Genomic DNA, 72089 nt, shown 5'->3' with positions numbered 1-72089 from the left:
ATGTTTTGAAAATGTACAGCTGGAACCACATCATATTTCATTTAGCTTCCACTTTACTGGTGTAGTGATATGTGGAGATCATTCAAGGTCACATGAGGATTTTGTAGCATATTTAGGAACTGAATAGGTATCTTCCAAATATTGGGCCAGTGCTCCTGCTCAGGACCAGCTTAACAACAGGGTTTGAGAGCTGATAACAGGTTTTTATCAGTCCATCACCTCGTTTCATTCACAGAATTTTACAGCAAGTCTAGATAATGGCATCTGCAGTCACAGACATATAAATAATACTATATTTTAAACATGCAAACCATTTCTATTTGTAGGTGTGTGTGTATTTTTCCCCCGGGCAACTCTGTCTCCAGATCTCCAGATATGGTTAACATGTATAACAAGAGTGCCCTTCACCTCTTCAGAGCTGTAAGGTCAACAGCATACGCTCCAACATTTTGCAGGGGAAATAGGCATGGTTTTGTGTAGTTCTAACATCTTTCTTCTTACACCAAGGATCATCAGAAGGAACACACTCACACATGCACTCATATGTGGCTGCACATGGCTTGAAGCATTTTCGCCACCTTCAGTACTCTTCTTTCAGTTAGTCTTCACTAGCCTGGCCTGAGCTAGTAACTGAAAGAGTTCAACTTAGTAAGTTGATCACAAATATTTCCAGTAAAAGCTGGTGGTGCCAGCTGGTACTGGAAATGTACATCAGTGGGGCAGCATATTCACTCTGGGCAGCCTTCTGAAATTTAAAGGAGAGAGAGAGAGCGAGAGAGCGAGAGAGCGAGAGAGCGAGAGAGAGAGAGAGAGAGAGAGAGAGACAGAGAGAGACCCAAAGTTCAGTACCATGGGCAGCTCCTTAAAAGTTATGCCTTTCATTTGGAGTGGATACATTATTCACTAACTTTGGACTCACAAGCCTTTATGGAACATTTCCTTAAAACTTGATGCCTGAGCAATGCTGGATGCCACAACAGACTTGGTAATAGCTGCATTTGAACCACATACTATCTGGACTGGCAGGTAACTATAGGGAACGTGAGGCAGAAGCAGGTGCACTTGGATGCTCATTTGCACAGGGTTGCAGAATCTCTCTAAAGGCCTATATATTCACAATGAAATATATACTAAATATGCTGTTTTCTTGGCCTCTGTTTACCTTAGCAGCACCCACCACTGGCATGCAGCTCCCTAGAGGTTCTCTGAGATGGAATTCAGCCCTTGAGCTGAAGGAAAGTTGACACTCCTCATTTACATGCATACATGCTAGATGCATCTTACTCAAAACTTTAGAACATCTGGAGAGGCCCTGCTTGAGGTATCTTCATTAAGTGAACTGAGGAAGGTGGTTAAGAGTGAGAGGGCCTTTTTGGTGGTGGCACCAGAACTGTGAAATGCCCTGCCCAGAAAGGCTCATCTGACATTTTCTTTTTGGTTACTGAAGCACCAAATGGAGGCTTTTTTGTTCTCCCAGGCTTTCAATTTTAGCACACTTTTTATCTATACTTTTAAAAAAGTTATGCTGTTTAATATGGTTTTATTTCTCTTCTATCAACAAGAAATTTTATGATGCCATTTTGAAGTATTGCATTTTATTATCACATTTCAATATTTTGGGCTTTGTCAGCCATTCAGAAAACATTGTTATTGAGCACTCTATTTGATATTATAAATGAAAGACTAAATAAATAAACGTTCCCCTTCCCCTCAGATCCTTTATGTTCAGAGATCTGATTAGGGTGATCATGTGGCCTACTTTACTGTCCTCTGTCTGAAGCCACCCTCCTTTTGTAGGGCTGTGCAGCCCAAGCCCAGTTTAAAGAAAAAAGGAAGAGGAGGGCCCCACTGGTCATAAGCACCTGGACAGCAGATTGAATCAGACAGGAAGCACGCCTGGTCACAGCCCTCCTCCTATGGTGAGATGTCTTGCATTTATATGCAAAATAGAGCATGCTTTTTTCTAAATGTACATCAATGCATATGAATTAGCATGTGCACATTTTATCCAAATCTCTGTTTTCTCTTGTGGCTGTGCAAGAGGCCACCCTGCAGTGGACTGAACCCTAAAGAGCAGCATGTGTGCTCACATGAACAAAGTGTTTAAAAGGCAGCCTAGATTCTCTCCCAAAGAAGAAAAGGCTATTACTCTGTCAGAGACAGGAAAATAGGGATAGTTGCTGTGCATGTGCTTGAGCGCTGTCTTTGTGAGGCATCCTCAGTGACTGCAAATCACAGCCTTTCCTCTCAAAAAAAAGGACCAATGGCTATTAAGCAGGTATCCCAGCTGGAATCAGTTTAGTTAGCCGGTGCTCTGATCCTGTCAAAGAGAGAGAGACAGTTACCCATCGACGAGATGAGCCTTCCTTACATAACTAGCTACAAACAGGCCCTTGAGTCATGGGGTCAAATAGGAAAACTTCAATTATAATTGTATTGAAACAACCCTTTGGGAGCAACCACATGTCACATAAGTAAGAAGAAGGAATAAAATGCCCTGGGAAAATTGTTTGCAGTTTATTAAATATGGCTTTGGGAGAGCAAGAGAAAAGACAAATGGCAAAGGATCACTCTTGTGTTTTGTAACAATTCAAGACCTTAATTCCGCCTTTACTTATTTCTGGTTATGGCTACCTCTCACTTCACTTGATTGCAGGTGGTATAATGCTAGCAGCACTGCCAGAAAGCTATGGAGAGACATCCATCATTTGATTATCATTCGGCACTTGATGGTTTACTGCTGAGCTGCCTTTGTCACAAAAGGGGTTGCTCCAGAGGTGATATGAGCTAACAGAAAAATTCTGGTTTTGGTTCTAGTTTCTGAGACACATATATAGGGAAGGAGGAGAATATCCAAAATATCCAAGAGTAAGAATGACTGAACTATAAGGAATAATAAGTCAATAATGAATAAATAGTTCAGCATTCTAGCACTATGCCACCCTGGCTCTCAGTAGCTGTAGAATCTGAATGGTAATCTATCCACTTCGTGGCTATTGGAATTCAGTTTCATCAAATACGCATTGTACTGTGTTGTTTCAGTTTTTTGCCTTATGTATCTGTTATAAGTCATTATGCTTCTCTCCTTCCAGGCTGCCTGCACTTCCTGGTCCTAAAAAGCCCAATGGGAGGAATTTCTTTATGATTACCCCAGGAATCACCTCTCCTGGGCTTTAATTGATGTGTTGGAAGCTGAGTGTGTTACACGTTGGCAGAGCATTGATTGTGCAATGAAAGATAGTGTGCATGCATGCATGTGTGCATGCACGCACACACACACACACACACCATGGCCACCTCTTAAGTAAGCACAAGTACACTGAACCCAACCAATGACAATTGCTCTAAAACATTATTTACTTTGCATTTCTTTTTGAAGGCAATTTATTTTATGGAAAGAATGAGAATGGTTGGAAGAGAGAAAGCAGAAGAAATATTATTTGTCATTATTTGTTTTTTGGCGCCAGGCGAAGACCTTTTTATTTAAGCAGCATTTTAAATGTTAATATTATTGAATTTTATTCGGCCAAGGCGGCTTATTTTATTTTACTGTATATATTTTAATTGTTATTGTTTTAATGTATTTTGTATTTGATGTTGTAAGCCGCCCTGAGGCCTTGGCAAGGGGCGGCATAGAAATGTTTTAATAAATAAATAAATAAATAAATAAATAAATAAATAAAATATTTGTCATAGCCCTAATCAAAACAACAAAGACATGAGCATAGGAAAACAGCTTCTGGGTTATATACTGAACTGCTGTGTACTTGCTTACAAGCAGTTTTCATAATTTCAGTTCAAACCAATAATGATTGTGGAATCATCAATTTGATCTCTGATATCCAGACATTTGAGTGTCATGGATTATATAGCCAAAATAGCACCCTCTGCACTGCTGATACCCCAGGAGTTTGCAGATGAACAAAAATCTTTAAGAACAGCCTCCCTGTTCCTCCCACAAAGTGTTGCTGACAGGGGAATGGAAGGGGGAACAGAGTCCTTAAAATCTTGAACGACAGCATTTCCCACCACAACATTTTGTCCCAGATGTAACTTGTTGGAATTGCATCTTGTCTATGCCTTTGGGTAAACCGTAACAAAGACCCTGTCAAGTCCTGTCAATTCTACTCCCACCAAGGGTAGAGATGTTTAAACCCTTTCTATGGAAATTCTGGTGGTGTTTTCCATTAGCTATGATATTCTAACCTAACTTACTGGATAATGTTGCTGCAGGCTAATAAACAGGCCTTCTTCCTCAAAAGTTAGCCATGGCTAAACTTGTGAACAAGCCACTTGCAAATACCTATTGTTAAGATGCCCTGACACATTTCAGTATTTAACAGCCCCCTCTGCCCCCAAGCATGCCATCTTACAGACCTCTGAAACAAATTAACAGTTGCTGCTTTGAATGTCTCTTACAATCTTATGTATGTTAGGTCAGAAGTAAGTCCTACCAAGTTTAGTATGGCTTTAGTCCCACATAAATCTGAAAGGATAGAGCTGTGCAGTCAATCCCAAATATAATTGCTTTAAAAAGGTTCCATTTGAACTCTGGAGCAGTTCTCCAACTTCAGAGACTGTACCTTTGGGCCTGGCCTACAATAAGAGGAACTTTCCCATTGGTCATTTCATGCTTCCAGAAGCTTGCATAATATTGTTTGGACTCAGTTTCCCCTCTGGCTCAGAGGAGGACTCAAAGGTTACATCCAGTAGCCAATCATCTGCTACTTCAGAAACTTCCAGGCTGGAGGACAAGGATTTTCCAGACTCCTTGATCTGTGAGGGCAACCCTCTGACAGGGCCAGCCCCATCATGAGATATGGTGAGGCAGTTGCCTCAGGTGGCAAATACAGGGAGGCAGCAGCAAGGTGGTCCAGTAGAGAACTGTGTGCCTTACAGCTTACTCTGTGCTCCTCTGCTGCCTTGAAATTCAGTGGAGAATACTGCCCCATTATTTGTGCCGAAGACAGATTTGTCTGCCCCTCCAGGCAGAGTTTGTATGTGGAATGGAAGGAATGCTGCACCAATTCCAACCTGGCTATATCTTTCCTATAATGTAGAGGCCAGAACTGAACACAATACTCCAGCTGTGGGTGCACCAGAGTCATATAGAGTGGCAGTAATACCTCTCTTGATCTAGAAGCCACACTTCTAGCTATGCATCCAAGGGTGGCACTTGCCTTCTTAACCACCACATCACACTGCTGGCTCATGTTCAACCTGCTGCCTACAAGTACCCTGAGATCCCTTTAACCAGAGCTGCTCTCCAGCCACTTGTCTCCCATCCTGTACCTGTGACACCTATTCCTGTGTCCTAAGGGCAAGACCTTGCACTTATCCACATTGAACACCATCCTCTTGTCCCCTGCTCACTTCCATAGTCTGTCCAGATCCTTCTGGATCTGGAGTATCTGCTCTTCAGTTGTGACCACTGCCCCCATTTTAGTAGCATCTGCAAATCTGATCAGCAGACTGGCCACCCTCTCTTCCAGGTCATTGATGAAAAGATGAACAGGAATGGTCCCAGGACAGAGCCCTGGGGGACCCCACTCATCCCAATGATTCCCTACTAATAGTTACCCTATGCTTCCAGTCTGTCAACCATGCCCTAATCCATTGGACAGGGCATCAGTTTATCCCGAGACTCCTCAATTTCTCAAGCAGGATGTCATGTGGAACTTTGTCAAAGACCTTGCTGAAATCCAGGTAAATGACATCCACTGCGTCTCCTCCTTCTAGCCACCTCAACAATATAGATATTAACATTAAGTGAACAATAAAATGGACCTGTATACATTTTTTTTCATTTTCATGTTTAATGACCCTTATATTCTTTCTTTCTCAATTACTCTGGGCAATCAAGTGGCAACCAAAAGGTTCTTGATCACATCAGCTGGAATAGTTTTCATCAGCCTGGTGTCCACCAGATATCCTGGACTTCATCTCCTGTCAACCATAACTAGCTCCCAAGAATGCTAGGAGTTACTGTTTAAAACAGTTGGAGATCACCAGGCTGGGGAAGGTTGCTCTAGGATGCCAATGAACTGCTGCTATTCCACTTCTTCAGTCTCAGAGACAATCCTTTCTCTCCAAGGCATTGCTGAGGCAGGTTCCTCCAGCAGTTGTGTAGCTTGTTTTTGTGATTAGATCAACCTGGGACATAAAGGTCTCTTCCAGATCTCCAAATGGGATCAAGCAACAATGTCTAGACCAATCTTTTTTAAGTGCAACTCTGTGCTGTACTGTTGCAGGCACTGGATACTCAGAGAACTTTCAGATTATCTGTCTTTAAATAGAATAGGATCTCATCACTTTCCTTGTGTACATCAGGTTGATGTTTGATTGAAACACATTGGAGTAGGCTCGGGCTTGGAAGAGAACTACTGAACCTCAAGAAACGGAAGTTAGTTAAGACTAGTCCCACTGCAAATGACCCCACTTTCAGGGGAACTACTCCAGTTATGACTGTCTCTAGATCCAGTCCAGTGTGCATAAGTGCAGGTACAATAAAGCTAAACCTATGGATATGTTAAAGAAAGAGGTGGACACTCAGAGGAGAAATGATGTGGAAGAAGAAAAAAATGGCCATGAATTATACCTTTCCTGAAAAGATGACAAAAGCTCCAGGTGCTCCTCATGGAATTTTTCAGGTATTTGACAAAGAGAAATGGGACAATCCCTTGTTTATTCAGGTCCTGCCTGATGTGTTTGATGGCTGAGCCATCAAAAATTATTGGTGTTTCAATCGGCTTCTGATGTATTCCTTGTGGCTTTTGAACAGTTGCAAATGACTCATCTGAATGGATATGAGCAAGGGTGCCTTCATCCTGCTTGTACAGTTCTTCATGACAGTCAAGGAAGGGGAGGGGGAAAGAGGCAACAAGGTCTAGGCAAGCAAAACCTCTGTGCATGTTAAGTATGAAGACTGTGCCCCAAGAAAAGCACAATCACAAAACCTAGAGGCAGTTTTTCCAATGCCAAATTTGCTACTGCTGTGTAAATTATAGGGTTTAATCATAAACCTAGTTGCTGATTAGCAGCTGTTTACATCCAAATGCATAGAACTACCACTGTAGACTTCTGCAAAGTACATGGAACTGAAAAAGCAGTGAGCATTTCATGATTAAACTACTAACATTCTCTGGTGACGAAGTGGACAATCTTATGGTGTTGACCAGTTCTAGGGTATCCATTTACCACCGGTAGGGAATCTCTGCCAGCCTAAGGACCAGATGCCAGTTTGAAGAAGCTCTAGGAGGGCTGCATTCCAGGTAGTATGATGGACAAAAATGGTGGGACCAAAGGGGTTAGGGCCAAAATTACAAACCTCCCTGCATATTTTATCTTGAAGCTCTTCCTGCCAGCAACTAAGCCTTGGGAGGCATTTCAGCATTAAAGAATGGGGAAAAGAGTTCATGAAAGCAGGGAAACCACTGAAAGAGCGGTTGTTGGAGGAAAGGGATAGGGCCGTTTGGGAGCCCCAGGAGGGCTGGATATGGGCCCCTGCCCTCAAGTTCCTCACCCCTGATATACAGAATTCTGTACTGTTACCTTGCATTGCTATCAGCAGTATATTTATTTCTTATTGCACCCACATCTTGCCTTTTTCCTGCAAAAAACTGAGCATATGACACTGCATGCCTTCACCTTCCTGGGCTAATCAGGATTCTTATCCTCCATTAAGTAGTCTAGTCTATTTTATATCTCAGCAATATTATTAACCACTATGACCAGCCTGGGTGGCAGCCAGTTCTATATGCTGAGAGATCTAACTTGTCATTTGATTTGTGTCAAAACTGCTGGACATTAATTGCATCCTGTGCTTCCTAATGTTCTGTATGACCTAACATGTTAAAACAGCTGCTTCTGGTTCAGCCCCATCCCCCTGTTTCAAACCTATTCCTGGTTTTATATGTCTCTATCACACATTTACAGTAGACCAGTTGGAAGCTGGGGAAATAAAAGGTGACATATCACAGAAAGATGGGGAAAGCAGATAGATCGTTGTCTGAGGAAGTCTTCCTGCTGCTTTTTCAGCACAAGTCTGTAATTGTGTTACATTTCACCTAAGAAACTGTGGGAGGATGAAGGAAGAGAGCATTGTTCTTAGAGCATCACTGATGTGTCGGCGCTCACCAGCCACAGCAGACAGACAAGTGCTGTAGAGGTTTATGGCAGCCTTGGACAAAAGATGCCATCAGAATGTGCCAAGCTGTCAGTGCTTAAGGTACACAGGCTAACAAAACAGGCAGAGTCACGATTTAAGTAAGAGGGAGAAAAAAAGTGAAGCATGGAGTTATTTTCTGCAGTGTCTGCTGTTGAGTGCTTTCTACTTCCCCGAACTGTGTAAAGTTCCAGGGATGACCCTATTTGAGTTTTGCTGCACGACTTGGGTTTTGTTAGGTTTTGTTAAAGGTGGAAACAGTGGGCAGGCATGCAATGCTTTTGCAACATTTGGTTTATTTAGCAATGGGCACAGGAACACAGGAAGCTGCCTAGAGGAGCTGATGGTCCACTGACATGGCAGCTTCCAAGAGTCTAAAGCAGAGTTGTTTTCAGTATCTCAGGCAACAGCATCTCTGGAGGTGCTGATCACTGGCCCTGCATTCAGCAGATCTGCCACACCACGGGAGAAGAGTCCTAGGCCTAGAGGCCACATCTGTCCCCAGGTACCAGGCCAGCCTCCTCACATTCCCCAGATGGCCCCAGGCCCTGGTCACTGATCCTTTGGTGGCTTCCTGGCTCTTGTGCAGATTTTTTCCTGATCCAAAAGGTTCAATTGCCTCTCCTAAGGCTTAAACAGAATAGGATCATATCTGGAATATTTGCCCCCTTCCCTTTTGCAGTGGCCCTGCCTGGCACTGGAATTTGTGCTCCAGGCCATCTTCAAAATGGTATTTGGTTCCAAGCCCATAGCCATTCTAAGGTTGCAGAGGAGAGGTTCCAAAAAAAGTAAGGGGCAGTTCATTTGATTTGCAGACCTTTTAAGGACAAAATTGTAAACTGATTTTTAATAGTTTGCTTGTAAAAAATGGGGGCAGAGAATATTGGGGGGCACCGTCCTCCCAGTCCGCCCCTTTCTATAGACATCTCTAGCTATTTGGGTCCCTGTGCAATCCCATACCAGTTTTGTAGAAAGATGAGTATATTGCATCCCAAAATGCTTCCAGCTTCCCCCTTCTGGGAGCCAGTGTTCTGCTTCTGTATTTTGTTAGACTTGTTTCTCCTGTCCTTCCCTGTACTGAGTTCTTAGATCTTTCCTCTTCCCAAGGCTTCACATTCCAAACATTCCACGTTTGATGGCTTTGCATTCCAAACATGATCAGCGGGGATTTCTGTTTAGCCTCCTTCAGTTGTGTGGTTGCAGGGGAAGGCATGGCACTGCCCAATCCCAATCCCCTGTCAAACTGCCTTGGCTGCCCCCACATTGTGGTCGAATGCCTGACGCAGGGACCCTGCCCTACATGATGTGGCTGCATGACAGAGATAGCACTCAGTACAATTACGTGGGGAGTTTAAGGGTTAGGGGAAGGCTCAGCAGATGTAACAGCAGGGATGAGGCCCTAGATGCAGATCTGTCTTCTGCTACAGCAACTTCTCTCCTTGATATAGCCTTGACTTCTGTGGCTGGAGAGACGCAACCGTCTTTTGAAAGACACTTGGAAGTGCTGTGAGAGAGGCATTCTAGTAACATGTTCCAGGGAATGTGAAAGTTCAGGAAAGCATACAGACACTGGGCTGGGTTGCAGGATTCCCTCACCATTGCAGCAACAGAAATATACAACAGTGGCTTATTTCCTCTTGTTGTGCATGCCAGTTGCATACCAGCCAGATTTTTCTGACTCTTCTCACTGGCATGGGCTGGGTGTGTCGCATGGGCTGGGTGTGTCACATGGACCTGCGTGGCATGTCTTGCTTTTTTGGGGTGACAGCAGAGGGAGCAACTCTCAAATACCTCTACAAGATCCCATGGATCACTTGAGGGTAGCTGTCCCTTCAAATAAGCCATGTCACCCAGGGTCATTAAGGGTGCATGTGTGAGGTGGGGGGGGTGCAGCAGGGGTTAACAAGTCATTGCAGCCTGTTAACCATGCCGTGCTCATGCAAACTGGGTTATTGGGTTTATCTAGCTCAGTACTGTCAACATGGACTGGAAAGATGTACTTTGCCCATCCCATCTGCAAAAGACATGATCTGCCGCTGAGCTACAACACCGCTTCCTCGGTATTTTGTGACACTTCCGTAGGTTCCCAGAAAACCATTGCCCATGTGTGGATTTTGGCATTATCCCAGTGGGCATCTTTTGGCCCACTGTTGCCTCTGGTCAAAGGTGCGCGCGCATGCTTTAGACAATCAGACCCCTGAAAACCCTCCTTGAGCAGAGGTGAAAATGAGATAACTGTACACATCACCACCCACAGTCCCTCTAGCAAACCACCTTCAACTCCCAGGGACAAGGCAGTTGTCTCCAGCGAGGGTCGTTCGCTTACCTCCTGATGATGGTGATTATTTTGGGTCTGCATTGTGAGTGAGGGACAGAATCTGCCTAATTAGTTTTAAAAGTATGTAAAGTGCTCTGGGGTCTTCAAGCTGGGAAGAGCTATATAAAAGTTGTTATTAATAATAAAATATACTCCAGGGCTCTTGGGGAATAATCTCAAGAATGTGGAAAGCCAATTATAAAAGACATCCTTCAACCCAGTTCCCCACTATGCATAGCTACTGGTTCTGTGCTCCCTCTGCCAATTACATGGGTTGCTTGGAGAATGTGATCAGCGGCATTGGTGTCTGGTGATCTCAGGATGTGCTCTCTGACATTCCGCAGCTTCCAGAGCTGTAAGTGCTGTGCATGAGAGAGAGATTTGAAACGTGGCATAGTATTCTTGCTCCCCTATTTCCCCTTTAAGACATGCATACAAAAGACACAGAGCCTTGCATGTTCTGCACCAAATACTCCAAATTCTGCAAGCAGGAACTTCAACCTGTGCGTTTAGATTCTATTATGCAAATAAATGTGTCATAGTGTAAGCATGGCTTGAAATCTCTGTAAATAGACACATAAACTTGTCTGTTTTTTGATAGGCTGGGGCTGTTTATTTCTTTTATTGCTGTGTTTTTAACTGTGTTTTTTATTTATTTGCATTTATGTTATGTTTAAACTGAGATTGCTTTGTACTTCATTATTTTTATTTTATTTTAGTTTTGAGGAAAGGCAGGTTCTACAATAATTGAATAAACAAGCCAATAAAGGAAGAACTAGTTGCTTCCATGTGAGCCTGCCTGGCCATCAAGTTCAGACATCCTTCCCCTGGTCTTTCCTGCTATTTGAGGTGTGATGGGTTTTGGCATTATCAAAAGCAAACCAAATGCATTTCTCACTCATCCGCACTGGCCAAATTCAACAGATCCAGCTATTCCTAGGTCCATGTTGCATCTGCTTGTCATGTAGCTGCTAAAGATGAGGAACCTGTCAGACATCCCTAATGTGGTTGAATATGCAGGGATTTCAATCCAGGCTTTTAAGAGTGAAGTGCTCACAGCGCTGGAGCTGGGTGGACAGATCTGTCAGCCTTATTTTCTCTATTTTCTTTTATAAGTTTTTAAGGGCACAAACCTATGCATCTTTAGACAGATAAAAGCCCTAAACTCCCAGCATTCCTCAATTAGATGACTGGGCAATGCTGGTAACTGTAGGACTTATTTCTAAGTGTGCAAAGGATTGCGAAAGTTTTTTCTATCCAGCCCATGCTGAAATGAGCAAATTTTGGTAATTCTTTGGAGGCAGACTTTTTTTTTTTTTTTTTTAAAGAAGGCTTGGAAGTGGCATGTAGGCACTTTTTCATCTTCAAAACCTGAACAAAATCATACTCCCATAAGGGTGTTTTTGTTTCTTTCTTTTGATAATGACTTAGAAGCTGCTTTGTGGTAACAAAGATTATTTTGTGAAGCAAAAGAGAGTAGGTTAGTGTTGGCGATTCTTGTCCCTCAAGGGATCCAAAGCCCTTCATGCAACACTTGGAAAGGCTCCACAGTGCAATGGGTCTGGTGCCAAACATGGCAGCCATTATGCGCTCAGTGATCTTCACATTGTACTGGAGAGCAGAACCAGTTTGACTAAGCAAAAGGGCATCGTCCCAGCTATTAGTCCTGGAACTGTTAAAAAACAGCTCTGAGACCTCCTGCATTGCTTCCCAAGTAGTCCATCAGAGTTGGCTGGAAGGGAATGTAGCTGGACAACTTAGGTGAGAGCCACAGTGAGTGTTGAAAACTGAGCATCCTTTTTGAACATCAGTAAGGGAGGGAATGATCTTCTCTTTCTCCACAATGTGGTGTCATATCCAGGTTTTGGAGGGCCACTGGCCAAGGCACCCTTCATGCCCCCCTTCCATCAGTGAATCTCTCTTCTCACTGCCATGGGTACCAGCTGCAATAGCTCCTCATCATTTGCTTTCACTTGTTTGCTTGGCAGGCAGAGAACCAGTGATCAAGCAGGCAATGGCATGTTTTGCACCTCATCACCACTGTTATCTGGGCCAGAATGAGAGGCTGGTAAGCAAGCGGCTTGCAGTGATGAAGAGCAGCAGACAGTCTATGGAGTTCTTGTCACTAGACTCCTGCCGGGGAGTGGACCTTGGCTGCTGCCAGCCACATCTACTCTTGATGCCCCACAAAATAAAAATAAAAGTAAGATTGTGTATGAGAGGGAGGGAGGGAGAGAAAGGGGAGAACAGAAAGTATGAAATATGCCCAACAGATATCAACTTGGATCCTTCTATTTAATAAAAAGCTAAAATTAGCATGTGCTAGTCCCCAAATGCAAAACTGTAAACCAAGAATGTACAAAAATGAATTGTCTAATGGGAAAAACAGAAGTTGATTTTCCTAAGGCCTAATCGTTGGTCCTCACGACAATAGTACTTTCTTCAAAACCCACTGGTTCTTTCTTGTAAATAAAAATCCACAGTCTGAGTGGCACTCAATAAGAATAAGTCATGTCTTTCCAGGTGCTAATGTGCACCAGTGTCTAGAAATGTAGACCAGGAGAAACAACCCCAGGTGCATCTGCATGGCTGCTTCACATCCTTCTGGATTCTTCTCAGCTCTCAAGGAAATAGGTTGTTTAGTAACAAAGACAGCTCTACCCTTGGTCTCTCTCTCTCTATCTAGAAAGGGAGCCATTATTCTATTACATATAAAAAGGGTTTGTGCAGTTTGTAAATGACTTCCTCAAAGTAAATCTCTGCTGCTTTTCTAGGGTCTGAACTGAGCAATGGTAAATCATACTGTTTTGGGTGACGAAGGAATGGCTTGCTTGCTTCCAGTCAAGTTTAGTGAGAGACAAACTTGTGTCATGCACCACACAAAGAGGAGTTTCAAGGATCCCATAGTGATGACTCTTGGGGTCCTTCCCACTGATATCAGTGGGAGCTCTGGGTCACATCTTAATGTTGTTTCACACCCCGCTTCTTTCAGTGGCAGCATTTATGGCAAGGTAAGTGTGCCCTGGAGAAGAAGGAATGGGAACATTGTGTACTTGCAATATTCCGCTTATAGTTAATCTGGGAATGATGGGAGTTCTTGTCCAATGCAACTTCAGGGCACTCATTTGGAGAAGGCTGGACTAGTCAGAAAATATGAGTCTGGTAATTTGTACCAGGCAGTACAAAATGTACACACAGCATTCACAGTAATTGGAGTCTTTCCCAGCCTTCTCCAATCTGATGCTATCCAGATGTGTTGTACAGGAACTCTGTCTATTCTCTACTGGCACGGTCACAAAATCCAAACTCTTAGCAATAAGAAAATCTGAACTTGCATTCTTGAGCTATTGTCATGTGTGATTTGCTGTGCCGCCACCAAAATGGGCAAACCAATATGAGCTCCCTCCTGCGCTGCAAGTACGTGTGATCCAAGATACCTTCCACATTAGCATTGCACTAACGGCAGCCAAACTGAACACTGGTGCCCGTTGTTCCCCATCAGTGGCCCGGCTCCATCAAGCCTAGGGAGAAAAGCCGTCTTTCCACTTTGCTCAGCACAACAGCATGACTCATGACAGTACTCTTGATAAGCGAACTTATCTTCAAGGACAGAAGACTAAAGCATTGGGACAGAAGCTGCATTTTGTATTTTGCTTACCTTAGAATGCCGTTTTTGCATCACTCTAATCTTGCCCAATCCCAGACTATCCTATTACTTTCCCTAAATAAATTTCATGCTTGGCTTACTGTAAATTGGACTCAAAGTGTGGTGGGTGTCAAGGGGCACTGCATGGAGCTGAAATGGCTACAGAGGCAGGGAGGCAGTCTCTTCCGCAAAGGGATGGCAGAAACGGCAGACTCACCAGAGGACCAATTCCGGAGTGCTCACAGCTCAGAGCCCAGGACCAGGACTGACTGTGCCTGCTGTATGCTGGAGGGTTGGGGTGGGAGAAACACAAGCAACAGCTCCTGAAGTCTCTGTTGCTGCCTGGGGCAGCTGCAGCACATTTGGACAACCAGGTGAACGCAAGCACATATTGCTCACCAATGCCTGGGAAGCAGTGGCAGGTCAAAGGGGATGTCAAGGGATCGGCCTGCCTAAGGGCCACCAGCATCTTTGCAGAGTTTGCTTAAGGACTAGATTGGACAACCTGGGGTAGGGCGAAAGCCTTCCATGTCAGAAGACCAAGTGGTGAGTCTACCATGATGTGGGAGGGGTCTGTTCTTTCATCCCCTAGAAGCATGTATGGACCAAACAAGATGGACACGAGCAGGGGAAATGCATGTCGTGTATGTTTTTCAGAATGAGGGCACGGGAGGAAGAATTGCTCATGGGATCTTGGTGCACGGGGAGAGGGCTTGGTATTGTAGTGCCAACAAAGATCTATAACCAAACTGCTCATTGTTGTGGGAGGTAGGACAAATAACGTTACATAAGCCTTTCCGAACCTGCCACTCTCCGGGAGGGATGAGCTATAGTTCCCATCATTCACAGTCAGGCTCAGAATAATGGGAGTTGTAGTCAAAATGGAGAGTGCTGGGCTGGAGAAAGCCATGCTACATTCCTGAAACTAGAATGCTTTTGTTCTTTTCCATTGTCACTGGAACTCTGAAGGGGACAAAAACAGTAGAAGTTTGTTCTGCAGATATGCCCTTAAAAGAGCTCGAGTGCCAGAAAGTATTTTTAAGGTTACATTGATTAAGGTGGTGACAGCTGGGCCTGTTTGTTACCACTGTGAGGGATTTGTGTTGCATTTCTCTCTCTCTCTTTTTTCTTCTTTTTAAAAAGGTTTTCATCAGTGCTAATCAGTGAGGAGTTTTTAAGTTTAGGTATAATCAAATGGATATGCCATGCCTGGTTTTTCTTGAAGGAGAGGTATCAACATCTGTGTACTGTATTATAACTGAGCCTTCAGTCTTTAAGAACATTTCTCACCTGAAAAGGTCCCATCTGTTAAATCTCATTATGTCTTTTTCTGTAAGGATAAAGAGCAGCCTCAGAAATCAACACCTTGCATAGAAATCTATGCCATGATCGTTGCAAAAGTAATCCGTATCTAAATATATAGCAGTGTTCCTCTATATGGAAACTTCCAAATATGTTGGGCAACAATTACCATAATCCACAAGGTCAAACGGTGGGGCTGATAGGGGTTGTAGCTGGGTACTATGTCACAGACAACCAATTTAAAAATATTTTAGCCTTCACTTTTATTCATTAATTTTGCTACTCCTTGATTTACAATATATCATTGTTATCCAATATGTGATTTCTTCAGGTCCTGGGCATTTTGACTGGATAGCTTTGGGGAAGGGGGAAGGGCTCCTTGCTTATAGAGCAACTTAAGGACAGCTACATAATGTGTGGAATTGCCCATGGAATGTTCTGACATGAGCTTAGCTAAGCTACGATCTGTGAGCCTACATTTGGAGCATCCATCCATGCTCATTCCTTTTGTTTGCTGTGATTTTCAAAGCCATTGCATTCAGCCAGACTCAGTGGGCTATTTCACCCAATTAGCAGTATTTCTGTAAAATGCTCTTTCCTCTTGTCATTCTGAAGGCATTGCATAAAGATAGCACCCCCCTCATCACCCTTGGTTTAGCAACTGACCAACAAAGCTGCCCACCTCTCGCCCCCACCCTGCAACTACATTCCTACCATTTGAATGGAGATTAATTTAATACAATGGTCTCTCTGAAATGTCCCCTCTGAAGCCAAACAATTGTCATATCCATTATCAGGCCAATGTCATAGTTCAGGACTCCAGGCCCTTGTCTGCAGAGGTCAGGGCTTCTGACTGAATAAGTTAGGGAGAGAACTTGGTTATACTTAACAACAGACATCATGATGTTCTTACCCCTTTAGGACCTTGTTCTCTATGAAGGCCCCATCTTTCCCAAAGCCAGCCATTTGACCTGGGAAAACATGGCTCTTGCTGCAAGATCTTGGCAGTGTCACCCTCATTCTGCCTAACCCACCTTATAGGCTTGTTGTGGGGACAAAAGGAAACAATCCCCCCACCATTATGCTGTCTCATTCATTACACACATTTCTGCTTTTCATCAGTCCATTTAAGTGAGCTCTACATTCCTCCTAAATTTAACAGAGGATGTGGGGGAAGGCACAGTCATTTTAAGGCTGTAATCCTATACAAACCTACCCAGAAGCAAGTCCTATTTGACTCAATAGGTCTTATGTCTAAGTAGACATGCATAGGATTGGGTGGTAAGTGAACAAAGAAGATGAGCAATCATGAGCAAATCAAAGTGGCAAGCCATGTGCGTGAAGTCTGGCGTGTGCCATCTCATGCCCAAGACTGTTTGAAAATCAAAATAATAACCTTGCTGTAATCCAGAAGGCACATGTTCAGATGTAGTTGTCATAAAGTGTCCTTTTTGTTTTTGTTTTCAAATCCTCACACATTTCACACTCTTAAAATATTCAGAATGTCAAAACTGAGCACATGCCAGCTAAGTTGTGAGATCTAGGTCCCAAGCAGGACGGAGAGAATACACTGGCAGACAAATTACATTTGCCACTTTCCCCACACTTGACAGACACATTCCCTGACAGACTGTGCCTTTAACAGCTGTGTGACAATCATAAGTGCGGGAGGCGAAGTGTCCTCCCCCTCCTGCGCCATCATTGCATTCTCATGCCACGAAATGCTTCACACCTTGGGTTTCTGCCTGCTGTGCAGTTTTAAGAGGACAACGGCTATGCCACACGGCAATGAGCAAGGATAAGGCACAATGGTGACCGTAAGTCAGATGAGGGCAGGTGCTCTTTGGGCTTCAGCATTTGGTAAAAACTAGCAGACAGCAGCAGATGATAAACCTTGTGAGAAGAGAAATGCTGCAATTATTGTATGAAGGACATGTGGAAGGTATTCAGCCTCCCTAACCTAGCACTCTCCAGAGGCATTGGACTACAGCTCCCATGATTCTCAGTGAGCATAATTGTGGGGACTATAGTCCAACACCTCTGGAAAGTGCCTGGAATGGGAAGGCTGGATTAGACAATAGCTTCCTCCCTCACAGCCCTCTTCTGTCCATGTTCCAACCAGTTTCCTCTCCAGGTATGCACTTGATTTACCCAACATCCACATGAACTGGTTAGTCCCTTTCCTATAATTCTCAAAACAGCTTCTCTTTTTTTTTTTGGCCTGCACGCATGTCTGTCATTACTGTGCACACACTTGGACAGTGGCTGATTCAAGAAAAGCCTTAGGCTGAAAATGGCCGTGTTGTTGATGTTACCTGCCTACTTATTGCTTGTTCAGAGCAGTACCTGGAAAAAAAACAAAACTAAACGGGATTCTGTTTGTCTTGGAGCCCGCTGGATGAACCGAAGTTCACAATTTCTCGTCATGTGTGTCCTTGTCTGCGGTTGCATTCTGGGTCCCCTCTCTGAGTTGCCCCAACAACAAGGTTACTGTGGTTGTAGTTACTTCAATCCCAAGCCTCTAGATTTGTATTGGTTTTTCTGGAGTTTTCTTTTTCAGAAATGATCTTGAATTTGCAAGTTAATTTTCAAAATCAAAAGTAGGTCTGGTTCTCAACATCTGGCTACCTAAAACATGTGTCCCACCCAGGTGGCTGTGGATCAAACTTCCTGCTGAAGGGCTGCCCAATTCACATCTTGTTGAATTAGCAAGACCCACCTGAAGGGAGAGACAGAAGAGACCTTGAAATTGTTCATGCACTGTCAGCATCTGGAAAGTCAGCTGAACAGACCAACCACATAACAGTAATTATTTCTAAAGGTGTATGTATACATAGAAAATAGGATACTCATATGAAGCAAATCTGTATCCTCTTTTCTGAAAATGACTAAGAGGGCAACTTGCTCCCAGCTCATTTTTATAAAACCAATAGAATTTCCGAAATGGAAGATGTAATTTTAAATTTTAACTGTACTTTTGAAAGATGAGAAATGACAAGGATCTTCTATGAAGTTCTGCTATAATGAATACATTATCTCATCTGTTCTCTCTCTTGTCAGAAAGTATGAATGTAACCTGTACTGTTAAGAATTCATTGTATTTCATAGTAGTGTTATTCATTGCATTCTATGTGTGCTGCCTATAAGGACAGAACGAGTCACTGTATATGTTGTAAGCCAGCTATAAGTGCAAATTGTGTTCTTGAAATTGGGGTGAAGGTGGTCTGGATAATTCTTGGAAGGAAGTAGCTCAGTGGGCCTTTGAGGAGATGGGCCTTTGCAAAGGTGCTTCTGTATGCCTGGCTGCATTAAAGAAAGTCCTCCCGAGGTCAAGACTAAGATCAAGAAGTTATGGCAGATTGGTGTAAGTTCTGGTAAAGGAACCAGAGACATTTCTAGGTGAAAAGTTGTAAGAATCCCTCCGGCTGAGCAGAGAAACCTTGGAGAAAGCTACCAACCATGATTAGCTAAGCTCTGCCAACCATGCTTGTCAGATGAGTCAGTGTAAGATTTTAATAATGGCGGCTTTGTGGGTTGAAAGGAATAAAACTTTAATTTTAATAAGCAATACAATAGTCACTGTTTCTACTATGCTTCCGATTATCCTAATTGTATTCTATGTAGTATTGTGCTTTGCTTGTATCATAATTGCAATTGCATATCTTGTGCAGTTCCCAATACTATTTGAGCAACAAATACATAATTTGTGGTAGTACTTCGTGTCATCTGGATTGATTGAGGATTTTTTACTTGTCTCTCTCACACACATTTGGTAGGCTGACTTTTGGGAGAGGCATTTGCGCCTGAACTTTTGGCCAGCCTGAGATACTTGGCTGCTTTGTGACTGCTTTGCTCTGCTTTATGACTGGGCTGGCCCTGCCCGTACTCCCCAAATTTTCTTTAGTGTTTTCTCATCTTAATGCCCAGTTATAGCCCTGCAAAACCAGAACTCCAAATCTGTCTTGATTTTGCCCATACCAAATGCCTCCTCATGTCAGTTCAGTGATACAAATACACCTCCAGGGCTATCTCTTTCCCCATTGATCTGTTGTCTCACTGAAACACCATAGCGACTTGCAAGAGTAGAAATGCAGTTAATTGCCTCCAAAAATAATGAACAACTTGGCTTAACAACAATATTTCTGTCTCAAAGTCAGCGCTAGAAGATTTCCAGCAGAGGAGGGGACAAAAGAACATCTCTTGCTTAGCTGGAAGTGTTGTGTGGAATACCTGCCGAGACTGGATGCAGAGCCAATGCTTGGATCTGCTCCAAAAAATGGCAAAGCAAAGCTGAGATGCCCTGTGAGGATGAGCAATTGTGACAGTGGGAGAGGAACAGCTACATAAAGGGACAGTGGGAGAGGAAAAAGGGTTTGCTGTGCAAAATTCTTGTTCCCAGGAATATATTTTAACAACTTTATATTTTACTATTTGTTATTAGCTGCACTCCTGTACACCAGACTTCCTTAACTTCATGCCCTTTAGATATGTTGATTGCAACTCCAATTCCCAGTAGACTAATTCCCAGTAGACTAGATTAGGGTGTGCAGAGAGAATGATGGGACTTATAGTCAAAAACTTCTGAAGGGCACCAGGTTGAAGAAGGGTGTTATGCACACTGACTTTTGGATAAACTCCACTGAGTTCAGTGGAACTTACTCCTGAAGGGACATGCATAGGTTTGTACTGCCTATGATCTTTCACTGTTAGCTCTTATGTGATCTCTCATGCTAGAATGTGTTGGGTGATCTGATCTGAGCTTTACCTAGTTTTTCAAATGCTAAAAGCCAGTGACTGAATACTGATCAAGGGTGTGTCCAGATGAGGGATCCAGATCAAGAGGGCTTCGAGATAAGGTTTTTTTCATGCCACCACACCTCCTTATTCATGGAATATATACAGTCATTTACTGTTTCTCTCCTGCCAGCCAAGTGCTGGTTTTCCCACCATTTCTTCCAACTTTTCCCCCTTACTGCAGAAAGTCCATTGAGGAAGGGAAGACAGAGTTGCTCCACAATCTGCTATTTTTGTCAGTAGCACTTGGAGCTCTTTGTCTAGAAGCATCTTCAAAAATGCTTTAGGCCTACTAAAATTATGGCAACATTAGCCATGGTTTACTTAGTCAGGGTCCAACCCAATGGCTCTGGGGCCATCAAGGGGCCATTGCTAAGTAGTCCCCGTGTGGCATCTGCAGAAGGTAGGGTGCTCAATTTCTGGGCCTAACTGTGTGTGACACAGAGTTTCATGCAATTTCCCCTGAGCTTCACTGCTCTTTCTGCTAATAGCAAGATGGAATCCCGAGCAGAGGACTAGAAGGTGGTTGCGTTACTATTTCTATAATCTTTCTGCTGAAAGTCACACATCTTGGAGAACCACGGCCAGTTAGTGTTGCCAGCAGGGCTGGTGTCAAGAATAGGCACGTCTGGGCATCCACTGTCACCCCTCAGGAGGGCTCTTTGAAAAAAGCCCCATGGAGTTGTTGTTCCTCCTCTTTCTTACAACCTGCTTCTCCTCTTGTGTTTCACTCTAGCCCAGACAAAAATGATGGTGGGGTGGAGGAGTTGTCAGTGAGAATGCGGATATACCCATCAGCTGTCAGCCAGTTGAGCAAGCAAGCAGTAGCACTGGCGAGGAGGAGGAGGAGCAGAGGGTGACGGGGGCAGTAGAAAGCAGGCTTATGGAGGGAGTGGACCGGGAATGTCCTGTCCAAAGGTCCTCCAAAACATGGTGCTGGAGCCAGGCAGAGGAGTAAATTTGTGACCCATAGGGAAAGCCTGCTCTTTACGAGAAGCTAAGGAGCCCCCAGATGGGGACATCCCCTTTCATTTTCCCACAGCCACTGACCATTTGGTGGTCTTCCACCATTTGTGTGACCCCCACCCCTATAAAAAGTTCAAATGCCTCTGCTAAGGCTTTGCTACAGGCATTGAATGTCTTAAACTCAAATATGTTGATATTTTTGACCCAGCCATTTTTTTCTTTAACTCACCTGCCACTGGATCCCAAAAGCTTATCCAACGTGGAATTTGTCTCTCCATTGGAAAGAAGCTCTCCCTCATAGTGTACAGGATCGCACTGTTAAGCTGCAGTCCTATATCCACTGCAGCCCTGTACTGGCTGGTCTGGGAGAAAGCTTAATAAACTCACAGGGTCTTACTTATGAGAAGTCAAGCATTGAATTGTATTGTTACAAGTTTTGTTGATTGCACAACATTCTGCCTTGTGCCAGTCCAGCAGGGTGAGAGCCGTCAATCCCATTATAGCTGTGCATGGCAATCCTAATGTAACTTCCTTCATCTTGGAGCAGTTTGATCTGCTTTGAAATTGGATGAGATCAGCACATGATTAAGAGAATGTACGACTTTGAGAGTCGACCAAAATGATGACATGGACAAATGCAAACTACAGACCCCTGTCTTTGGGGTCCAAATGGAATTCCCATGAACCCAGTCAGCTTCGGATATGGTAGCAGTTGCATGCTGCATTATCCAATACCTATTATTATGCTTATATCCTGCCTTTTGCTCTCCCGCAAGGATCCCAAGGTGTCTTACGTGGTCCTCCTCCTCTCCAATTTTCCTACACAACGTTGCTGTGAGGTAGGTCAGGCTGCGAGTCTGTGACTGGGCCAACGTCGCTCAGTGAACTTCATGGCTGAGTGAGAACCCAGACCTCCCGAGTTCAAGAGCAACACTTTAACCACTAGATCACATGCCATTACACTATTATTCAATTAGAACGGAGTACCTTAGCACAGTACTAATGTATCTCTATATGTAGCTTTTGACTAAAATTAAATTGTTTAAGTAGTTTGCATAACCTATTCAGCTTTCATAGAAGTTGGCAATACTGTTTATTTACCTAGTTGGTTGAAATGCAGAAAAATTCAAGTCCTGCAAATGAAGAAGCAATTAGATGAGTCTGTATACACCTGGGGCTCATTCTCTCATAGCTTATCCTGGAGCAATAAAACCTGCACAGTGTCCTATTGGGGCTTGTTATGTCAGCAGGGACTTACATACTTCGCACATATTTGTTTTACCAAGTGTGGGTACCCCAGTTGGTAAAGAAACATTCTTCATGCAGCAGTTCTTTCAGCCTCTGTCTGTAATATTCAGTTGGAAACTGAATGTGTCCAGCAAGCAAGACAAATGGTCATTTCTTGTGCTGGGGTGTGTGTGCAGTGGGAACCAATCCAGCCCTATGGTCTAAGACAGACTTCAGGGTTATGGGATCCTCCTCTCCTCTCCTCTCCTCTCCAACTCCAAGATCTACCAACCAGAGCCTGATGCAAAATGAATGAAAAAATCCTGAGTCCAGGAATGTGTTTCAAGCAGCAAAACTGAATGGAGCTCACAAATTTCACACACTCCTGTTTCCTTCAAGCATTCTTCCTTTCAGTGGCATAATTTAGGCGATGATGGCAGCACCGCTTCGTTGCTGCTAATGCTGAACAATTGGGAGCAGGAAACTCCAGTGCAAATCATCCAGAAATCCAGCAGTAGATGAAGTCCCTTCTGCCTACTTCTGGTGTATGAGACCTGCACAAAGTGCAATCCTTTGCCAAGAGTGTGCTTTGTTAAAATGAGTATGTGCAAGGTCCCTCATGACAAGGCTAATTAATGGCTCGGCATCCTCCTGGAAGGAGGTCGCAACTTGAGTGCAGTGCTGGAAGGCTCTGCCCTAGAACCCCGCTGTTTGTTTTTTTTTAAGATGAATTGGGTGAGGGAATGGATTCTTATCAGGTCTGCAGATAACACAAAAGAAGGAGGGATATGCAAGCCATTGCAGGCAGGGTCTAGAAACAAACCAGTCTAGAACAGGCAGGGACACTGGACTGAATGTACATGCTGGGAATCAGTAGAGCAAATATAAAGCCTAGCATTTTGGTACCACCCCCCCCCCCCCCCAAACCAACCCCCCCCCCACCAAATAAAAAGGAAAGGAAAGGAAAGGAAAGGAAAGGAAAGGAAAGGAAAGGAAAGGAAAGGAAAGGAACGGAAAGGAACGGAAAGGAACGGAAAGGAACGGAAAGGAACGGAAAGGAAAGGGGGGAATCCCATAAGCCTGAAATCTGTCTTAGATCATAGAGCTGGATTGGTCCTGTCCCCTCCCCCACTGCCCGGCTTTAGATAGAAAAAGAAATGACCATTTGTCTTGCTTGCTGGAGACATTCAGTTGCTGGAAGGAAGGAAGGAAGGAAGGAAGGAAGGAAGGAAGGAAGGAAGGAAGACAGTCTGAGGGTTGGTCACAAGCTGAATATGAGCTAGCAGTCCAATATGGAGGTTAAGAAAGCATATGCAATCTTGGACAGCATTAACAGAAGCATAATGTCCTAATCACTATGGAGTAATTTTTCCGTAGTGGAGTGCATTTGGAGTAAAATGGGGGATACTCACTTTTAGGAAGGACTGCCTCCTGTAAAATAGGGCACATGGTTCCCAGACCAGTGGTGCAGAACCTGTGGCCCATAAGCCTAATCTGTCCTGCAGGGCACCCCAGTCCAGCCTGTGGAGTCTCTTAGGCCTCACACCCCATACCCTGGCAGAACCCCCTCAGAGGGGATCTTCTGCTGTTCTCTCGAGCAGGAGATCAGAGTCAAGAATAGGGATGGCTCTGCTGGCATTTGCAGGATGAGGGTGGGGAATCTGGGGCCACACTTCCAAGCACAGGTGAGCCTTACTACCACTCACACCTATCGTTACCTGTCATCTCAGAGTGTGGGTGGGGCAAAGATGCAGGGCAGTGTGGGCATGGCTCAGCCACATGAAGAAAATAAGAAGGGGCTGTTTCAGGGTCCTCAGCATCACTTGACTCACAGTGGCTATGTGGAGGGCAATCCAGTTCTGAACTCCTGCCCCAAACCTTTGGCCTCTAGCTTAGCCTACAGCAAAGGTTTGTTGCAAGGGCAGCACTGAGTGTTTCTGGGGAGCATGGCATGGCTGCCAGCAAACGCTTCATTGGAGAGGGGTGGAGGAATAAAATTGTAATTAATAAAAAGCCACGATTATATCTGCAGCAAATCCTTAGGTCCTCCACAGGTTGGGTTGTCTTTGCTCCTGTTTGTTAAGGTATGTTTGTGTGTATGGGGTGGGTATTGCAGCCAGACATAAAATGCATTGTATTGCATTCAGTGAAGTGAGTAGTTGGCAGGAGGGGAATCTGTCATGACTGAAGCTGAATCAGAATATTGGGAGGCAAAATAGAAATGGAAGCAGTGGCAGCAAGTCAGGCTTTGAAAGGAGAGAGTCTGCGAGAGGGTGACAGAGTTACCCGAGGAGGGAGGAGACAGGCTAGAGACACGTAGGGTCGTGCTGAGCTTAGTGCAATGTGGGATGTGAGCATGGAGCGAGGATGTGCAGGCACATGATGAAAGAGCTCTACAGGGCTCTGGCTGTGAGGCCAGGGAAACTGAGTCTGAAAGAGAAGGAGATCAGAAGCCAGCTGCATGGATTCAGGGAGCGATGATGATGATGACTCAAAGTAGGACACCAAGCCAGCAACATGGCTGCAGCATATTCCAGAGTGCCTCTAGGCGTCTGTGTCCCAGAAGAACAGGGTGGGTTTGCTTGTGTGAGCTGATCTGTATTGCTCGATAAAAGCCTGTCGCTCTCACTTCTGAATTAGACTTCGGGCTTGTAGGATCTACTTCATTTGTGGAATAACAAAAAGCAAAACAGCTACAGCTCTGAGATCCACCAGTTGAAGCCTGGTGAAAAAGATATGGACACAGAATGCTGTTCTAAGCTTATTTAGATAGAAAGAAGCCTTACACTTCCCATGGATGACTGGAACATGCTGGAATTTGTAAGACTTCTTTTTGTCAATTCATGCACTGAATTGCACCCTTAGAGTTGAAGGAAGGAAGGAAGGAAGACAGACAGACAGACAGACAGACAGACAAAAGGACAGACCTCAGGGATTTACTCTGAGTACCAGAAAGCTCACACTCCTTCCATGCAAAAATCTACTCCAATTGCCCTCAAATATTCTCCATTTCACTAATATAAAATAGGATGAAGTGAGAGGGGCAGAAGGCAATACAGAGTCTTTTGCTTGGTGCTCTTGTTGTGTAACTGGAAGGAAGATGTGATAAATGGAGGGTTTGTGATGTGCATGTAGACTGTATGTAAACTGCTTGCATGATGCACAGGCTGTGGATATTATGCTTTGTCTAGGTAGCTTGGTAGATAATACTAGAATGGAGTTGGTAGCTGTGGTACAAATGATGCATGGAAACTGGAGTATTGAGGTCCTAGAAGCCAAATTTAGCTGGTTAGAGAGGATGTTGAAATAACCTCCAAGGTATTTTTCCTTGAAATGTCACCTGTTCCATGTACACAGTCAATTGGGCAGATGGAACTAAGAAGTCTCAATGCATGGATTAGATGCGGTGTAAGGAGGAGAGGTTTAAATTTGTTGGGCAGTGGGAATCATTTTAGGATAAGGGAAAGGCTCCCCTTGATTCAGAATGGAACCAAACTATGGATGCTTAATAGTGGCAGAGTAGCTTTTAACAGTGAAAACAGGGAGCATGTTAGCAGACACTAGGAAGCATCCAGTTTGAGGGGATGCCGGAAAAATATTGCCAGTTGTTTAAATAGGAACAGGGAAGAAATAAGTCACGAGCTATGGTAAGACAGGATAGCCAATCAAAGGGGCCAACTGGTCAATAGCAGAAATAGTACATACTGGAGACGTCTGGGCATACTAGAGACTACTGCCAGAAACCTCCGAGCCAAGATGGGAAAGTTGGAGGACATAATATTAATGAAGGAAATACATATAGTGAACGTAATGGAAGTTTGGTGGAATGGAAAGAACCAGAGGGATGCAAACTCTACAGGAAGGAAGGGCGTGCTGGAGGTGGAGTTGTTCTGTGCATCAAAGACAGCACAGCATAAGACAAACTAGGAAGCTTAAAGGAGACAGAGTGCTCCACCGAATTGCTGTGAGTGACTGTACAGCTCCCCAAAGGTAACTGAGTGCTGGGAACATGTTATTGTTCCTGTGTCCAAAATGCTCAAGATGATCTTGAGGTGGACAATGAAATCAGGAAGACATCAACATTGGGAAGTGTCGTAGTAATGGGTGACTTCCATCACCCTCACATCGACCAGATATATGCATGCTTTGGTCACCACAAAGAGGTTAAATTTCTCACCGTCCGAAATGACTGGGCCCTAGAACAGTTGGCCATATTGCTGAAATGAGGGAAGGTGACCTTGGACTTAATCCTAAATGGTGCTGCCCAGGATTTAGTGCAAGATGTGAGTGTTGTCGAACCAAGTGGAGAGAGTGCCACAATGCTGTCAAATTTAATGCATATGTAAGTGGAAAAGGCCAATTGAATTTATTTGAAATAGGAAGTTTGTCCAAAATGAGGAAAGTGGTAGAAGAGAAGCTGAAAGGGGAGTCAGGGGTTAAGTCTGTCCAAAATGTTGGAGATCAATCAAAACCACAGTAATAGAACTACAGCTTGAGTGTCAGGAAAGGTAGCACCAAATCCATGCAATCAACAGCATAGTTAATGAAAGGGGTGGAAAAAAATCCATCAGACAAAAGAAGGCTCCATTCAGAAATTAGAAGCCTTGCCCAAATGAGGATAACAAACGGAGCAAAAACATGTAAAAATGAAATGCAAGCAGATAATGTCTTTGTTGTCGGTCTTGACTGGAACCCTTGGCAAAACGTACCCTGCAATTAGTGGGTGGGGAACATGGGCAGGAGGTTGCTGTAGCACTCATGGCCTATTGTGGGTTTTCTACAGGCAGCTGGTTGGCCACTGTGTGAACAAAACCCTGGATTAGATGAACTGATCCCACATGGCTCTGATGATTTTGCTAATCTACTGCATAATTTGGTGAAGCAATATAGGAAATGTATATTGCAAATATTTAAGTAAAACAACATATGGGGATACATTTGGGTTAGCTCCCTTAATCTCTAAACATGCTGGACTACAATTACCATCATCTACAGGCAGTGCATAGTGACATGCTGCATGGGAATGACAGGAATTGCAATCAAACTCATCTGGAGGGGCCAAGCAGGGAGGCTGTTTAGGGGACTTTGCCCTCTCCCTCCATGCCTGAGGAAATCACCAATTCCTTCTTGGGAAGGGGGTGGTGATTTGATTTGATTTAAACCTTCTATTTGTAAATGAAAATAAGCAAAATCAGAGCAACTTTAAAGTGCTTTTAGAGAAGGCGAGAGAATAAATTATACATTCAGTGCCTGAGCCAAGAGCTGCTGCTGAGTCTCTCACCTAAACACAGAGAAGGTGGCAGTCAGTTGTGGGAATAGGAAGCTAGTGAAAATGCAGTGGGGGGGGTGAGGGGGGACAGAAAAGCAAGGAGAATGCAGGCAAGGCATTCTGTTCAGGCAACGAGTCTGATGTTTCTCTCTGAGGGACAACGATGAAGTGTATTTCCAGATTTCTGGAGCCATCACAACACAGGACAAGAATTCCCAAACCTAGTGCTTGTTTCCTAACCTGTCACATTAGGAACATCTATTTGATTTATATATTATCCAACTGGTAAACATCATCAAAGCTCTTTACAGTCATAAAACACTAAGACTAAAATGTCCATAAAGTAATTAATAATACAGCAATGAAAGTTACAAAATTATACAACATTAAACTTGATTAATAGTAAAAACATTGAGGATCCAGCAGTAAAATGAACAAAGCGTCAGATCAAAGAGGAAGGTCTTGCCTGTTTAAAGAGGAAGGTCTTTACCTGGCATCTAAATGTGTATAGGGATTATGCCAGGCAGGTCTCCCTGGGAAGGGCACTCCCTATATGGGTTGGACTCCATCGATAAATGGCAACGTGTGCCACTAGATTTATGTCAAAATGCAGTAAGCCAGCCCAGCTGCATCCAGGGCCTGCCATGCTTATTCTGCCCAGCGGGACTGAACTTCTGCCCAAAGTCCTGCTCTGGCAGCAACCTCGGTCCCAGCTGCAGCTTCCTCAGCCTCCTCAAAGACCGCCCCACGTACATTCCCTCACAGTCACCTTGCCTGGATGAGCATGTCTGGCTCAGACCACCCAAAACTAGTCCAAGTTGGTATGTGCTAGAGAAGCCACCTGCATGTCTGGTACAAAAATGCACATAAGAGCACCCCAAATCTACAGACACATGTTTTAGGGCACAAGCCTCTAAGGGTACAGTGCTATAGCCACCTGCGAGACCAGAGGATTCTTAAAAACCCAAGTGCTGAAGTCCTCTAACCTCAGAGCTCAGACTCTGAAGGCCAAACTCTTGCCTCTGCCCCCCTGAGGTCACAAGTGGGCCAAATGAGAGGACAGGGGGTATCCTGGGGGCAGGGAGGGGAGGCGGATAGAGATGTGGACTTCCAGTCCCACTGATTCCAACTGATGTCCCAATCTCCTTCCCTCACTCTTGCTGACCCTAAATCTGGACAGCTGAAAATGTGTAGAGAAAATACCTGATGTGAGGAATGATGGTGGTGGATATTGCTGCCACCATACCTCACTGTGGGAATAGGATGCATGTACAGAGGCTTATGTGCCTTTTCCCAGGGGATGATGGGATTGCACTCTAAAGGACCAATCGGATACTTCTGCCCTAGGCTGAGAGGTCATTAATCCATAGCACTGCTTCCTTGCCTGGAATGAAACTCAATTTATCAGCTCTTATCTACCTCATCACTGACTCCAAGCACCTGTTTAGGACATCCATGTTGCTTTGATTTTAAGAGTGAAAGGAATAAAGCTAATTTCTGCGCTTTTGGGATTTCCCATTCTACTGCCACTTTCAGTGGCTGAATAAACAGGCATTCTTCTGACATACACGCAACAAGTCCCTTAACACAAAAGCAGATGCCTAGATAGCAGATGGTAACCTAATACTAGGTTACCAGTATTTTGGAGTGGTAGAAACCAGAATAGCGTCATTTCTCTTTATTCCAGCTGTTTTAATACGTATATCTGTCTCCCCCAACCAAAATGAATAGTGACTGTGGTGCACACATGTACTTCCCAGCACGTATATTCTGTAAGATAATAGTTAATACAGGAGCAGATAGTGAAACCAGCCCGGACAAACTGAAGGATTGTAATGGCAATAAATGGATTTTCTCTCCCCCTTGCCTAATAAAGTGCTTTATACCGAACTGTTACAAACTTACCTTAAAGATGCATGAATAGGGACATGTGGCCTTTGTTAAATCTGTTCTGTCTGCATTTTGCGGCTTGTCAGGCGTATTTTGTTTCATCATCTGCTCATTGACAGAACCAGATTTTTCACAAATGCTTCCATATGCATTAGTATTAATTCACCCTTGTGTAAATTTGCAAATCTTCTCAAATATTCAAGTCTTCCCCAAATGCTCTTTTTCATTGCTTTAATCTATGGGGGAAATGCACGTTTTCAACTGATCTTTTTATTTTTATATTTTTAATAACTACATCTGTGTAAAATTACTGAAAGTATAAAAATAAAAAAGTTACACAAATCCACAGAATCCACCTGACTCAGGAAAAGCCAATCCACTGTGGAATCCACAGGCTGGGATCAGGGAAACCTAAACCCATTTGAGGCCATTATGGATTTTGCTGTCATACCTATGCATAAGAAGGGCTACCCCTTTCCTGCACCTTGCCAAAGACTCTGTAACAGCCTTCTCCAAACCCAGGCCCTCCAGACGTGTTTGACTCTAACTCCCAGGAAGTATGGAAGTTGTATCCAATGCAATTAGGAAACAGGCACCAGGTTCTCCCCTATTCACTAGCTGTGATTTAAATGGATACAAAGAGTGGCATTTCCTATGCATTGAGCTTTAATTTTGAATATATCCAAGAGCTGGCTTTTAAACTTTGTTGTGAAAGTTGTGTTCCTACTGAAATCTTTTTTCCCTCTCTTCACCATTGGAATCTGAAATGGCATTTGCTCCCCCAGGGTTGAGATGTGCAGGAATCCACTCGTATCAATACTTCAAAACAACAAAGGAAACTCACTTCAGCTAAAGCTAGCCATCATTAAATCCCTTTGAAAGCCGCAGGACTAACTGTTTTCAGTGGGATTTAGTGCTGACTAACTAAATCAACACGTTTGACACAATTTGTCCTTCTCTCGCTGTCTCTCTCACTCAAACACATTATGTTAAAAATGTCACTATATAGGCCGGTAATGTTCAGAACTGCTAGATTTACAATTGCTCATCAAAGCTTTATTCTGTGCATCCGGCAAACATAATGATGCAGGAGGCCTTGGCAATGGTATGTGATGCGTTTAGATTGTCCCATAATGAATATGCACCGCTGGGCAGAATTAAGGCTGCAGCCGCACAGCTAACAATGGCTAACTTTCATCTGCTTGCCTTTGCAGTGCAAATAAGGATCTTCCAATATGTCCTTCCTTATGTTCCCAGGACAGTGCTCCTCCCAGATCTCTAGTTTACAATAAGGTATCTATGGAAAATCAGTGTTGAGAAAGAACAGTGGAGGCCTGCCCTGACTCAGGAAAGCTAGAAAGCAAGCAGCCAGTCAAAGAGGATGAATGTGGCATTTGGTGTGAAGTGTGGCGCCGTGGCCACGATGATCACACCCAAAGTTCAACCTGTCCCAGGTGAGGAAAGAACTCACTGACCGCGAAGTGCTCTGCAGCTTCTTTGCTTTGGCGCTGCTCCATGAACCAGGAGTAACAGGTCACCCTGAACTGCACGGCATTTCTTGGTATGAAATATTTATTGTATATCATTACACCCTTGAATTCCTCAACAGCCTCATTGTCTGACTACACCGCATGACCTCAAATAATTTCTCATGCTTTGGCGCTGCTCTCCTGCATGGCCCATTGCCTGTTGCGTTATTGACCAGGTTTGAGGCTGCCACAACACAGGTGGTCAAGGGAGATCACACTCTTTGTGCCTTCCTTTCAAGAAATCCGGTGTGCAAGCCATTGCCCTTGCTGCACAGCGGCTGGAAAGCGTTTTGAGAGAGGCAGGCAGCGAGAATTCCCCCTCCCCCGCCCCCAGCGACTGTCTGAGTGCAGCTGCCGTTATGCCTACACTGTCCTGCTAGGGAAATTGGATGCAGCTCTGCATTGCATGATGGGACTATTGTCTAATGCAGTGCAAAGAGCCAAACAGATCTGATTGCATAAAGATCTTTCTCTCAGCAACTGTTGGGGACCTACATTCTGAGGTAGAGATCTGAAAATCTTTCGCTTGCCTGAGAAAGACCCTGCTTGTTATGGCCATCATCTGTATTTTAAAGCATGGAGGAATCCCCGCCCCCCCACCCCGTGCTCTCCCATCATCCTGATAACAGAGGTTTTGTTTGGCTTTCAGAAAAGCAGGGGACGGGTGGGGGAAACTGACATTTCTGCAGAATTCCTGCAAATGACATATACTATGCATTATGTAGCAATTTTACTTCCCCCAAGCTGAAATGCATCACCCATCTTCACAGAATCTGGATGCAGATTGGGTAGAAATTTACTATGATTGTCACTTTTTTATTTTCTCTGTTTATTATACTCCACCCTACAACTACTGCCATCACAAAAATGGCAGTAAAACCAGTAATTTCAGAAAGTTAAAAAGAAATAAAACAGCAAAAAAAAAAAGAAAGAAAGAAAAGCTAGTTGCCTATTTGTTTCCAAGCCCAATCCTAAGCACTGCATCTACCTTTAAAGCCCTAAATGGATTGAGACCCAGCCCCTCTCCCCATGTCAAGGGTAGGCAACCCATGGCACGTGGGTTGCAGGCAGGCCTCATTCTCACCGAAAAGAAGAGGTGGTTTGCTGCTGAATTTTGGTGGAGAGCTGCTATGACGGCTTAAAGGGGATAATCTAAATTTAAAAGCAGCCTGAGAGCATCCTTCTGGTAATGCCTTTGTAGCGATTTGCCATTGAATTTCAACTGTGTGGCAGTGGTGGGGATGCAGTCTGTAGAGGGTGGGTCTAGTGAATCTGGCCTCCAGATTCACTGAAGGTGCCCAGTCCCAAACCTGCCCATGCATGAAAATCATTCAATGGGACCCTTCTTCAACAGTCATCAGTAAGAGACATGCACTAGGAAGCCACCAGGAGAGAGCCTTTTCTGTGTTGGCACCTTGACTTTGGCATGCCCTCCTGAAGGATATTTGCCTGGCACTACTGCTGCATTCTTTCAGGCTCCAGGTTAAAATGTTTTTATTGGCTCAGATATGTGTAATCCTACGGGAAATCTATAACCCTCCAGACTTGGAGGATTATGGGCATCCTCTGCAGGGTGGAAGAAACATGGAGGTGAAAGTCACCTCTATAATCCTTTTATACCGTAAAGCACTTAGACAGCAGATTGTGGCCACCTATGTGTGGTGCTTTAGAGCAGGAGGAAAAGAGACAGAGGTGCCTCCATCGTATCTTGGGGGTGCTGGTCTCCTCCCTCCCTGCCCTATGGAACACCCCAGTGCCCTTCTCCAAGGCTGCTCTTCTGACCTTGGAGAAGCAGCAGGCACGGTTCTTTGGGCACCAGCTGTGCGGGGGGCGGGGGGGGGGATCTGAGCAATTTATTTATTTATAGACTTCTTATCCACTGAATCAGCCCAAAGGCCCCCAAAGCAGATAACAATTCATACAATATATAATAACTATAAAAACAGTGATTAAGAATACAATATGCAAAAATAAAAAATAAAAACAGAGACCAACTGAGGGCACATTATTTTAAAACTATTCACATTAACAACCACTTAAAAGCTATCCAAATCAAATCAATTATTAAAATGGGCAGAGAATGAGGTTGGAACAATATTCTGACCTTCTAGTTAGGAATCCAAATGAACCCATTGCCATCTAGACAGGGTCCAGTGGTCCTAGGATTGCCCTGCCCATTGATTTTGAATATTGTGTCAATAGTTCCAGCTGGCTGAAGAACTGTTGCTTTATTCCTCTCATTTTCATGGACCGAGGTTTTATTGTATTATGAGCTGAAGGGCAGTAGGTTTAAAAATACAACTATCTAAATAAAATAACTAAATTATAATAATAGCAATAACACAATGTAAACAAACCAACAAAATAGGCACAAAATATCACAGGAATTAAAGATTTTAAATATCTAGGATTTTTTGCTGCTTGTTGGACGAAGGTGCAAGAGCCAGGTGAGTCTTACTGTCACAAGGTATGCCACAACCAAGAAGGCCATCTCTGCAAATGCCTCCTGCAAGATCTCGGAAGCGTAGGGTCCCTGAAAGTAACCTCAGCCCTGCTCAGGTACCTGAATCCCAAGCCACAGACAATTATACCATCATGTAACTCAGGCTGCAATCCCACTTATTTAAGCCATCCCGAGACCTTCTGTAGGGGGCAGGATAGAGAAGCTTTTAATAAACAAGCAAACGGATATTTACCCAGAATTAAGAGTCATTGAACTCTATGGGGGTTGCTTCTGCATGCATGAGACTACACTGCGAAAGGAGTATGCCAGAAGTGTTTCCTATTGGCACTGAACTGCATCTTCCGTTGTCCTGTCAGTCTCACATCAGCAGTTGCTCCCTATGCTGTTCCCTGCCATCCATCCCCTCATTTCATTTTGTATTTTTGCAGACATGTGGGGAGGCATCTCTGCGGTCCTGATCGCTTCTCATGCAACCCATTAAAGCTGCCCCAGGATCGCTTTGGAGATAGTTCAACTTGGCGAAAGAGGCATGCGTGGCTGGGGGGTAGTGTGTGGCACAAGCCTTAGGACGGGCATGGGAAGCGCATCTCTGGAGGCTGTGATTCAGCATATTCTTTCATTACTGCAGTATGCTAATCTGGGCAAAATTCAAATGAAGCACTTGCTTTGCCTGGTTTGCTACATGCACACCATATGCAGGGACTGGTCTTGGACTTGCAATCCGCCGTCGTGGATCAGTGCAGAACGGCCGTGCTTGGCTGAGGAATCAGGGTGACTTTCAAGGTCTGATAACTCACGAATCACTGGGATTTAAAAAACCCTGAACATTGCTTATGCTTTATGCCACTGGAAATTTAAAGATCTCTGCCTTCCAGTAATATATAGCTTACAATACTTCCTCAGATAGGGCACATTATTTAGGACTGTAACATTTTGGTTATGGACTTTTTTCAGCTTCTGTGTACTCTTAGGGGTCACAATTCTGAAAAACAGGAGTTTATCATGAAGAGGTCTGGACTAAGGTCAGAAATATCTATCATGCTGAAGGCAGCAATACAAAATAATAAGGAATAGAAGAGGGCAGTGCCTTAAGATACATCAGAAGATAAAAAGGTGAGCCCCATTAAAATAGAGAGATTAGCAGGTCACCTCAAAGCAGTCTTGTTAAATAGTGCAAGAAAATGCAGAAAATGTCCTTCCATCCTTAGTAGTACATTAATTGGTGACTGAGGATGCAACTATATATGCAGTTCCAAGGTTTTCTTCCAAGTGTTTTGTGCTCCCCACTCCAGCTGCGAAGGCTGCAATCTCTACTAAACCTCACCCCAACCAGCAGCTTTTACCCTGAATGAGAAAAGACATGAGTAGGATACCAATCAGTTTTCCTTGGCTGGAATACATGTAGCCGGAGAGAGAGATTTTCAGCAGGAAGATTCCATGGGTTAAAGCCCCCCCCACGCCCCATCACACCCCATCCACCTTTCCCTTCGGGGATTGCACTACATTTAAAAAAGTGAGGAAAGAAACTCAGGACTTCCCTGAATGTGTAATTCCACCCTGTGTATCCAAGAGGGAATAGATGGTTCCAAGAGCTCCTGGGGGTGCCTGTTAACCTAGGAGGCTGCCATACTGAGTCAGACCATCAGTCCATTGAGACCAGTATGGTTGGCACTGACTGGCCACACTGGTTTTCCAGGGTTTCAGGCAGAATTCTTTCCTAACCTTACCTGGAGAAGCCAGGGAATTAACCTGGACCTTCTGCATGGAGAACAAGTAGTCTATTCCTGAGCAGTGGGGTAATAATGTATACATGCTAAGTCTGTCAAGGCTGGGATTTGGGGTGCTTCAAGATGAAGGACTTCTAGCTTTAATAATCAGAATGCATTGTGCAACATTTCTATATCGCTTTTACTTAACAGTTTTTCTGCTGTAAGGGAAAAAACACTGGAGAAGTGGTGGGAAAGCACAGGAGAATTAAAAGTGGAGGATGGCAACATCTGGAGCCCCTTAAAAATCTGCAAATGAGGCAGGTTGACAGCACTGAAAAGGGGTCTTTTGGAAGCATCCATAGTTTGGGGAGGCGGTGTGGGGGGAGCTGCTTAGGATGCTTATTCAGGGCTTAAGGTAAAAGGGCAGCATTCTGCTGAAATCTGGCAAAACATTGTTGTGAAGGATGGTCTGGCCAAACTTTTTTGCAGGCAAAAGAATGTTAATGGTTGGAGGATGATTCTTAATGGTCAAATGGATGACTCTTCATTAGAGCTTCTTTGCTGAGGACAGTCCTCTAGGGCTATCTAGTCCTAACATGCTGAGAGAGAAAGACCTCTAAGAAGACGAAAGAGCAGAAGACTTGGACTCGAACTCTTAATACAGGACGGTGAATATGACCTGATAGGTATAACTGAAACATGGTGGGATGATGACTCACATGACTGGAATTCAATGATTGCAGGATATGGCCTGTTCAAGGAGGACAAAAGGAACAGAAAAGGAGGTGGTCACACAATATCTCTGCATAGGAATACAGGAAGATGAGCTTAGTAGCCCATTTGAGAGCATCTGGATTAGTATAAAGGAGCAAGAAATAAAAGGAACACAGTGGTTGGAGTCTATTACCAATCACCCAGTCAAGGAGAAGATGAGGATGAAACTTTTGAAAAGCAAATCGCTAGTGTTTCAAGAAGGCATGATGTCATCATTATGGGAGACTTCAATTTCCCCAGTAGCTCTTGGGAGACAAATACTGCCAAATACAATGGTCAGGTGGATCCACAGTTGGCTGCAGAATTGGACTCAAAGCATGTGCATCAATGGCACCATCTCAAACTGGGAAGAGGTAACAATTGGGGTACTGGAGAGTTCAGTCCCGGGCCCAGTGTTCTTCAACATTTTTATTAATGATTTGGATGAGGAAGTGCAGGGAAGGCATATCAGATTTGCAGATGACACAAAACTGGGTGGGATAGCTAACACCCTGGAAGACAAAAAGAAGGTTCAAGGTGATCTTGATAAGTTGGAACACTGGGCTGAAAAGAACAGGATGAAATTCAACAAGGACAAGTGCTGAGTTCTGCACCAAGGAAAAAGAAACAAGGTGGGGAATATTTGACTCAACAATACTGCAAGTGAGAAGGATCTTGGAATTGTTGTAGATCACAACAAGGATGATCCAGGGACTGGAAATAAAGCCTTATGAGGAGAGATTGGAAGAATGGGGAGAGATAGGATAGCACTCTAAGAAAAGCAGACTGAGGGGAGATAGGATAGCACTCTACAAGCACTTGAAAGGCTACCCCAAAGAGGAAGGCAGGTTCTCTTTCTGATCATTCCAGAGTGCAGGACACAGAACAATGAGCACAAGTTACAGAGAACCAGATTCCAACTAGATATCAGAAAAAATTCTGACTGTTACAGCAATACAACAATTAGCTATGGAAGCTGTGGGCTCTACCACGGTAGATGCACTCAAGATGCAACTGGACAGCCATCCGAGAGGGATGCTGTAAATCAGAGTCCTGCACTGAGCAGGTACTGGACCCAATGGCCTTCTGGCCCCTTCCAACTCTACTATTCTATGAAGTTGCCCATAGAAGTTACCTGGACAGCAGACTGGGGAGACACATAGATCACCTGGACACTAACTGCCCTACTATGCTAAGATGGATGGTATTTCTATTTAAATTCTATTCCTATGTAATTCTCTCCAAATCTGTGTTTCAACGCATACAATTAGAGCACACAAATTTTGTTAAAATGTCCCCTCTTTTGTTCTCTTCTTCAGGTGAGGAATTTCCTCTTGTTTGGGAATGAGTAAAGTGGCTACTGTAATTTCTGTGGGAGCTGATTGTGTTAAAATGGTTTCTTGATAGTGGGAGGTCTCTGCAATGTTCTGATGGAGAAAAGGCTAGCAGAGGTTGGAGGAAAGTGCTCTGGCTTTCTTGAGCCCCCTTGACTGGGAGGGGGGTTGAATGCAGGACTCTGTGAAAGCAAAGGAAGGAGGAATGGCAGTTTGAAACAGAAGAGCAGAGTCAGCGGGTGGAGGGCAAAATATCTCTTGGTGCTGGGCTGCTGCTGGACTGTGATCTGATCTGGAGTGGTGGAATTGGTGCCTGCAGGCAGGTAATGGTGTCTGCACCTACAAGCTCAACCTGCTTGCCATAAATAAATCCCAGTATTACTGCCAATGCCATCATCTTCCAGAGACTTTTTTCTCAAAAGAACTCCAGGTAGGAAGGGTGCATATGATTTGCTGGGCTGCCCACTCTGCCTCCTGGTTCACCCCACCTGACGGCAGGGTCAACCCTAGTACAGAACAATATTCAGAGCAGATGTGTTAGATGGAAGGAGGGAAGAATGAGTCCATGCAGGGAAGAAAGTTTAATGGCCACCACCATGCAAATGACTGTGCAAATTGGCCCTGAGCAAGGTTTCCAAGGAGAGTGGCCTGAACCATTATAGAAGGGACATTTATTCAGCTTCCTTGCATATACAGCTGGAGCTTTGCACAAGATCTTTGCATTTTTTTCAGGATGGAGAGGTAGCAAGTGCATTGAGTTGTAATGCTGATCATTGAAGAAACAAAATCAGGTTTGTACTGGATCCCAGTGTAGTTGGTGCCTTAAATCTAACCATCCTGGATACAATATATATCTTCCAGCAAGGAGAAGCACTCAGTGTTGCCTAAAAAAGGGGGCTGGTTCTCTTGGAGGTCCTTCCTCCCCACTCCCATGTTTTTAAGCAAGCATGTGCCTGGTGAGAGAAGGAACAGAACAGAAGGAATAGCTGAAGCTGAAGTGAAGCTGAAGCTAACTGCAGTGGCTTACCAGAACGTGAGCGCACATGCATGCGCGCGCGCACATGCACACAAACACAGATCTTTGTATTGGAAGATGAGACTGTGCATGGATCAGCCTTCACACCCCAAATGAAGGAGTGAATATGTATCCCCAGTGCTTATTCCTTGTGGCCTTGAACAACTGGACTGGAGAACAGCGGGATACTTGGTGTAGCTTTAGCCCTTGTCAAACATTTCTGTAATATCAGTGAACTCTGAGCCTTCTGTGAAAACAAAAGTACAAAGAGCATCTCTGCTTGATCAGTGCCTTAAATGGTACCTGCACACAGTAATGGCAAAAAAAAAGTGTTGCTAGAAACAAACACTTCACATGAGTTTGAGCCAGAACAAACTCTGACAACTTCCAGAATCAGCTGTTTCCAAGCTGTTTCCCTGTAATGATGTTACTTAATGTGTAACAAAGTTCCTGTCATTAATATGGTTTGATATAATGAAGTTACCAGTGTTGGTCACTGACATCATTTGCCAGGATTCATGGCAAAAGGTCCTCAGTCCTTGTTCTAGAGAATGTTGTCATTACCATCATCATCCCCACCATGCTAACAGCTACTAATGTGCATCTCGCCCAAAGTAAAGCAAAACTGCATATTAAAATATGTTTGTATGAATTCAGCCTTGGAGATCTATTAATCTGCTTGAACAGCCTCAGCCAGCAAGAAATCCTTGATCAGCCAAGTCTACCTACTTAGGCACAAACTGTTTAGTATTATAATTTATAATGCATGCTCTTTCTGCTGATTTTGAATTTCATCTTTTGCATTTTCTTTCCTATTGTGCTGCAAAGCGTGAATTTCTTCAGAGGAGTTTCTCACCTCATGGGAAGACAAGACAAAACCTCTTTACCAGACCTGAACAGCTAGATTATACCAGGACTTCACAAGTGTCCAGCTCCTTTGCAAGTTAGTTATAGCAAATCACAAAAGAGTTTGGCTTAGCAACGGCTGCAAGTCCTGAATGGCTACATCTAACCATAACCCCTTGCACCAACTTCATTCCTTATTCAATCTTGAGTTTGAAGAGCTAAAATGGAAAATCAGCATATAAGTTTTGCTTGTTTGCTTATGACCCTCCCTGAATAAGATAAGATGCACTCTAAAAGCTGCTCGAACATCTGCAAGTGAAATGAATATAAAAATGAGATGACTCAACTATAGTTGTTCATGCTTGCCGTAAGGCAGGAAAAGTCCAAAGGGGCAATTAGCATGCTTTAATAGTGCCCAAGGTGGTTAACCCAAGAAAGTAATGGTGTGAGAAAAATAAAGAGCTGCCATTGGTATAACTCCAGACATGACTTGTAACCTGAATTGAGGGCATACCTCTATGTGCTGGACATTCTATAATATTCTACTCAAAATGATTTTAAGGACAAGACAGCCAGGGACTAGTAGAATTTCACAAGAAGAACTAGCAACAGATCTTTCTGTAGAAAATCCTTCCACCATTATTCTCTTAGAGAAAGCCTGAGCTCCTCTTTCAAACCTTTAGACTCCAAAGAATTGTAAATTTTTTATGTGCTTGCCCCGGCTCCCTCATCCCATTTTCACTCTGTTTTAGCTCTTCCCATCTCCACTCACAAACAGCATGAACACAAGACAATCAACTGGCTCTCCTTTATTTCCTCTCCCACATCTGAAGTCACACAATCCTCTTTCCTTCTACTGAATCATGGGAATTATCCAAGTAATTAGGAAGCTGACTAATACGGGAAAGAACGATGTCATTCAAAAGAAACCTGTGATCCTAACATCATAGGGATTGCTACAAGGTTGCTCATTTCCAGGCCAAAAATTTGAATGTGAGAGTGAAGGAGCTCTGGCATGGATTTCTCCCGCACGATACACGGCTTCTGATGTTCTGGTGCTGCAGTGTTTCTCGTGCTGCTGGATAATGCTAGTATAGTTCCTGTAATAGTGCCCCAACGATTCCCTGATTTTTATGCCTGCAGGCATACAACCTTCGAATAGTGATGAGCAAATGTACTCCAAGTGAATTTAATATTTCCTTGGAAAGTATCAATCTCCCATATTAATTTGGATGAGAGTTCTCCTTCAGTATGGACATCTTATTCCATGTATATATGTTTTCTGTGGTTTGGGAACATGTATTGTGGTGTGACATGACGCAGCATCATCTTATTCACAGTCTTCCTGAGTGGTTGCTTTTGTGAGCTCTTTCTATTGCTGCTTACATGCCTTTTGTCACTGGTTATGAAGGAGACAGAGAAGGCTGGTGCCTCTTTCTGCTCCTTGGGGAGGCAGTGAGAAGGGAGCCTGCACCAGTCACTCAGGCTACGGAAAAGTCTGTCATGCATGGAAATGCCTTGTTTGTCGATTGTTCCAAAGCTTATAATCAGCTACGAACATCGTGAATTCATGAAATACTGATCTAGGCTCATGTCATGCTTGGCCTGGAATGGCCTACTCAGCCAGGCCAAACGCCTCCATCTTGCCCAGGTCCAAGAGACAGAGACCTCCCTTTTGCAAGACACCACTGAGGTCTGCTCCAGAGAAAGGCCAGGTCACCAGACGCTGGCATTGCAATGAAGATTACCTGGCAGAGTTTATTTGTAGGCCAAACACTTCCCCTTAGCCAATCTGTTCAACAGTAAACTGTCCAGGAGTTTCAACAATAAGAATCTATCTCAGAGCTGGGGAGAAATGATTACCAGACAGTCAACAGAGAAAAATAATTTCTGTTTCCCAGTATTAAGTTCATTTCATTCTGAACTTTAAGAGTTTTCTTCTGGTTTCAAAATCAGTTCCTTATGACCTCTGGGAATTTTTAATGGTTGCATTAAAATTACAGAGGGTGCCAAAATGTATACACATTTTAAGAAAGGAAAAAAATGTATTAAAATTGTATTAATATAGCCCAATAACAAAAGATAAATACAAGTCACATTTGACTTCTGCAATTACAAGAGGTGCTCAGAGTGGTTACCCTCAGTATCCAGACACTTCTGATTACAGCGAACTACTGTGTATACATTTTTTTTTTTTTTGGCATCTCTGGCATGTACGAGGGGTCTTCAAAAAGTTTCCACACAGCCAATTGGGCTCCTCTAAAGGGAAAGCAAGCCCAGCCTTGATGGGAATCAAGTATCTGATTCATTTTCCAAACCTAGCATTATAAATTCAAAGACTGAAACTTGCGTTGCTTTGGTGACTATCACAGGAGTATGAGCAAGTGGGATCCCCTATTAGCTTGTTAATTCACAGTTACAGTCAACATTTCCTCCTCTGCCTTCTTAGGGAGGTTACGCAAAAGTCAGATCGGGTTGCTGATATTCCCTTTTAAAAGATGCAAGGGTAGCAAAAAAGCCGAGTAGCATCAACTCACCCTAATGAAAGAAAAATATGTGAACAATTATATCCATTGAAAATGGAACAAAACAATTCACATTTCTCTTTCCTTAAATGAAACTTAGTAGATTACTCATATGCAGTCTTTGAAAAGGAAGATGATATTTTGCATAAGCAATAATTTTTCACCTTCTTCTATGGAGGAAAAAATGCACACACACAGGTGCGATTTCCTTACTCATGCAAAATATTAATGTTCACATGGAATCAGGGAGAATGACTTGTTTTGTAGTAGGATTGCCAACAGCTGTTCTTGACAAGGGATCCTATAGTAGGCAAACATTTGCCACCTGCAGTGCTGTGTTTTGGCAAGTTAGCGCTGCAGAGCTGTCTCCCTGCCATCGCGATATTAAAGGCACAGAATCCTGTTTTAAGATGTGAGCTGGCAACCCTAGGCTGGGGGCTGGTAAAGGTAGCGCATATTTGCTTATGAGAAGGGTGATGGTTTGAACACACATAACCTCAAATGAACTCTCAGCCTTTTACTCGTGGCTGGACTATAATAGCCGTTGCCCTTTTTGCTCCTATGCCTTTATTCAGCTCCACCTGGTTAAGTCCTGCATGCCAAGTTGCTGATAAAGGCACTGAGGTGCCACCAGGCAAACAAAGAAATTGAGATGGGGGGGAGAGAAAGAAAAAATGGGGGAAAACCCTACTGAACTTCCAGTAAGGTGCATGTGGACCATGTTGTGATATTGACACTTAACATCTCTCAGCAAAACCAGGGCTGAAAAGGGTTTGTTCTGCGGTTTCTCTAGACAATGTGTCCACATCATCCTACAGGTGCTAGGCAGCAGCCTATTCTGTGTGTGTGAGAGCAGCTGAGAAGGTGAGCTGGGGTAGAGAATTTGCTTTGTATGCAGAAGGTACCAGATCCAGCCCTGAGAACCTCCAGGGACTGTGTAGGAGAGGGATCCCTGTCCTTTTTGGCACATTGGGAAATCTAAGAGCACCTAGAGAAATGGCTGCCATAGAGGGGTCCTGCCCATTCACAACAAGGAGGCCATGGTGGCTATGACCATTTTCCAAAGGCAAACTGGTGAGATGAAAACTATCTTGCCCAGGAACCTACATGCAAGACAGAGGTGGGGTCATAAACACAACATCAGTGTTCTGAATCCAAATAAAGATGGTGCTGGAGGGCAGTCCTTTGTTCCACAGAATGTCAGCCTCCCACTTAGAAAATAATGCTTAATAAAGGCAGGGAGTCCGGTGGGTGCCAAGGGAGGTATTGATGGACACTCTTCTGCCCACTGGAGCCACATTGGAGACCACAGAAGGGGATCAGAAAGATGTCTCTCTTCCTTGACCTTGGAGAACCTTTGCCAGTCAGAGGAGACCATGCTGGATTCACATTGATAAAGAGTCTGACCTTGCCCAAGGCAGCAGCCCTGGCTGGCTGGCTGCTAAAATCCTTCCAGGTTACAATCTTAAGCAGTCTCATTTGACAGTAAGCCCAACTGAACTGGGTGAAACACACCTCTGGCCTCATGCATAGGTTAACCCTACAATCACTGCTTGGAGAAAGGATTGCAATTGCTTAGACATAATTGTTGCAAAGCAGCTATATATAGATTCAGTATGTATAAAAGACTAAAGTAGGAAAGGGAACTGTGTGCCCCTCCAAATGTTGTCAGACTGTGACTCCCATCATTCCTGACACTGGCTGTGCTGTCTAGGGTTGATGGCAGTAAAGTCCAGTGACATTTGGAAGGTTACTCAAACATACGTACATCCCACATACACACATGCACACTGTATCAGGTTTATTTAAGCTGCAAGTGAGAACAACAAGCATGGATTTGCGATAGGAATAAGGAGGTGTTTTGAGGTTTATCAACAGATCCCCTTTCTTAAAGGTATTGATACCGTTCAGCTATTAGGATGTGGCTGCAGAAGCTTCTCCCTCCTTTGTTCCAGCAAGTACAGATAACTACTGCAGGCTGAGAAAGTACTAGGGTGGTTTCTGCAAAGAGGGAAAAAAGGAGGACATAACATCCTAGAAGAACAGAGAGGTTTAGGCTTATGAGAGTTTGAACTACCAGTAAAGCAAAACCCAAGGTAAGAATTTTGAATGAAGAGACTAGCATGGCATTTGAGGAACTGTCCTGTTCTGTCACTCATCTGAAAGTGGTCAAGGTAAATGAGATAAGTTAAAAGTGAGGAGTAAATATAATTGCTAAATTGAGCACCTGCCGTGGTTCCAAGACTGTCCTCCCTCAATAATGTGTGCAGCGGTGCCCTACATAATCAGCAGGAAATGGTGCTAATGGGGCTGCAGCAGAGACCTCAAAGGGGCCAGGGAGTCCTTTTATCCCCAGCCAAGCTAATTCTGAAGCAGAAGGACAGCTACAGAATTAGCAAAAAGAAGTATGGATAGACTGCTTACCACAGGGACAAAGATACTCACTAAGACCTAAAAGTGCAAGCACTTCTGAAGCCTGGTATCCCAGTCAAAACATGCAGAGGTGAGGCAGAGCGGTTCTCATCAACAGAATTGGCCTCTCTGAAGAAATACAATGCATTGATTTTTGGGGAAATAGTTCAGGACTATTTCCTGAACTATTTCTCTAACTCTAACCCTCCACTTCTCTTACAGTGCTTCCAGATGGAGGGCTCCTAAAACTTAGAAGGCTTGGTGCAGGTATTTTAGCCTTTCTCCCCTCTCTTTATGGATTTTTGGTGGTAAGAGAAAAGACAAAAGAAGCAGTGGGAAATATGGGGGTTATAGATGGAACTGGACCCTCCATCCAATTCTGAGAATGAAGCAGCATGATAACAAAACAAAAATCTCATCTAGAAGTAATCTTAGAACAAAGAGTCCTTCCTGCTTGAATTTCAGGACATAGCTGTTATGGGATTAGTTTGGGGTTTTGTGTGAGGTCCTGCAGGACACATGTGGCACAGTAGTGATAACATTCATTATGAGACTCTTTCTTGTTCACCCTCCATAATCACATCCTTTCCTTGCTTTCCGCATGTTCCCTAAATGTGAGCCTGACCCAAGGGGTCCCTTGTATACAACACTAGCTACTCCACAGTCCTGTGCATATATACTTCCAAGAAGTATATTGCTACTCCTAAGTAAATCTTATGGTACAGTTACAAGGCATAGAGAATGCAATGCTGCTAAAATTTTTCTTTCCTGGAATGAACTTTCATTTTAGCTTAGAATAAAGTTATTTCACCTGAACATCTGGAATGGGCATCCAGATTTAAGCTTTGAGCTCTGTGTGTGCTCACATGCATGCACACACATATGTACATGTACACACACACTTTCACACATTAGTTTCCTCAAAATTCAACTATCACCATCGCAACTTGTGATGAACCTTGGCAATCTCCTGCTATGAGAGTCCACTACTAGCTTGAGCAAGAGTGCTGGTCAGGGGAGTGGAAGGTAAATTCAGGTCACTAGTCCTAATGGTGCATACTTATTTCTTTTCTAGCAGCAAATGCAAGAGAGAAAAGACAGAAAGAAATGTGAACTTTTAAAGAAATGCTGTGGTGGCCTGTGGTTCTAAGGAGGCTTACCTCTTTACCCACAATTCACCTCAGTGGGATATTAATGCTGCTTGCTTTCAGGTGCTTTGGCCTGTAGGTTTGGAACACATGTTCTAGACTATTGAAAGGGTCACCACACAGCAGACAAACTATGCTTCATTTATGCCCAATGAACTCACATAATAAAGCTGAAGTACATATAACTAGGTACTTGTAATTTACCTGGTTGCTACCACCTTTACTTCCCAATCTCCCTGGTTGTTTCCTTTCTTTCAGTTCGCAAGGCCCACAGGGCAGAAGCATGTCCTCTTGATATGTGTAAACTATTACATACATCACATTTTTAACAACTAAGGACTGAATGAGATAAATTATTTCCCTACCGCCTTGACCTGTACCTAGAGCAGGAATGGTCAGTTGGACCCCTTGTTGCCAAGCTATGGTGGGAACTGGCCCTCCATTATGAGACCATGGCGCTGGGGAGATGCAAAGAAATTGGCCATCGGTGCCCTTGAAGAGTTTTCCCAAATGGCTCCCCCACCAGTGTCGGAAGATAGCCAGGGCTGGTGGCAACTGCTGCCGCATCTGCAAGGGCCCACCAGGAGCAGCCACCTGGAGTTGCTCCTCCTCTGGACTGCTGGAGCCGGCTGTTCCCCTACGCCCCACTCTGGCCTAGAGACTGTGGTGCTGAGCAGGGGCCGCAGGGGCTGCCACCACCCACTCGCTGACTGCTCTCTGCCCATCAAGCAAGCCCATAGCAGCAGTGATGAGAAAGGATGAGAGCAGCAAGAAGGGGGCTCACTGAGTGGGAGCCCATGGAGGATGCCTTGCCCAAGGGACCTCAAAGGGCTGGCTCTGGCAGTAGCTACAGATCCCAACACCCCACGATGGAAGGTGCAGTCCACACATACAGAGAGAACAGCACTTTAGGAGCCTAGGAAACTGCCTCATGCCAAGTCAAACCACAGGTCCATGTAGCCTAGTGCAGCTGACACTGACTGGCAGAGGCTGTCCAGGGTTTGAGGCAGGAGTTTTTCCAGCCCTACATGGCGATGCTGCAGACTGAACCTGGGACTCTCTGCATGTGAAGCCTGGAAATATTTCCTAGGTGTTACTGCTGAAGCAGCAGCATGTTCTGGCACAAATAGCCTTTGAGGTCGCACAGCATCTGAAGAAGAGTGAAGAAATCTTCACAGAAAGGTCAAAGAGAGCACATACATATTTTTCTTTTTCACATTGCCATAGATCTCCACCTTTATTTTTAAGTCTGTCAACAGTTCTTCAGCAGAACAGCAGCTTCTCTCAGTCTTTGTTGCCCTTTCTCTCCCCAGTGTCCCAGATAAAACTCTAGAAGCTGAGTGAAGCTTTTACCATTTTTAAAATCAGAGTAAACCAATGGCAGCTGCATGCATGCATAAATACATAAATAAAATGTATCTTGTATGCCACAGATTTCTCCCCTGCCTCTACAAATATTCTGTGAGTTGAATTGACTTTCAAAACCCTTTTTCACTCTTCTGATCTCAGATTGAATGGAAGAATGCATAATAATTTTAGGCAGTGTGTGATGCTGACTGCTTTGAGGTGATAGAATGTGGGGCAAGGGAAGGGCGGGAAGAGCAACAGGAATGAATTCGGTTGGTAACAGTTGCTGAGGAGAAGTGGAAGAAAGCTGAGGGACATGATAAAGCATAAAAGAGGGAGAGGAGGAAATGGAGAAACATGAAACCAGAAAGAAGTGGATTCAGAGTAGCAGAAATGATAGCCTGGAAGTTCAAAGAGTGACAGATAACTGACATATTATCATGTAGGCAAGAGTGGTTTGAGTTGGTCCCATCTGCGGTTTGATTTATGCATTGCTAATTAATTGGCTGCATTTATTAGCTGTTTTAAATCCATAAGATAAAGAAATATTATGCATGCATACAAATTGGAGTCTATTGCTTCTCATCTGCATTGGATAACTGCATAAGTTGTATGTTTCCTATAATTTCCAGGGAATTAGCCATGCAGAAAAGACCTCAGAGTCTTGTGGCACCTTAAGAACAGTGAGTGAAATTCTTTGCTTGTCTATTCAGAAGTAAATCCCCTTAATTTCAACAGGGCTTTCTCCAGATAAGTGGGCATAGACCTGTAGGTCCTCTTCATCAGATGCATTTTCCTGTAGGATGTCTCCTCCACTACCACCCTAGATAGACTAAATGCAGGTTTAGTCTGCATTTTCCTTATGTAATTTATTCCTTCCTCCTTTTCCTACATGGAATGAATAGGGGTTTTGTTTTGTTTCCTTTTACTTCTACGATTCTTAGCTACTCAGGAAAAACATCTAGTCTGGCCGGCTGATATGAATTTAATACCACTCTGAATGTTCCAAAGCTAGAACTAAACACTGCCATCCCTTCTATTTCTGATGTTTAGGCACCAGTGCCAGCATTCTGTGCAGCTAAAACAGGTGGGAGATATCATTAGGCTTTGGTAAACCCGAAGGTTTGCAGAAGTACAAAATGTATTTAGGAATAATGGAAAGGTGTTGTGAGCTGGGTGTTCCCTCCTAAGCAAGACAGTTGCTTCAACACTTCTTGTAAGTGTCTTTATTCTACATAGAAACCTCTAAGCCTTCACAAGACTCTGAGCATACATAAGAGATGTGTTGACCCCTCTCTTTACTGAAGGCTTTGCTTATGAACCCTTTTGGGCCTGTCTCTGGAAGGAGCGGCACTGTGGAATTGGGTGCTCCTGGATTCTGCACTCAGCCCCTAAGTGGGCCAGTCTGCAGCTGTGACAAGAGGCCCTTGGGTCCACATCTTCAGGAGGCTGGTGCTCTCCACCTGAGAGACTCCCCAATTCCACATCTCCTCCCTCCCATCCTTCGTCTGCATCATTCCCACAGGTGGGAGGGAGACTGGGCCTGGTGGCTCCTTGAACTACTTTCATCCAGAACAGGCTCAGACTGGGACTGTGGGAGAGAGTCTGCAGGTGCAGGCCTGTCTGTTACAACAACGATTCTGTTATCAGAGTGTGAGCTCTGAGCCTCATCTGGTTCAGCATCATCCTCAGAGTCTGAGCTATCAGTCCCACCAAAACAGGCCGTTTCTCATGCGCGCCTGGGAATCTTGTCAGAGTGCGCGTGCACGACGACAGGGAACTTCCTCAATTCAGCAAAAGGAGGATGGAGTGTTTTCAAATGAACTTGGCACACTGACAGTCAGTTGGGATAAATGCTCCCTCTATCTTCATTTGTTTGGTTATTCGATTACCCTCTCTGAGATTTATCTGTCTCCTACATATACACGTCTTCAATCTTTTTGGGGTAGCAACGATACCAATTTCACTTGTAAGCTACTACAGCAAGCACACGGACATTGTGCATCCCATTAAAGCAAATTTTCCCACAGGATATGCTAGCAAAGGGAATATGGCAGTTATAATCCAGCACAGATGGAAGGCACCCGTTTGGGGAAAGTACCAAAATCAGTTTGTACTGATTTACACTGTGACCAATGCAGATGTGATGGGGAAAAAATGTGTTAGTTACACACAAATTGAACTGAATGCAGGGCAAAGAGCCAGCGCAGACAGAAATCTAGCTATGCATAAGAAAGAGCAGTATGTAACAAGACTGAGAAAGGCCCATTTTTAGAGTGCTAGGCATAGCATGGATTTCTCTCAATTCCTGATGAACAGTTGAAGGGCAGAATCCAGTGGAGTGCTTCTGCCAGGGCTCATTCTCTTCTGACCCACTGATTGCGCTAAGTAAGCAACCCCACTGCTTGTGCTACGAAAATTTAGTGCTCCTGGGCAATGGAATGAGTGGAGATGCTCCCCTGAAGGAGGTGCAAGGGAATTCTACTGACTTGCCTTCTTCTAGAAATAAGCATTTGGCACAATGCTAAACCATAGTTTTGTGCTATGGGAATACATTTATTTCTGCCATTTTTCAACTAACCATGGTTATTTTTCATGTCTGCATCTGGACAAACTGTAGTTAGCATTAACTATGATTTCTTGAAAAAACAAGCCAACTTCAGATTGTGGTGATGTTTCTTATTTATTCATGAAATTTCTTAAATGCCTCATTTAAAAAGTCTCTCTAGGGTGTTGCATAATTTAAACATGATAAATACAATAAAACCCTAATAAAACAGCTTAGTTAAAATTGCAACAAATCATACAGTAAATAGAATGAAATAAGATATAGATAGATTACAAAAAATAAAAAAAACTTATCCGAGACAGGATCCTGGCTTGCTTCTGTAAAGCACAGTTAATACCACAGATGTGAAGACCTAGGAAACCCACCCAGAAAACATTTGGAAAAGAATTTGGAAAACAGTTTTTTCCTCTTTTGTTTTTGTTCTGTTTGACTCTGCACATTTCTAGTTAATACTAACTATAGTCCCTAGTTTGGATAAAAAAGCTGTATTCACATGCCGCATCACACTATGGCTGATCCTGATACACACGAGCTGGAATGAACCTAAGCAAGCCTCAGTCTCATGTGTTCAGTTTCAAATCAAGTCAGCTTTAAACCATGGATAATGAAGTTAGCTTGTTCAATTTGTTTTAAATTACTGTCCTCGTCCCAAGGACACAACAAAACTTGAGGGTCACAAATGTCAGATCAAAGTTCATCAGGACTTACTACCAAGTTAATTCTCTTTGAATTATTTGGCAAGATGAAGTTGGGATGCAGGTATATCACAATATGATTTTTCCTCAAATTACCTGCCAATTTCACAAAGTTTTGGTTGAATCATAATTTTCCAGCAGCCCCAACATACTCAAGTTCAGATGAAAAAGCATTATTTCTTTTTAGCAATGTAACTGCATCTCTTCTAAGAAGGTACCTGTAACCTGCACTTTTTAAAAGCATTTGTTTTTTTAATCTAACCTTGAAAACAAATAAACAAACAAGATCTGCTATTTGATGAATCAAGAACATTTTTAACTGCAAGGTTTTTAATAGTTTATTATTTAGTTAAAGCATTTTTGTCCCATTTTTCCTTGAAAAGGGTTCAAGGTGACTCACAATAGTCTACTGAAATAATAGAACAAAAACAAACCTACTTTAAAAAACCATTAACAGTAACAGCTTAAAAAGTTAAAATAGTCATTAATAGAGACTAAATAAAAGCAATGGGATATGTAGGACTTCTTTCTGTCTAAACTTGCACCATTAACCAAAAGCCTTCTTAAAAGGGAAGGTACTCATAATGTGATAAAAGCACATTAAAGAGAAAGCAAGGCAGGCTTTCCATGGAAGGGAGTTCCAAACTCTCTTTGTGTGTAGCTCCTGAAAAGTTTAGGGCTGATGAAAAGTATAGTCCAAAACATGTTCAGGGCATCAAGTAACTCATCCCTGAACAAGAGCATATTTGTTGATCTGAATAAGCAGGTAGGAATGTACAGGAGAAAGCACTTCTTCAGCTACCCTAGACCCAAATGACAGGGGTTAAATTAATCCAGTTATGTGGCGACCCTCTACACATTGGCAATAAATCCAATTGAACCTATTATATTGTGGAATATATATAATACCTGCCGTATATTGCTCTGTTTTCCTAGGATGAAGGACAAGTTAAAATAGTTTTGATAAATAAATAGATTGAATTCACTTCTGAGTGGACATATGTAGGGTTGCATTGCAATATTGCATCCATAGAACATGTACTTTCTAGGATGTGAAAATAAAATTTCTTTAAAATTTCTAGGTTGAATTTTTAGATCCAATGAAAATGGCCATAGCATATTACTGATCCCTTCCCATCCCATCTATAGTAAATGAGAAAATGTTAATTTCCTTTGTCAATTTTTGGAATGTAAAATCCTGTTTGCCTTCCCAAAAGATCTTTTGAGAGATTTCAGAAAAGCCATTCAGCTGGTATAAACACCCCAGACTCCCTTAAACGGATGAGTCAGTAGCAGTTTCAGCTTAGACTGAAGATGCCTGCTAGGCAAGGCAGCCAGGCATTCCCTACAAAGATGTCCAGGGCTGGCTCTTCCATGAAGCAGAGCGAGGCATTCAGGTGAGGGGAAAAGTTGGCCGAGATGTGTATGCCATACAACCTCTCCAGGGCCCCCTAAACTAGCTTGCTGCCTCTGGTGGAAGATGCTATCCCAGCACTGGGGTTCAAACTAGATTCAGTGATGGTCACCAGTTCGTATGGCTGTAAAAGAGGGCTGGACAAATTCCTGAGGGTTCTTAACAGCTACTTATCCTGATGGCTATATATTTCCTCCAATCTCAGAGGCAGTATGCCTAGGTACACCTGTTGTTGGGGAACATGGGCAGGAGAGTGCTGTGGCACTCGTGAGGTTTTCTGTGAGCAGCTGGTTCAGCACCATCTCAACAGAACGCTGGGACCCTTGGTCTGATTCAGCACAACTCCTTTTTTAATTTTCTTACATTCTTAACTGCTAATCTGTTTTCTGTGGATTTTACTTATTTAATTTATATTGGATTTTCTACCAAAATGGTGCTCAAGACAGCTAACAATAACATCTAGCTTAAAAACAAAATCTAACTTCAAGGACAACATAAAAACAAATATGTTAAAAATACAATTCAAACATATTGAATGGGGAGGGGACACCCTCTTTTCTTTCACCTCAAGTATCAAAACATCTTGGACCAGCCCTAAGGATGTCTCATTTTCTTTTGTATGATATCATCATCCTCCCAGTACTTAAAGTCTCACCTTAGTTGTGGCCCACTAGGAATTGATTACTAGAGATAATATCCTAATAGGTGAACAATGCTCAGTCTGGGCTGCTGTAGAAATAGACTTGATTTCTCAGCTGAAGTGGGAGAAAAAAAAGATACTATAATCTGATAGAAAGATGGATAGATTGAGAGAGAAACAGATGGTTTGGGAATTGGCTGGCAAGACAGCTTAGGAGCTGGCTACTTGATGGACCACAGGGATGGAATATTAACACAAGACGGCAGGCCAACTGATTCAGCTACTTCCTTGCCTGTTCAGCATGAGCACACTGCCAATTCAAAAATTTAATGCAACATGTTGTGGGAAATGGTGGCTCCTTGTGTTAAGCACTGTTTGAAGCATCCTCTATTGAAGGGCTGTCCAATCAAAGTCAAGTTGATAGTGGATAAAGAACTGTAAGGAGGGAGAACCAGAAAGGTTCTCCATCCACAATGAGCACCTGGACTTTGAACAAACAGGCAAGCACACAGGTCACCTGGTGAGATGGATTGTATTTCTTTTTAAATTATAGTAATTATTTCTAAATTGGGATTTGCTAATAGCAAAGCCCTAAATGGCTTGAGGGCAAATTATCTGAAGGTTCATCTTCTCCCACATATACCTGCCTGGCTGGACCCCAAGATTGTCCTTAGTGGGGGCTAAGAAGAGGGTATCTTCTGCCATGGTACCCTGGTTGCAGAATGAGAAAATCTTGCTTGGCACCTGCTCTTCCTGATGCCAGCTCAAGACTCCCAGGTATTTTAATCTTTCAGTTTCTGCTTGTTAAATCTGTCACTGTATTTTAAATCTGTACATTGCTGCAAAGTTTCACTTTGGTTTTTACTTCTATTTTATACTGCAGTTTCAAACTTTGAAACTTTTGTGGAGTATTTTGTGTTTCATTTTATAGTTTCAGTCATTTTAAATCATCCAAAGGGATTTGACTATGGGGTGCACAGAAATGTAACAAATGAACAAAGACAAATGTGCAGTTTTTATGCAGGCAGGAATCCTCTTTTGACTTCTCTTATGGAGACACGTTTCTGGTGTTTTGGCCTAAGTGGCTACACTATAGATGCCTGCAGGAAAACCCACTGGTGGAAGTGATGGCAGCAGCCAATATGGCGGTGGTGGAAAACAGAGTTTCTCTTTCTGAAATCTGTGCAGAACAAAAAGAAGAGACAGGCTGATAGAACCCAAAATGCATATCTCTGAATGTAAACATCAGCACAAACGGGTCCTGCTCCAGCATGTGGCCTGAGTATATGGGCTACTGATCTTGACCTTAAGATGTGCAAATAGATATTGCAAAGTATCAGGTTTTCTGGTTCTTTCCCCCTTTCTCCCTGTCTCATAGGAAAGCTGCCTTTGTAATGCTGCCCTGGGACTTCATACCACTCAGGGAAGTAGGCAGCATGAAACATTCACTTTTCCTTTTCATCACAAGATGCATCTGAAGTCACAGCAAAAGCAATACTCTGGTGCCTCCACTCTCTGCTTTGGTTCCAACAACCAAAGAGAATCAAACAAGTTTTACTTCAGAAATGAAATAATTAAATATGATCCAAACACGCACACATGCACACACACCCTTCTTGTGGGGTGGGGAGAAGAAATATCAGGGGTGCATGGTGGGTAAGGGGGCCTGTATGAATGGCCATAGGAATCATTTCTTTCAGCCATGCTAATCCTTGCTGTAGGGTATCCTGGCAGAGACCAGAACAGAATGTGTTGTGCCCCCCCCCCCCCCGCCACGGCCGGTTTGCCCAAAGAAACCAAGAGCTGGCACTAAGAATGATAAACCTCAAGCCAGATGCTGTGTCCTCCACGGCAGCCACCGATCTCACCTCTGCAGTACTTCCTAGGCAAGGCTTGCTAGAATCTCAGTGTTCTGTGGGGTGTTGAAATATAACTTAAGACAGATTCAAATGAGCATTTGAAAGTTCTTTCTCTCCCTTTAAAACCTGTATCATTTCTCATGTTAAATTTCTGTTGCTTCAGGTTTCATGAGGGGTGTCCCTTTTTTCAGTGGATCCATATTTCAGAAGGGCCATCCCCATGTCAACCAGGAGAAAATAAGCTGTGCAAGACTGAGATTTTTCAAGATTCATCCATTCCAGTAATTTGCTTGGCCACAGCATGAGCTCCTGAACCTTTAATAGTTCCTAATTAGTCTTTCTCTTAGACATTTCAGGACTGATTCAACTAATCCCGGGTGAGGAGCCTTTGCCCCTTTGGACATTAATGGATTTTAATTTCCATCAACTTTTGCCAGAATAGGCAGTGGTCAGGGATGATGACATCTGGAGAGGCAAGCGTCCTCTGTTCTGGTTCACTGGGTTTCTAGCACTTGTTCTCAGCAGTGTCCAGTTGACTTTAGAGGCAGCTGAACAGGAAGAAAATCCACAAACTATTTTTTTCCTGGACAGAAAAACATGGCAACCCTTAACCACTACACTTCATAACTAGTTAAAGGCTTTCACCAACCAAACCTTCTCTTTCTGAAATCTGTGCAGAACAAAAAGAAGAGACAGGCTGATAGGACCCAAAATGCATATCTCTACATATTTCAGGCTGACTGTTTTCAGGACTGTGCAAAGTAGGTATTGCACCCCAAGAGTGCCGAATCAGGTCCCCCCAGGCTTTTGATTGATTAATTTGACGTTATCTCCTTGGGAGCTGGCCCATCCCAGCTCTGCAGGAAAACTTTTGTCTGCAAAATTTCCTTTGTCTCCTTGTTGATAACAGAAAGGGAGCCTCAGACCCTTTTTCAGAGGAAGCCCCAGGTGTAGACCTCCTCTCACTGTACACTATTTTTGTGAGTTACTCACAAGACCCTGTTCAGTGAGTGTTAGTGAGCTACTTCAGTGTTTCATTGCGGTTTCAAAGCAACCTGCTATTTTTGAACGTTAACAAATCAGTCACAAAGGCCTACTAACAAAAACACACTTCCTGAATCTCTGACCTGGTGTGGATGACACAGCAACCCACCATTGTTCATTATTGCAGGTGGGTTGTCAAGTTGTGTGAACTCTGCCTTTGTCTTTAAATCCTGCATTCTCATCTACCTGTCTTGACTCTCAAGCCCTATTGGCCGATCTATTCTGATGTCAGAATAGGCCTGTGTTTCTTGGCCAAGTGACTCAGCTACATGGCTCTTGCCAAGCCTCTTGTGAGTGCCGAGCTTGATGTATGCGCTTCACTCCCTGCTATTTCTTGTCAGACTCATCATCTTAGTTGACAAGTCATTAAAAGGGGCTTTCCGTCAGGGGCAAGTGGCTAATCACTGAGGAACAAGTTCTGATGCTGACTTCACAAGCCTGTGGGAACTGTGGGACAAATTAAACAATGCAACAATGTGGCTGGATTCAGGCAACACAACAAGCCATGGTGGGTTTTTTTTGTTTTTTGTTTTCCATTGCTGGTCTTTCATGTTGTCAGGATGCAGTCATGGTATTTCAGCATGGCAAGTTTGGTCTCTAGAAACCATGAGCAGAAACAACAGTTTGTTCTACCATTTCTCCGTGTGATCATGGTTTGTTGTGCTGTGCTAACCAAGGATCATGGTTTCCACAGTACTGGTATGCAACCACCTCAAAATCCTCTGGAAGGAGTGGCAACTTCAGGAATTGTTCTGACCATCCAGCCTTATATGTGGGCCAATAAGGAGGAGGCAGGTGACATAGGCAGGGAGTGGTGCACCTTAGGATTGAATTTCAAGCACAGTGGCTGATGGCATACATGCCAATAGAGGGAGGACTGAACAGGGAGAATGGAAACCATGACAAAGTAGAAACTATTTGATTGTCTGTTCAGTATATCATGATAAAAAACTGCAAACGATGGTAGCCACAGAGGTTTGCTTGTCATGTTTGTGTGCCACAAAAGTATAATTAACACCTTTTGGGTATAAATTGACTGAGTTGCCTTAAAGCTTTCTGGAAGTATTTCTTAATTCTATAGTTGTGCTTCATATGCTGCATTTTATTGCAATTTAATTGTAATTCTAACGATTTTAACTTGTTCTTGTTTTTAAGCTGCTCTGTGAACTTCAGTTATGGGTCAACCTATGTCCCATATGCATACATTTATGTATGTATGTATGCGTCAATAATTAGAAGAATTCTCAGGCTGTATGCAAGTTACTGGTGGGATGCATATATTAGAATATTTACCCACGGGGGAACAGAAACAGATAGAAAGCAAACACATGAATACTATTATTATGTACATACAGTATATACTCAGAATTAAGCCCCATGAGTTCAAAGGAATTTACCCTAAGATTGGTGTATAAAGGCTTACTACATAAGAAGAGTAACAGAGTCCTTCTTTCTGAGTTTTAGTTTTCTGCATATACTAAGGATTTCTTAAAATAGTAATAAAATAAGGGAGGATTTTCAGTAATGCAGCCTCCCATGCACAGTTTCAAGTGGTACAGTTCAGACCCTCTTTGACCACATGAACTGGTGTTCGTGGAAATGAAGGCTTAAACCAGTTGCCATATTAAAAGTGTGCCATGCAGATGATCCTGTTTGTTTTACTTTAGTGCCAATGCATGGTCTGGATCAGAACCACTGTGCATAGATTTGGAGGTTTGATTCTTAACACCCAGCTGGTGTTCCCCCCTAAATCACTGTCCCAGCCCAAGCTAAAGAAAGAAAATAGCTCTCTTTTGGTGCCATTACTTTAACTTCCCTGCACAGGTGCAAGTGGTATTCCTGCTCTGGAGTAGGTCCCTGGCTACAAAAAGTTAAACAAAAAGTTTGGATGCATGTTGTGTGTTCAAGGCACAATCTTATGCTAGGAGTTGTTGGCCTTTTTTGTCTAAACCTCTCTAGGATTGCAGCTTTAATGTAGTTTGTAGTTTAGCTACAGAATATAGCTTCTGGTAGACTTCACAGAGGCCTGTTTCTTTGCTTTCAGTTCTCCAAAAGATGTAAATTTTGTGTCTTTGGTGTCACTTAGACAAATGACCTCCTACATCCATGATAGAATGTTGACTTTTTGTACCTAAAATCCTCAGAAGCTGTGTGCTGAAGAAAATGCTTCCTTTGAAGGTTGCTATAGCCACATCTTGGGTCAAAAGTAATAGATGTTTCTTGATGTTGTTGGCACCATGCCCTTTGGATGGTTTCAGGGGGGCAGGAGGGGTCTAAGAACTCCAGTGGAAGAGAGACCCTAGAAGAAAGGATCTTTGCCTAGAAAATCAACGGGTAGCTGTAATGCAATACAACTCTAATGCAAGTCTGTATCTCAGATGAAAACCATGGAACTCAGCAGAACCTGAAATGACCAATACAAAGGCACTGCCCCAGCATAGCGTGGTCCGGGGCATTGGTCCTGTGCTTGGTCCACTTTGGCAACTGATCTAGTCATTCCCAAGAGCCTACGCTGAATGATGCAGCACTGTGGCTCACCCTGGCTTTATCAAACGACCGTACTCCAACTGGCTTAAAGAACACACCCACTGGGTGATTCAGCCAGTTACATGGCCTGCTAACCTCAAAAGGCATTACTAAATACATCCCTTTTTTATTATGCCATTTTCTTTCAAGTGAACGGGTCTGTTCTGCTGTATTCCTTGCTGTGGAGTAGCTCATTGCAAATCAGCTGGCTTCGACTGGCTGATGTTCAAAGGAAGCAAATCTGGTCTCTGATATCATAACTCTGAATCATTTTATTTTATTTTACTCACATTTCAGATCATTGCTTTTAGCTGAGGTAGCCAAACTGCTGCTCAGATAGCTGCCAGGTTGCTTGACTGGGCTTGGACGGTACTTTCCCTCCTGCTAAACCAGGGGTGAAAGGTAGCATTGATGGGGGTGATTCTTTCCCCATTGTGCATTGCTGTCCCTTTCTGGTTTCTTTGCTCTTTCATAGGGCTACAGTTACAGGACTCTGGAGTACATGAATACTTAACAGCTGAGCAGTGCAAAAAGGAAGGTATGCATGTGTATGTAAGTGTAAAATTCATGAATACTCCTTGCCTGCAAGATTTCATTTTATAAATCAAGACTCGGTAATGTTTAGTAACCCAACTTTCAGGTACGTTCAGCTTGCATTAAGGGATACCTCTGTCCAAAACTTCTGCAAAAAGGTGGGAAAGTGTCAAAGTTGGGGGGGGGCACTCCCTTTTGAAGTGGAATATAAGAAAATTGGTCACTGCTGGGGACCAAAAAGACTGGGACTGAGGCCTGCAGAACAGCAAAAAAGCGCAGATGTGCACATATTACTTTTCATGTATGCTACAAGGACTAAGTGCAGGTTTGAATGAGCAAAGAAGTAGATACTTTGTAAGAAGAAAAAAAGATAACTCCTACTGTCCCTTCCGAAAAAATCAAAGAGAAGGGGGAGAGGGAGGCTTACTTGCTGCTTGCTTTGCCCCTCCTGCAGGTGAAGTCAACTGCACCCTTCACCACCTGAAAACCAGCAAGGGCAGCCCCTCTCCTGTGCTGACTTTCCAGTCCTGACTTTTCCACAAGAAGCTCCAGTGAAATGAACGGCACTTCAGTGCAATGTAAGGCCACTGAAGATAATGTGATTTCTTTCTGAGTAGACATGAACGTCAGCTAGTTGTTTCTTGAGCAAGAGGACAAAGGGTTGAAGAGATGCTCAAATCTTTATTTTTTCAAAGGACAGGGGAGGGGAGGGGAGGGGAGGGGAAGCAGCGCTGCATTTGCAAGTCAGGGAGAGAGAAAGAAGCCATGTTGGTGGGGCTGGGAGAGAGATGCAAAAGCAGGTGAAGCATTTTCTTTTTGTAAAAGCCCCCTGTAGGACAGTTCCTCTCCCCACGCAGCCCATCAACCCTCTGATGTCCTCATAACTCCTCCTGGCCCCAGAGCAGTACCACTATTGCCAGTGGAGAAAAATGCAATGCCTCTGTCTCGATACAGCTGGGCTGAAAAAATACATGATATAATAGCATAAATAGCACCTGTTTTGGACACATCACCTTTCCAATTCCTCTTGGTTCTCCAGAAATCACATTTGTGTGTGATATGAGATCACAATGGAAAGCACACTGTATTCATTAGTCTGTGCCCCAACTGTGATAAATGCATTTTGCATAAATACTAAGACTGAGATTCTTCATAACTGGAAGAGGTCTGGTATAGATCCCCCTTTGGGCAGATCTCTGTGATGTGTGCTAATTTCACAAAACCCTCCCCAGAAAACAAGACAGGGAGGGGAAGAGGAAGTAAACACTCCCAGTTAAAAACATTAAGGACTTCTCTCCCCAAAAAACTGCTAAACCTATCCTTCAGAAATTTTTTTGGGTTCATACTTAGGGACACCTCTAGACTATTCATCAGTTTCAGTACCCTGGTTCATAAGAAACTCCCATCAGTACCAGCCATTCCAATTTAGTAAGATGAGGGGAAAGCAGAACCGTTCCACCAGTTCTGTTGAAGGCTATTTTCCCCCTTTGCCTTGCCTATTGCTCATTCTTTGTGTGTGTTGGCTTTCTAGAATGTAAGTCTGTGGGTAGGGGCTGTTTTGTTTTACTGATATCATGTAAACTGATACAAGACCCTTGTTGGCTGAGGAGCATGTTTAAAATACTTTAATTAAACAGGGGGATACCCTAAAAACATTACCTTTGCTTATGCATGCAAACACCTGTACCTCTCTATCTGAACAGTGGTAGGATGAGTCCTTTCAGAAGGGATAACTATTCCTGCAAACTTCATCTAAGCTCTACTGGCAATTCCCTTAAAAAGTAACCACAGTATAAAGGCACATGATGTTAAGTTCCATGAACATATTTTTCTGAAAATTGTCAGCCAAATTTCCCTCCTAAGGAGTTACTATGACAGGGAAAAAATGGTGCAGACAGTTTCTGATTTCCCATTATAGTCAGTGGGAAGCAGGAAGCAGCAGAGTTTTGAACTTCACCTAGAGTTCACAACTGAGTTGTAGTACACAGACTCTCAATCAGTCCAAGCTATGTCAGGTTGAATTGGGGTCTGAGTTAGAGCTGGAAGTTGGTGCATACCTCTGGTTTGTAGTCAGCAACTAGACATTAGTGAGACTGTGCTCCCTATTCTTAAAATGGTACCTCTCTCTTTTTCTAATGCATGATTACCTACTTTCTATCTGCCAGGAGTGGCTCTTTCCTAAAACACGCATGTGTCTTTGTCTCTTCTAGGTCCTGAACCAGAGAAACACATGCATTAAGTGTTTTTTTCCATTTGAGGCAGTAGGGTGTTGGGAGATACTGATCACATCAGTGACTATGTCAGAGAACCTACTGCAGCCCTGCAAAGCTTTATGGTAGCTGTCCATGGTGCTGAATTCCATCCCTAAAATATGTTCTGTTGCATGGATCACGGGGAATAGCTCCTATGAAGCTCAGAATAACAGCTACAAAGAATAAGAAGTCCCACTGCCATGGGAGTCACCAGCCTTCCTTGTCCGGTGCCCTCCAGCTTGGTGAGATTACAGCTCCTGCCATTCCTAGACACTGGAATACATTGGGAGGGCTCTATGTGTGATGTAGTGGTTAAGAGTGTTCACCTGGGACTCGGGAGACCTGGGATCTAGTCCTTACTCAGCCATGGAGCCTCCTGGGTGACTTTGGGCCAGGAATACAATATCTCTTGTATTTTAATTTATGTTGTGAGCCACCCTGAGGCTTCGGCGAATGGGGTGGCATAGAAATGTTTTAATAAATAAATAAATAATAAACAGACTCTCAGTCCCAACCTATTTCACAGGGCTGTTGTAGTGAGGATAAGATTAGAGGAGGAGGAGGATTATGTAAGGCACTTTGTGTTTTTTGGAGAAGGAAAAGGCAGGATATAAATATAATGAATAAATAAACAGGTCAGAGAAGACTAATCTAGGTAATACAGAGTAACATTAACAACAGCAATTGGAAGCTTTTAATGGAAAGACTGCAACACATATTACATAGTGGCAAATGAAGACCCATTAGCAATTATGCTCCTTGTGAAGGAGCTGTACCCCATAATATTGCACTTCCTCTGTCATTAAATCCTGCTGGGCCTTGTTTTCTTAAATTAAACAAACTTAGCAAGAACCCTACAGATGGAAACCTTCTATCTATGGCCATGACACCTATGCCACAGGCAAGCTGCACTTCTGAGTCACGTCCCTGAGGGAGACCGCTGAGGATTTGGGTCTTCATGGTCCATGCAGGGCTTTGACCTCTGAGCGTTGCCAGCAAAATAAGAATGACATTGCACTGCAGCCGGGATGGTAGATTAAAACAGCTCAGCCTCCTGCTTCGGCAATAACAGGAAGACACATTTGCATGGAGTTTTATGGGAGTCATCCGACCCAATGAAATGGATATCCAGTTTGTTCAGACAATAAGCAGGTTTTCATACCATACTTGCTTTGCCATAATGCAGCCTTCCTCAGCCTGGTGTTCTATCAGAAAGGCCAGTGGTCAGGACTGGTGGGAGTTGTAGCATAATCCAAAATCCCTGGGGGCACTGGGTTGTAGAAAGCTGTCTTAGGACACAATTCTGTGCATGCATAGGTAGGAAAAAAGGCCTGCAATTCCTAGCATGCTCCAGCTAGGCAGTTGTAGGCTTTTTTTTGGGGGGGGGGAGTCTAAACATGCATAGGAGTGCATCTTTAGTGGATGAAATACTTTGACAGAGCAATGAACACCCAGCACTCAAGAAGTTGTCATATACTGGGACTACAATAAGTTAGCAGTCAGTTTTTAGAGTTTTGGACTGGGAGCCTTGCCAGCCATTCCTGGAGATGCCAGAGCATGAACCAGTGACCTTTTGTGTGCAAAGCAGGTGCTCTGTCACTGAACTATGGCACTACTCTTGGATTTTGTTTAAGCGAGTTAGACCAAGAGAGTCAAGAATGGATCCTTCATACTCAGCAGCAGGATACCCCTGATTATTTATATGGTGGCATTAGCTAACCCCATAATACTACACAGATGGGGCTAAATAAACAAATGTCCCATTTATTGACTCTGTTTCTTAGTGGCCTTTCAAGACCATAGTCTTCCTGAGCATCAAAACAATATAATTCATCATCACAAACATATTCATAAAATCACATTAAATATAAGCAGTGCTTTTAAATAGTCTAGCCACAATCAAACACAATTTTGATGTTCTCAACAGTGGAAACGTCGCATAAAAGCTTAAATTAAAATCCAGGTAAAATAGATGATTTAAAAAAAAAACCCCACTTAAAATTGGCAACACAAGTCCAGCCATATGTCTTTCAGGTGTCTGCTTTGGACTTTCTTAGAAACATAAAAACAGAGTGAGTCAGAAGGGGCCTCCCAAGCCATCTAGTCTGACCCCTGGCTCCAGCCAGATCTTCTAGAGACATCAGGGCTGCTACAGTTAGGACACAGAATGGTGACTTGATGGACCTTTCCTCTGATCCAGAAGGTTAATTCATACATTATGCTCTCACTAGCACCCAGCTCATTTGGATCTGAGAATGGGCATTCTATGACTGGAGCTCATTTACTTCTGCCTGCATGCAGGAAACTGCTATATTTGCATGAAAGACCTTCATTTAGGGCATATTGTACCTTATTTCCTTGGAAATTGTTTGCATACAATTTGTCAGTCAAGATCTAGATGGGCCTTCCCCAACCTGGTCCCCTCTGGACATTTTGGACTATAGCTCCTGGCATCCCTGATTATTGGCCATGCTGTCTGGGGCTGATGGAGTTGGAGTCCACGAGATCCAGAGAACACTATGTTGGAGAAGACTGCTGCTTTCACATATTCACAGCAGGCTGTTATTATGACTGGGAATGCCATGACCAGGAGACTGAATTGAGAAGTGTGCCAATGCTTTGCTGGAATAATCAGAAAGAAGCTGAGCTTTCTTGGAATTTGAAGCAGAAGTCCTAATGGCATTCCCTTTAGAGTTCTTACTCCTAGTAAGGACATATAAGGCTGCCAGTTTTGGGACTCTATGCTTACAAATCACAGTGAGACTGATCAGGTTGTTCTGCCATGGAACACCATGGGTTGTCAAGCCATGAGTGAATTTAAACCAACAGATTGGTGGGTATGTTGAGCAGCAGAGGAAGTTGTGTTCTGGTATTGCATTCTTTCCTGCTGCAAATACCAAAAAAAAAAAAAAAAAAAAAAAATCATTGATCTGCACTGGGAATAATTTCCAAAGCAAGGAACTCAACGTCTTAATTGGAGAGTCACAGATATTCTGGCTCTGCCACTCATTGCCTCTCCATGTAGTTTGTTGTCTTTAATTATCAACAGGGATGGGGGACCAGTTTGGCAGCAAGGGCCATGTTGGAAATTTATGAGCTGGAGATCTGTAGTTAATCTGCATATTTTATTAACATGTTTGGGGATTGAGATAAGTCTGTTTCAGTAGACAAATCCTCTACTCAGATGAGTTACCAGCTGCTCACAATTTGCAACCTCAAAATGGGCCCTCATTCTGCTGCTCTACCATGATATTGATTTAGTGTGCTTGAGGGTTGGGTACTATTACTATTATTTCTGGGGGTTTTGAAATGGGATATAGGATTATTGTTGTTTTTAATTCTTCCTAATTCCCATGTCTTTCAGAAATTCTTCTAGCATATCTCTGAGCTCCTCACCACCTCAAAACTCACCGGGCGGGGGGGGGGGGGGAGTGTGGAAGAGACTGTCAGCTTCACAGACTCTGTGAACGTTGATTTATTTACAGGTGCACAGGTGGGAGGGGGCGGCAGTGGGAGAATGCAAGCAAAAGATCTTCTGCTGCATATCAGATCTCCAGAAAGAGATTCCTATACCTTCAATATGCCTTCAGCAAAAAGCTCTGTTTCTGTTCCAATGACTTCTGCTGTTACTACACACAGACAGAGCATGAACATTGGGGTGCTGAAGCTGCAGTCATCCAGAGATAGTTGGTCTACAAACCCAATCATCCCCAACAATCAGCAATGGAATGGCTGGGGCTGATGGAAGCTGGAGCCCAAGAATATCTGGATGGCCACAAGATTACCATCCCTAATTCTCTTTCCCTTGGCTGGAGAAGGGTGTCATCTTTTATGAATTTTATTTCATTTTTGAGTATAAACCACTAATACGTAGATTTCATAGCAGTGTACCCTAATCATAAAAAATACAAATGTATAAAACCAATGCATAGAATATATTATATGTTATATGTATAAGATGGTAGACTAAATACACAGGAAAGGTTTGCATGAGCAAATGTATCCTCAACAAGCATCTAAAAGTAAAAAAGTGTTGGCCCATGTCTAATCTTAGGGAAAATCATTCCATATAATGGGTGCCACTCCGCTAAAGGCCCTGCACCAAAAACTAAGGAGGGAGCTTCAGGACTACATGGCACAACTTGGAGGGGCTCCTAAGGTAAGCTTAAATGGGTCTTAAGCAAGAATGGGGAAAAAATCAGCCCATGGACTGAAATTAATTTCAGAGAAGTTCTTGGAGGCCACATTCCACTGGTGGATGAAACCAAAATCAAAAGGGGTAGACAAGCAAACCAAAAATATCAGCTTAAAGCACTTACTGACAGTCACTAGGCCTTTTAGAATGAGGAAAAATAGCAAAATAGCCAGTTGGTGGTTAAGGGCAGGGCCAGGGCCAGGCCAAGGGAGCACAGCCATCTGAGGAAGCCTGGGCAGCAGGATTGTGGCCTGGGGGAGGGGGACAAACTTGGTCCCTGGTCTGGGTTCCTTACCCTGTTCTATAGAAAACTCAGGTAGCCAGTCCCAAGTTGTTTAGGGCTTTATATTCTAGCAACAAAACCTTGAATATGGCTCAGATTTCGAAACCCTGAAATGGCTGCCTGTTGCTTGTTGAATTTTACACCATGTCCTCCATCTCTTTCAAAGCCATCTACTCCCACTGGTGACCCATCAATACCTGCATGACTCTCTCTCCATATATGCCCTGAGTATCTGCACCTCCACATATGACTTCATTGCCAAGGCTCCATCTGGATCAACTTCTGTTCTGGCGGATCTGGAGGAGAGCACGCATTACCCTAGGAAGACTCGGAACTGGCCCAGCAGGCTGTGATTCTGCTCACGCTTCCTCTGAATCCAACACACATCCGGCAAGGCTGTGTTTGTGATGCCAAAGGGTGACTCCAGCAATTGTTGCCATGTTTCCAGTGCTTTGCACAGCCCATTTTCCACTCACCCCTTGCCTCCCACTGCACTGCATGAATGTGTGACATCGGGCTGGTCAGCTTCGGCCTTCCTGAGCTGAGTGTGTGGCCTGCACAATCCCTTTCACGGCCTCCATTCCGCCTCTTTGGGAGCTGCTGCTTCGGCCCTGTTCCTGGGCAAGCCTCATTTGAGCAGCCGCTCCTGGACGTCAGCCTCAGAGGAGAAGTGGAGTGTGCCACTGAAGGCAGGGATCATTAAGGATGGCGTCCAATAAGAGCACTGAAAGGATAGCAACGGGGTGTACCTGAGCACTCAGCATTTCTGTCCAGCTTTCGACAGAAGCAGCCAAGGTTTGTTTGTGAGCAGCTGGGGAAAAACACACATTCACAACCCCCAAAAATAAAATAAAGAGTTTGCAGACCTGTTAGTTTTTGCTTGCAAGCCAGGAGACAACACAGAGGTGTTGGGCCTTAGAATTTTCCAGGCCTTCCTCAAGATTGTGCCATCTAGGTATAATGGACTACCACTCCCATCATCCCCAGCCATGCAGAAGCTAGGGTTAAGGAGAGGCAGGTTCACAGAAGGCAAGTGATGATGTGTAAATTAGTGTCGGAGGGAGGGGATAGTGTGTGCGACAAAGGCAGATGGGGATCGGGGGCCTGAGAGGCAGCGCCAAGCAGCACATCTGCCATTTTTGCAGATTCACAGAAACAAATTGCCAATCTCATAATAAGGGATTATGGCCTGGGAGAGATCTGTGAGCAGCTGGCATGGAACTGCTCCACCAAAGATCATGCAGCTGTAAAGCAATAGGAGTTATCAATGAAAGAAGTAGGGGGCCTCAGAATTTTGCTGGAGTGCCGTGGCTTGGCAAGTGCTTAAAGTTCATTCACAGAGGTTATGGATTAACAAGCAAATGTATTACTTTGGGCAACTATTTGGAGTGTATGCATTTATATAGAGACACTTCCAGCTAGTAATAGTAGCTTCAGAAAGATGATGCCAGTGCAGGTTATTACCATTAAAGAAGTATGGGCAATACCGGTCTTCCAATCTCCCATGAATTCACCCCTTTGCCCAGGGATGGCTCCAGGTGTTGGAGGGCCCTTTGGCAAGACACCCTGATGGCCCCCCTGCCTCGGCGGATCTGCCTTCTCACTGCCATGGCACAGGCTGCTCCTGCTCCTCATCTTCCTTCTCATCATTTGCTACTACTTTTTGCTCGCTGGCAGAGAACCAGCAAGCAAACAGGCAATGGCATTTTTTGTGCATCACCACCACTGCAGTCTGGGCCAGTGTGTAATGATGAAGAGGAGGAGCAAGAGCAGGGCCCTTAACAGCAGGACCTGCCCTGACTACCCTTGATGTTAGCCCAGCGTTTGCCTCTTTGCATTCTGGAAGCAGAGACAGTGGGGCAGCATGTTATGCTAACCCATCTTGGCAATAAGCTACAGTGGATTCATTGTGGTACTAAAATCCATGTTGTAAATGGCAGATTAGGCTCACTGTGGGTTGCTGGCACTCTCCTCCCATGTCTCTGTCCTTTGCTCCCCTGCAGGTATGGGTGTGTGTATTTATTCATACATGCATGCATGCATACATATATGTATTTATAGGCTGCCTATATCTGCTGAGGCCTTCCTAGCAAGTTTTCTCTCCCCTCCCAACACAATTATAAACCATTTTAGGCTTGCTGCAGTTTCCTTTTTCCCTCTTAACGTTTTGCTCCTTCAGCTTGTCAAAGCCAGCTGTGGAGCTGGCTTTCATGTTCCATGTTTTTGTGATCCCTGAAGCTACAGACAGTTCCTTCAAAGTGCTCTAGCATTTTATATTTGCAGGAAAATATATCCCATATACCTGTATACTTTCTTGCTCCCTTTTTGTTAACCTCTTCTAAATCTCACTTTAAAATTAGAGCTTTACCTTTGACTGTAACATATTACAGTTTTCCAGCACTAGGTTTGTATATATCCATCACAATAGATACACATGCAAAGTATACTCATATGTGTTTTATATATGAAAAGATATACTATTACTCTTAGGCATAATTATGCATAGATTTCAACAAAGGCAGATGAATAGCTACATATTTGTCTAATCAGAGATTATGCCCAGAAACCACTTGTGCAAAAGTTGTCCTCAACCTATTATTATTGAAGGCGGTCATTTGTTGATTCCATGTAATGCTAGTCCTTCAGCTGTCAAAATGGCCCAGAGAAATCCTTTACGATGCCTTTGTATAATTCCTAAGATCCAAGAAACAGGTAGATAATTGAGAAGAACCTGGTTTATTTTTATTTTTACTTGTTGTTTGTTTTTGTTTTGATTAGAATTCACATTTAAAAGTATATGAAAAAATTGGCTACTCTAGTAAGTGGGGTGGCTCATATTTTGACATGTTCCTGAGCTGGTAAAATCTTGAGAAGAAGTGCAGAAGTTGGGGGGGGGGGGGCTTGGGAGGCTTAAATCCCCCAATATCCCCCCAGGCACTTTGCCATGAAGGGGCTGAATGAAATATCAATGAACATTAAGAAAGACACGAACATTAAAAAATGCTTGGCAAGCAGAGACAGCTCCTCCAAGGTGTGGCTGGGCAGTTTGAGGAGACTGCCCATAGCTGTCAAAATGGGGATCGTGGACGCTGGCTTGGCTGTCACCTTTTGCAATCTGAAGAGGAAAAAAAATGTTGATGGGGAAAAAGGGATTGCAGTGAGCTCAGAACGCTTGTGATCACGGTAGGGGGTGGGGGGAGGTGAGCACCAGCTGCCTTGTGTGGCACAAGCAGCAAGGGATTTTGCTATTCTTGCCAAGCAGCTGAGTAGCCAATTCATTTGCCTGGGTTCAGATGACATGTCAGCCCATCATGGGTTGGAGTGGCTTGCTGACTACAAACAATGCACCTTGGGGCAATTGGGATGGGTTCACACATGATTGGTTGCCATGTTTTGTAAACCCAGTCATTAACTGATATTGCAGTCACCTTGGCTATTGGGATACTATGGAAGGGTTATCAGAAGACCCCAAGACCCGAAATGCCCCATAATCAGCAAAGCTGGTAGGACCTTGTAAAGGAAGAATGCTATCTGGTCACTTCTCCTTGATGTGGCCATTGGTTATTGGCTAATATTTTAAACCTCACTTCTCTCTTAATAGCTTAAAATCTGAGCAATAGGACATTTGCTCTTGCTATTCTCAACCCACATCCAGGGGCAACACTTAAGAAAGAAAAATGCAAAGAAGCCCTTATATCACAGGAAAATCTGACCTGGATTTTTGTAATGAAGGACACAGAAAAAAGAGCAGAGGAGACTGGAAATGGCAGTTCCTAAAATACTGCTACATTTTCCTAAATCCCATGAAATACTCAGTGCTTCTCAATAATGGGGATATATACAAAGGAGGATTTAGCTCAGTGAAACACCTTGCAAGTAGAAGGCTCCAGTGAACCCCCAGCTTATTTAGTTATAGGATTTCAGGTAGCACAGCTGAGAATGGCTATTGTCCTGAAGGCTACTGCCAGTCAGGGTAGACAGCCATGGAACTTCGGTCTGACCTGGTATAAGCCAGCTTCTTATATAAGTGCCCACTTCTCTACTTGCTGAAGCTGCTTCAATACCAAATATAAAATCATCTCTATTTTCCTCCCTCACGGGAGTGACTCATAAGTTACAACAGTGTATATGAGAGCAAGGAGGGGAAAAACAACAACAGGCAGCCTCACATGTATATTAAAACCACAAAACAAACTGAAAGCAACCAATGACAGGGACTGCATGTCGGAAGTTGTCTTGACAAATGCACTCCCAAATGAGAAAGAAGCAAGAATATTGGACTTTGCACCTGTGTTTTCCCATCTCAGGCCAGTCCCTGGTTATGAATACAGTGGAAGTCTGAACTTCCAATCTTTCTGACTGTGAAATGGACAGAATTATCTACCCTAGAGGGGTAGAACTGGGCTATAAAGAACATTATTTATCTCCAGCAAGGTCTTTATAGCATCAGAAAGCCTCCAAGTGCTGCTACATATGTGTGTGTTGGTAGCAATCACAATTTAATTTGGGCTGAGATTCAGCACTGGAATCTGTTAGCACCAGTGCAGGGCTGAGCCAAGGTATTGTGCTGTTTGAGACAGGCCAGCAGTGCTGACTGTTCCCCCTTCCCACAAAGTCAGCCCAAAGCATCTTTCCCCATCTGTTGCTGCATCAATACAATAATCACAAATTTTAAAGACAAGGAATGAAATAGCACAATTTTAGGAATGCCCATAATCTGCCAATTGAGGTTGTTGCTACACTCAGCCTAATCATGTACATGGTGACATGTACACTATGTGAAAGAGAGATGTCTCTGAAGCTGTCCATCCCCAGTGAGTAACCAGTCCATATTCCCATGCACTCGGAATCAAGGGGCCAGGCTTGGTGGTGGTGGTGTGGGTTACCTTGGCTGGGTTCAGCTGACATGAGAACTCACATTTCAGTAACGACTCATGGTTCAAAATGACCTGCACTCAGCCCTTGAGAATTGATTATCATGTCTGAACTGAGTCACTGTATTTTTCCTGTATCAGAACTACCATTGTTGCTGCCAAACCATTGGTCCATCTAGCTCAGCATGGTTGCCACTGACTGGTAGCAGCTTTTTGGTGTTTCAGACAGGAGCTTGGTCCCTTATTGACTCCTTCCAACTCTATGATTCTATGATTGTATGATCTTGTATTTGAAGGGCTGTGCTGACCAGTTCCAATTTCAGAATAGAGGACACTGAGTGTTGTAGCTCATTCATAGACACTGTTCCACATGGACACACCAGGCAAAGAAACATCATTTTTCTCTACTTGTGCAAACTTTAGCCGATTCGCCTTCCCCACTTCACTGCACAATGGAGAAGTCTTGGCTTGGTTGTCATCTCTGTCAAACCAGTACAGGTGCTGACACTGTCAGAATCACAAGGCCTTGTTCAAAGTCCCTTACCCTACTACATTTCCCAGGTGAAAATACGGGCACTCTTGTGTACTTAGAGCATCTGGATTGTCATTCCAAGCATCACTGCCTGAGCCTTTCCCAAACAACAGTAGACATTGCTGAAGGCTCTTCTTCAGAACATGTCGTAGTCACTTCTGCTGAAATAGCCTGCCCTTCACTGATTTAGAAAGGAAAGAAGGTGTCCTTTCTTTTGGCTAAGGATACACTAGGAAAAAACATACTCATCTACTATTATCATGCCAAGCAGGCTTCAATAAATTGTATCAGCTGCAGCAGGTAAAATTGTTGGCTGCACCTTGCAGGTTGCATGCACGTTTCTACACATGTGTGTGTAAGAGACAAGTTGCATCCAATTCATATCTGCCTCCTGCCCTCACTAAGAGATTTAAATTCTAAGATCAAGGAGAGGTGACTAAAACCTCAAGACTGTCAACTCAACTAAAGATGAAGAACCCACATCAAACATTAAGACACATTCCAGCTAGAACCAGCCCTCCCACAGAGCAGAGTAGGGAGTCCGCTTCTGGCCAACAATTTTTGGTGCCATGAAAAACACTTCTTAATAGATTTTATAGTCTTTCTATTAGAGGTGCAAAACTACAGACTTGGTGGCCAAGTCTGGCCTTCTGGGGTCCCAGTTTGGCCCTCCATGATTTCCTGCAAGGCCACTTGATACCCTTTGCCCCTTTTCCTTAAACACCAATTATTTGGGGGTTTCCCAGCTTTTGTGGAATCACCCCTACTAAAAGAGTGAAGTGTCTCTCCCCATGGTTTAGGCACTGGCAGTAAGTGCTGTAGACAAAAATATGCTGATATTTCTTGCATTTTGTCTTTTGTCTTCAACCCCACCTGCATTGGAACATGGTCAACAGCATCAACAAAATTGAATTCAGCTCAGGTAAGTTCTGTACCCCTGACTTAACCAAGCAGGCATTTCTACTCTCCTGGCTGATCTCAACTTCAGCAAAGTCTTTCCTGCTTTCACAAATGCCCCATACTCATTCTCCATGGAAGTCTCCAGAATAATCCCACCTCTGTGTTTTTCCATCTTACCCTATGGTGTGAAAGAATGCATAAAGAGAAAATCTTCTTGGTATTTGTTGTGGAGGAGCTGACATTTTAGATCATTTGTTTTGTGCAACATGGAGGCAAAGCATATGCAATATATACAAAATCACAAGTGTTAACTGTAATAAAATGTTATAGTGCATCCTTACTCCCTAACAGAAATATTCTTGCTTAGTTTCAAGCCAGCGAGGCATTCACACCTCCAAGGCACTAGAGGTTGTCAAGAGGCCATTCCACTCCCCTTTCCTCAGCTTTCAATCCCTCCCCCATGGCTATTATGCAGGCCCAGTCATCATTCGTTTTTCTCTTTCTCTTTCCCCCTCTCTGCGTACATGCGGTACGTATGCATGCACATGCATGTGTGCGATTTGCTTGTACTTCTGCAAATCAAGCATGCTGACACCATCCTCTTGTTTCCCAGTAGCCCCGTTTTGGTTCCAGACATGTCTGTAAGCATTCCCTGAGCTTGCTATTAGAAGGGGTGATGACCAAGGAGAGTCTGATACTCATCAGGACTGGCTCTTCCGTAAGACCAGAAGCAAATTCTCTGAATGGCAACAGAGCAATCAGGTGAATCCAACCAGGGGAAAAGGGGAGGCGGTATGGGTAGAAAAGCATCCAGGTTGAACATTGAGTCCATGCAAGTGAACAGACATTCTCCTACATGTTTTTTGTTCCTGACTTTGAAAGTTGTAGCTGGCACAGAGAAACTGAGACAAAGTGGGTACATTTGAGAAAGGAGCCTGTAATAATTATGCATTCAAATATCTCATTATCTGATTGTTAGCATGAGGAATCTGATCCTAGGATTGGCACATGCTCTGGGTCATGGCACTGTGATTATCCTTACCTGCACTGTAGACAAAGGTGTAGTTGTCACGCTCGTTTATAAATTCCATGACCTGACAGATGTCTGGGTGGCC

Source organism: Varanus komodoensis, unplaced genomic scaffold, assembly GCF_004798865.1.
Source record: "Varanus komodoensis strain SLA01 unplaced genomic scaffold, ASM479886v1 scaffold39, whole genome shotgun sequence".
Lineage (NCBI taxonomy): Eukaryota > Metazoa > Chordata > Lepidosauria > Squamata > Varanidae > Varanus > Varanus komodoensis.
The sequence above is the reverse complement of the archived record's forward strand: the minus strand, read 5'-3'. Positions refer to the sequence as shown.